This window comes from Pelecanus crispus, chromosome 6 (genome assembly GCF_030463565.1).
Source record: "Pelecanus crispus isolate bPelCri1 chromosome 6, bPelCri1.pri, whole genome shotgun sequence".
Lineage (NCBI taxonomy): Eukaryota > Metazoa > Chordata > Aves > Pelecaniformes > Pelecanidae > Pelecanus > Pelecanus crispus.
In genome coordinates, this window is record NC_134648.1 from 6249999 (window position 1) to 6322087 (window position 72089).

At 39.0% G+C, this 72089-nt stretch overlaps 1 protein-coding gene across 2 annotated transcripts; it reads left to right on the forward strand.

Moving 5' to 3' along the window:
* The first annotated feature begins 332 nt into the window (after positions 1 to 332).
* SLC17A6 (solute carrier family 17 member 6) lies at positions 333 to 32070 on the forward strand. Of its 2 annotated transcripts, XM_075712523.1 has the most exons (13): positions 333 to 418; positions 634 to 636; positions 3391 to 3643; positions 5587 to 5705; positions 20819 to 20933; positions 22770 to 22857; positions 22959 to 23045; positions 23983 to 24125; positions 26551 to 26700; positions 28871 to 29003; positions 29720 to 29830; positions 31257 to 31384; positions 31738 to 32070. In XM_075712523.1, the coding sequence occupies exons 1-13, from the start codon at positions 333 to 335 to the stop codon at positions 32068 to 32070; spliced, it is 1749 nt and encodes a 582-aa protein (XP_075568638.1). The 2 variants fall into 2 exon arrangements, with proteins under 2 accessions (XP_075568638.1, XP_075568639.1); XM_075712524.1 differs by lacking the exon at positions 634 to 636.
* Positions 32071 to 72089: the final 40019 nt, after the last annotated feature.

Here is a 72089-nt window from a genome sequence, read left to right on the forward strand (position 1 = left end):
TCCGCCCGCCAGCGCCGCGCCCCGCGAGGCCGAGGAGGCCGCCTGAGCGCGGGCGGCGGCTCCGCGCTGCCGGGAGAGCCGGGGGCTCCCCGCCCGCCGCCGCAGCCGGGCGCGCTCCCTCGCCCGCTCCCCCCCCGGCCCCGCACGCCGCCGCTCCCCCGCTCCCACGCGCGGGCGCGCACGCCTCCTCGGGCTCTGCCTGCGCCCGCCGGTGCGCGGGCAGCCGCTTCGCCAGGGGCGAAAGTTGCGGGATGCAACCGACATGAACCCTCGCTGCCCGTAGCGGTGCCCGGTCCAGAGCAGCGCAGAAGCCAGCGTGCACCCCTGCGGGAATGGAGTCGGTAAAACAAAGGATTTTGACCCCCGGCAAGGAGGGATTGAAGAATTTTGCCGGGAAATCGCTTGGCCAGCTCTACAGGTAAGCCCGAGCTCTCGTACAGGAGCTCCGCTTCCCAGCAATGACTGGAAGCTTTTCCCAACCGCCAGCTGCTGAAGGGGGTCGGATGCTTTGGGGAGGCGAGCGGTGCAGGGGCTGGGGGCTGCCGAGATTCTGCTGGCATAATCTGGATCCTGGAAACTGGGGCTGGAGCTTCTCAATATGGCACCCTCGTAACTTCTCTGTCTGATTCGTAGACGGTGTCAGTAAATGTGTAGCGAAAGATTACCCCATCTTTCTCCCACAAAACCAGGATCCCATCTTGAAATCATAATCAGGAGAGAGCAGCTCCCTGTATTTTGTTCTGTGTTAATTTTGCAATGCAGTCACGGGATCTTTCCCCCGCCCTTACCGAATCATTTAATAATAATAATAATAATAATAATAATAATAATAATAATAATAATAATAATAATAATAATAATAATAATAATCTGTCCTGGTTTCGGTTAGTCTTGTCCCTTGTGTAATTCGTCGTCAGAGGGAGATGTATAAATAATTGATATCCGAACGATTTTTTTTTTCCCTGAAGCTGAAACATATAGAGGGATGTGTTTAATTATTTATCCGTCTGCCTTGAGAAGCATTCGCTTGTCTTATAAGTAATGCACAACTGCAATTGCTAAACTCAAAAGCATCACCCAACAGTGTGTTCCTGTGTGTACAGAACGTTTCTACCTTCTTCGAGCCTTGTACACACAGATAAACAAGCCCAAATCCTCGCGTACCTAAAAAGTGTACACACTAAAGTTGACACATCGTGCTCCCTCCAGTCTGGAGACTTTAGTGACCTCCAGGACGTTTGAGAGTAGTCTGTGAAATTCCAGTGTATTTTCGATTGTCCCCTCTGCTAGAAATTACCCTGAAGGTTTTTTAGGGATTTGGGGTTTTTTTTTGTTTGGTGGTTTTTTTTGTGGGATTTTTTTTTTTTCTTTTTCCCGAATTACAGATTAAAGGTAACTGCGGATTTATCTGCCTAGGGTAGGTCACGTAAAACTCTCTTCTCCATACCTATGCGGCAGTGCTGGGCACAGGCACAGGGCTGTTCCACAGCATGAGTCACAACTTCTGCTGCCATTTGCAGGAAAGGGGACACATCAGTGAAGTGATAAAGACAAAACTAAGATTTCTATTTTAGTAGGAAAGGTACAATTTTGAAAAGCCAAAAGCAAAACCAAAGCCATCAACAAGGCAGTGAATATCTTACAGGCTTTGGTCATATTGAAGTCGTTTTCAATGGTCAGAAAAGGAAATATCGATAATCGAGAATAACTGCTTAAAATATAATTCAGGAAATAAACCTCCCTCCCGCCCTAAAAGTCTCTACAATGTATAAATAAACCGGTGATGTCTACTGCTTTGTGTATAGTCACCCAGTCAATATGGGAGAAACGGGGTTTGTATTTTCCAGCAAAACTCCGTTTGAACTCCCTCCTTGATTAACAAATGCGCGATTTACTAATCTTTTTCAACGCACGGGACTGACCTATTTTCTTTCCGATCCTTGGAATTAAAATAGTTTTCCCGTCCCTTATACCTCAGTGTCTTCCCGACTAGGAGCCCATTCAGGGAGAAGACACTTCTCCGTCCTTCTTTGTTCACACGAACGAATTTTGAACATAAAACCACGGTGGTTTATTTTATTCACAACTTTCAGACATTTCTTAATGCTGCGGTCTTTAAGCGTGAAAATAATTCTCCCAGCAAAGAAAAAACCGGGAGGATTTCAACTGAGTAACTATCGGAGAAAATCCCTGTATTTTCTCCAAAGCACGGCGAACCTTTTGAGCCTTATTCTGCTAATTGCTACTGCCCCATTAGCCGGATGAGTTAACCTCAAAGCGGTGCTCCTCCGAGGAGAATTTCTGACGTGAGGAGCCGCTCCTAGAGCAGGGCTGAGGGCAGCGGCGGGGGAGTCCAGAGGCTCGGGAAATGCTCGCATATTCGCTCCTCCAGGCGATGGAGCTAGGCTGGAAGCGGTTCGTCTCTCTGTCTTAAATATCTCAGAAGATTGAGACGTTCAGCATGGGACACTTGTTCCATAAACCCGATCTTTCTTACTGCCCACACGGCATTTTTAAAGCTTTTCCACCACAGAAAATAGACTGAAATGTTCGAAGTCACCTTTCGCGGATGGCAGGGCGGGGTTTTTTTCGCTGTTTTTCTGTTGATTCGAAATAGCTGCAAATAACCATTGCCCTCCAGAGTCCCGCACATTGTTTTCTGGGAGATAGGATTCTCATGTAAAAAGGAGGGACTGGGGGCGATGAGATGGAGCTTAAAGCCCACCCGGGAAGGTTAAACCTGCTGGGCGATCACACGCTCACACCGTGCAGCTGGGCAGATGCGATCTTTTGGAAAGGCTTCTCTGGAGATGCCAGTTCTGTAAAGACGGTCAGGTTTTCTTCCGCTGCATGTGACAGCCATTTTGCAAATCTAAAATAAGTAGCAATATCGCGACCCCCCCCCCCCCCCCCCCCCGCTCCTTTCTGTTAATATTTCTTTTGTTCCCAGACCTGAAGCGAGATGCACACCAAGATCGTCCCCCTTGGGGTTTCTCATACAGCAAGGGGGGAATAAAACCTTGTCCCAAAGACCGTTTCGGTTTCCATACTATGCCTCTTGGGCTGCCCAACATGGCGCCTCTGCAGTGGTTACAGATGATGTCTTCTTAATGCGTCCTACATCTCCAAGCAGAAGTCTTTAATGATAGATGAGCAATCCTCGGCTCGAGCTCCTCCCTGGGCTCCTGCGGGGTGGCGGGGGGAGCTGGGCATGACTAATCGTGACTCCCACAGGTCACTGCTAAAGAACGCCTGAAGGTGAATGGAAAACAAGGGATAAATCCTCAAATCAATCCCTACCGAGCCAGAGGGGCGGGGGGAGCGGTGAACTTCAGCCTCCAGCTGCCCGAAGCGGCCGTGGGCTTGACTTTCCCTTCTTGTGTCGGGCAGAGTCCTAGAGAAGAGGCAGAAGCCCGGGGACACCATCGAGCTGACGGAGGATGGCAAGCCCGTGGAAATGCCCGAGAAGAAAGCCCCGCTGTGCGACTGTACCTGCTTCGGGCTGCCCCGGAGGTACATCATTGCCATCATGAGCGGACTGGGATTCTGCATTTCCTTCGGGATCCGATGTAACTTGGGAGTGGCCATCGTGGATATGGTCAATAACAGCACCATACACCGAGGAGGAAAAATTATTAAAGAGGTGGGAAGCCTTCCCTGGTAAATCCCGTGTCCTCCCAGTCCAGCTCCCAGGCCAAGCTCCGGAGCGCAGGCGGGGCGGGCTCTTCGCGGGGTCCCCCGCCGCAGCCCGCGGGGCTCCCGGGGCTCCCGGTCCGGCCCCCTCGCCCCGCCCGGCCCCGCCGCCGCGCCTCGGAGCGCGGAACCCCCGTTCCTGGAGGAGAAACGAGTTCTACCGATTATTCCTATTTCCCCTTCTCCGTTCCCGGCCCCAAACCATTTGGCGGTACGAATTTGCGGGCAGATTTCCTCCCCCGCTCCTTCTGCACACAAAACGCAGATATCTCGGAAAATAAATGCAGGGGATGGGGGAAGGAAGGCGTCGAGTAAGCGGCTGCCGCGCTGTAACGGAGCCGGGGAGGTTGTGCAGGAATGTTTGCAAACACCAGGGTGAAAGAATTTGCCTTGATAAAAGGCGTTAAATAATAAGAGCCGGTTTAAAGCGAGTTACAGCGCCGTGAGAAAGAGGTGAACGCTAAGTATACTAAGAGTGTCAGGTACAAACAGCCTTACTCCTTACCCTACAGCTTTACTCCTTGCCCAGGCAGGAGACAGGCGCCGGCAGCCCCGGGCGGGCAGGGCGGGCAGGGCAGGGCGGGCAGGGTGGGGTGGGCAGGGCGGGGTGGGCAGGGTGGGCAGGGCGGGGTGGGCAGGTCGGGCAGGGTGGGCAGGTCGGGCAGGGTGGGCAGTGCAAGACAGGACAGGGCAGGGTGGGCAGTGCAGTGCAGGACAGGACAGGGCAGGACAGGACAGGGCAGGGCAGGACAGGACAGGGCAGGGTGGGCAGTGCAGTGCAGGACAGGACAGGGCAGGGCAGTGCAGGGTGGGCAGAGCAGTGCAGGACAGGGCAGGGCAGGGCAGGGCAGGGCAGGGTGGGCAGGGCAGGGTGGGCAGTGCAGTGCAGGACAGGACAGCGCAGGGCAGGGCAGGGCAGGGCGGGCAGGGCAGGGCGGGCAGGGCAGGGTGGGCAGTGCAGTGCAGGACAGGACAGCGCAGGGCAGGGCAGGGCAGGGCGGGCAGGGCAGGGCGGGCAGGGCAGTGCAGGGTGGGCAGAGCAGTGCAGGACAGGACAGGGCAGGGCAGGGCAGGGTGGGCAGGGCAGGGTGGGCAGGGCAGTGCAGGACAGGGCAGGGCAGGGCAGGGCGGGCAGTGCAGGACAGGACAGGGCAGGGCAGGGCAGGGTGGGCAGGGCAGGGTGGGCAGAGCAGTGCAGGACAGGACAGGGCAGGGCAGGGCAGGGTGGGCAGGGCAGGGTGGGCAGTGCAGTGCAGGGCAGGGCAGGGCAGGCCGGGCAGGGCAGGGCAGGGCAGGGTGGGCAGGGCAGGGTGGGCAGGGCAGTGCAGGACAGGACAGGGCAGGGCAGGGCAGGGTGGGCAGGGCAGGACAGGACAGGGCAGGGCAGGGCAGGGCAGGGTGGGCAGGCAGAGCAGGGCAGCGGACGCCTCCGGCCCCGGCGGGCAGGGCTGGCTGTGGCAGCCCGGCGGAGCCGGCCCCGCGGCGGCAGCAGCCGGGCGCTCCCGCGGCCCCCGCGGCTCCCCGGGCCTGCGCTGCCCCGGGCCGGCCCCGCGGAGCCTGCGCCGGGCGAGCGGCGGGGGGCAGCCGGGGCTCTGGTGGGGCAGGGCGGCTCCTGCCCCTCTGGTGTCCCGCGGGGGCACGGTGGGCGCTGGCTCCGTGGCCGTGCCGGGGCTGTTCCGCCCGTGTTCGTGTGGCGGGCGGCTGGGGGGCTGCCCCCAGAGCGAGCCCTGCGAGGGGCCCGGTGCCCCGGCCGCCCACTGCCACCGCCGGCGCCGGACCCCCCGGCCTCGGCTGCCCGGCACGAAGCTACTGCGGGTGAATGCTTGGATCCGGCAGGATTACAGCCTCCCTCTTCTCTTTCTCTCCTTCTCTCCCGGTCCCTTGCGCTGGAAGAAAGCGAAGTTTAATTGGGATCCTGAAACGGTTGGCATGATCCACGGCTCTTTTTTCTGGGGATACATAATCACCCAGATCCCCGGCGGGTATATCTCGTCCCGGCTGGCAGCGAACAGGTAACCGCGGCCTGAACAGCCCCAGGGGGCTGCCGGGGTCCGAGCGGGAGGGGCCGGGGGGCGCGGGCGGCCGCAGGCGGAGCCCCCCGAGGCGGGGCCGGCGGGACCCCGCTCCCCGCCCGGGCCGCGGCAGAGGCGGTACGGAAGGCAGGAGCGCTTGCACGGCGCCTGGGGACGCGGGTGTGGTGATGCAGCGGCCACCCGGCTTCGAGCCGCCGCCTGCTTCTGCGGGGGATGCCTCGTGCTGCGCTCTTCTCCTTTAAAAGGTCATTTAAGGAGGTTGTGGCAATGGTATTCAAACACCCCGTATTCAGAGGCAAATGCAAAGAGTCGTTATTTCATCAAAGCTTGAGAGATTATTTTTTTTCCCCCCATGATTGAACGAAAGAAATTTATGATTTTTGTTTTAATGAAAAGGAAAACCATCAGCAGGAATTTTCCATTAACGCGCAAATGAATTTAGAATGGTCGAAAAACACGTTTCAATGAGACTTCCACAATGAAAAGAAAGTGCAGATGGTGCGGGGACTTAAGGACTCGTTTCTATGGTGTCTGGCAATTTTTCAAGCACCCAGGGTGCGATTCTACCTGTTAATTAGATCCACTGAGTATTCAAGACACATGAGGCTTTCACGTCCATGCTTAATGCCATAGGCTCATCGTTTGCAGAAGTAGCGAAGGTCCTAGTGCCACTCTTCAAAACGATAACGAACTGAGTGCAAATCATAGATGGATACTAAAATCAGCAATATATACCTTTAAGTCTTCTCAGGAGTGGGCAACATCAAAGGTGGGCCTGGACAGGCAGAGAGGCTTTGCCTGGTGAGCAAGCTTACCCCGTGTTTGTTTGAGAAAGGGGGGGACGAGAGAGGGGAGCCACGGCAAAAATGCTCTCTCCGAGGTAAATGCCTTTTAGTCAGAGAGCTACAGTAAAAATAATGAGTATTTACTAATGGAGAGATGCTCTGTAACTGAGATAACCCTAACATCCCTCCTTTTAAAGCAAGTACAACGAAATACAACATTTATTAAACTGGGGTATCCATCGCCTCTCTGTTTACAAGTGCCATCTTTCTGATAATGGTTCCAAAATGTAAAAGGCTATTTCAAATAACCATTAACAGCCAGTCAAAAGGGTTCTTTTCCTTTTCTTCCTCCTTCGAGCATTTTTGCATCTTTACACAGTCTGTAACTCCTCAGGATTAATTGGAGTTTTGCTTGAGTAAAGACTGCAGAATTTGACTCAGGGAATCAAAAAATCTGTCTTCATTCACCCGAGCAACATCAGTAAAGTCACTTGAAGCAATCCAGGTTTAAAGTGGTGCAACTACAAAGGTTTGTAAGACAATGGCAGGGACATTCCCAGGAAAACTCAGCAGTAGAAACACACAACCTGGCATATGTGAATCAAATTTTCCTCCTCTTCACAAACATCTACATTTACAACAGTAAATGAGGGCTAGTTCCAGTTATTAACCTGGGTGTATTTTAACTCAGCGATTTTCATAGATTAGTGGTTAGTTATTACTATTATGGAAGCCTCTGAGACAACTCCAACACAAGGCAAATGACTATGTAAATCACAAATTTAATTAAGGAACAAGCTACGACATACATGCCTGTAATTGCAAATAGTAAAATAGGGATAGTGGTTGTGATTTATAATTAGTTTGTAGATAAAAATGGCAGAGAATAGACTGCTGAGTGGTTAGATGTAGTGGTTGGAATAACAGGGTATTGAGGAGGTGAAAATACAGGTTAGTTCCTGAATGCCAAAAAGAGATGTTGACATCTACGTGTTCAACTTGAAATCAACAGGATGACTATAGGGTAAAGCAGCACCCAAAATAAGGTGCAAGCCTTGATGTCCATACCCTTTCCAAGAGACTGCATGAGAAAAAGTCAGACAAGTGAGTATGTGGGCCTAGAGGCCTACAGCACCAATAGAGTATGAGCTACTATAAAAGTCTCTGCTGATTTACAGGTCTTGTGCTACAGCCACAACTGGTCCCTTCACACTGTGGTGGATGACAGCCAAGTAACATTTTTTTTTATTTTATTTTTTTTAAACCTCACTGAATATCTTTGTGGCATCAATGGTTTCCTTTGCACTCAGAACAAGTCTGAATTTATACAGAAAAGTGAAGTTCAGTTGTGCTCTACATAAAAAATAATAGACTCTAGAATAGCATTAGCAGATTCAAGGTGATCTGTGAGAAATTCAGTCTTGAGCTCAAGTAAAAGGGAGATTTTCAAGAGATCCTTTCCCTGGAAGGGAAGGAGATAATGATTACATGGAAAAGATAGCATGAATGAAAAACTGACTCCAAGATGCTAAGAGGAAGGAAACTGGGAAGAAGGTTAAGGTGTGCTTTGCAAGCTTAATTTGTTATTGACAGGCAGTTGCTGAGTGTACGGCACTGAGTTTGCTTGACATTAAGGTTCAGTCTAGCAACCAATTATAGAGATTGGGTTGACATAATTTGAAAGTTTCTCTAAGGTATAACACATGGAAGAAATTACCCTCCTGTGGTATCAAGAAAATCTTTCTACACACAATGCACTAATTTCAAGCTGGGCTGAAGCCCTTTATTTTGATTCTGACCCTGTTTTAAAATGCTTACTGCCAATCAAGAATTAGCAACCCTGAGCTCTGAACTCTCTAATATATTTTCTTCAACTGAGTCTGTCAATGGGTAGCATTTTACTGAGATCCTTTGCTAATTGTAGAACTCAAGGCTGCTGCTGCATAGTTATTCTGTTTTGCCTTGACCCACTGCTCTTGTCATGCATAGCTCCCCATTACTTCTGACAGATCAGTTTTAGTGATTTAAAGATTTACGAGTCGTAAATGGAGTTTCTCAGGAATATGCACTTGATAGCTTGGGTCTCACTTTATCTCATATTGCATTGCTGAGAGTTTTCTGTTATAGAGTATTTTCAGTCCAACACTAAGAGAAATGCTTTATTTAAAAGAGGTGTATTTACACTGCTGTAGTACCAACAAGGTCAAACAAAACGGTGTTTGAAAATCCCAGAGAACATTCAGAACCAACACCTCTCCTGAGCACTTACTGTCAGGTGGTCAATAGAAGTTGGGCTCATACGTTACAAAGGTCAGTGCTCCTGAACACTATCTGTTGACTTTTGTAGGAATAGGGAACCTTCAGTACATTGCAAGACAACGTAATTTTTCAAAAGACACGGGTTGGGCCTGCGGTGCCCCCTCATTTGCAATCAGTGAAGCTTTAAACTTGCATCCCTTGAGTAGCGCTTGAAAACAGAAGGGGATTCCCTTTTGCTGCAAGGCTAGAGACCTCTTCCCCCAGAGGAGGATCAGCTTCTGGGGGATGCTGGTATGAAACCACTATGCAGCCAACCGCAGGAGACTGGAGGTACAAAGGAAGCACAACGTGGAGTGGAGTGCCATGGGTAGGGTTTATTAGAGCTATACCTTTTCTTAGGGTTAAGTTCTCAATGAACAATGAACAATTAACCTTGCCATTGATTAAGCGTGACGCGATGACAGCAGAGAGTATTGAGCAGGCTCTAGTAGTTCAGAGAAGGCATCTTGTCACATGGACATCCAGGTTTGCAACTCATCTAGGTTACTTCTATTTGAACATACGTACAGCTTTGCACTAAAAAAAGCGCCTTTCTCCCCAGACTGCAGTACACTGGGAGTAGAATTCATGGTCCCTGCTGAGATGTTTACGTAACTATCTTTGTCAAGAGAAAATTGGCTGTGATTCAGAGCTTTTGAGACTGCAGGGGCAAGAATAGACAAGCAGATTCCAGAGACAAATCTAAAATAATATAAATGTTTATTGCTTACAACCCTTCATGATTAGTAATAGCAAAACTTCCTCCCACAAAAGTGAATAAAAAGTGAAACTTTTTTTTTGGAGGGGGGGATTGTTTGGGACTCAATGCTATGTTTTTCACTAAATCACCGTGGATTTTGACTCATGTGAGCAGGGTTTTTTCAGGAGGAAGGAAATGAGTTGCTTTTGCATTGTTTAAAAGTATTTTCCCTGAAAAATACCATAAAACATGACAATTCAAGTGTGATGCTCTAATACCACGTATCCACACTACTTAATCGGCTGAGCTATTACTCATAATGGCAGTTAATGTCATTTAAAAGCAGGTAAAATCTCATTTGAATGCTTTTAAACTACAGGTTTTAATGTCAGCATTACAGAGGCTCCCACCAGAGGGGTTGTCATTATACTATTACAATGCGATGTGAACAGAAAGGGTATGAAATGCTGACAGTCCGCCAACCCCACCTAGTCTTAATTTCTACTTAGTCCATGAAAAGAAATTTGGCTAGGGCTAATCAGAATTCATCTCATCTTTACAAATTTTAAAAAACCATCATCATTCTCAGTGACTGAAATCGTATTAAAAGAAAGAAAAATATATTTGTGGTTTGGTGGTTCTTCAGCTTTATCATTCAAAATTGATTTAAATGGAATACATTTAAAAGGAATACATTTAAACATCAATGGCCAAGATGCTTAAATGTTTTGAAACAATGCAATGAATGCAATATTCTGATATGAAATTCAGAAATGTCATTTAATAAATTACATTCTTTTGTAGTATCTCAACAACTGTGTTAGCAAGAGACTTTGCTGTTCTGATGCTTTGAAAACAGCAAATTGGAAACTGGTGCAGTTTTTCTTGACTTTGAGCTCCTCCAGGAAGACTTGTGTTGTTTAACTAAGCGAGTGAGTTAACAAGCACCTCAGACCTCAGGTGTATTGTGTCTTTCCTAGAATATGCGTATCTCTGCCTGTCTAGGGACCCCAGGTTACTTGGGGTATTTGCCCGGGTCATCACGTGGTGTGATGAAACCCTTCTTTTGTGTTTTGCACCACCAAGTGAGTACCTGTAACCGGACTAGTGATATTTATCACACTGGGAGACTGATGATTGACTGGCTAATGTTTACGAACCTTTCAAAGATTTAGATACCATTATGATACTGCTGAATAGTCCTTAAACAAGATCTACTGTGGTCTTCACATTTCATCAGCCATTTTGGGAATATGTATAAATGCTGACAAACTTGTGGGTGCAAAAAGACCAGCCAATCAGATGCTATATTAAATACCATTTGGTAAACTGGGTTCTGCTCAATATAAAATTAATATCTGTTCAAGTGAAAATTAACATCTGGGAGTAGGGAACCAGCCTGGAAAGCAGTCACGATGAGTGGGATCTTAAGCCATGCTGGACTAGAAACGCATCATGAGCTTCCAACATGATGCTCTAATAAGGAAGTCAATGTAATCCTGGGGTATTTATTTTTCTGTATTTAGTGCAGTGAGTGTATTTAGGTCAACGACACTGACCTTGGATTGTTGCAGGTAATTTGGGTGCTTGCATATAATACGAGTGTCAAAAAATTAGAGATTTATTTAGAGATCTTTAATTACCTAAAAGGTGATAGTATATAATGTCATACAGTGAAAGAAATAGCAAGAACTATGTATTCAGTATATCAGTATATAACAAAGAACACTAGGAGGTAATCTGATTACAAAGTACGCACATAACTCCACTGGAAAAAATTGCTGGGTATAAATGTGTGCTTTAGTCCCATGAAAAGATATAACAAGAATCAATAAATGCCGGCCATATAAATGAAAAAAGCATAAATATTAACAATAATTACTAGCCACCACTGGTCCAACCAGAGAAATTGTATGCTAGATTCTTCTTCCTTGGGTGTTAAATTCTATATTGTAAGTTATATTATAGCTATTATAAACAAATGTTTTCAGTACAGGGATAATTAAGCAAAATATAAGGGATAATCGAGTGAAACATAAGGATTAATGCCATAGCAAATGTCAGGCTAGATGGCCTTAAAACTAAGCACTTGTTTTGCCTTTAATCTAAAAATCCAGTAATTTTACTTAAATTAATATTTCCTATTCCACATTCATGCTCTTGCAAAGCTGCAGCTGTCTGTGAACAAACTACCTCCTGTGCTGTTACACATATATGGAAAGGTGTGAAACTGTACTGCTTTTTACCACCTCATCTCAGGATAATTTAAATATTGTTATATTTTAATGTCTGATACACTCTTTAAAAATTCTTTAAAAAACATGCTGGAAATCTGTAATAAACCTCTTGCCCTATCAAAAGCATTACCAGAATGCTGTGGCAGTATTTCCTCACTGATTTCCTAAGTGAACGGTTTAAGCACTTACTGTAAATCAGGAAAGATTCTCTGAAATTATTGGGTCATTGTTAGATTACACAGGATAGGGAATTAATTCCCAAGTTTGCAGTTGTATATTTAAAATAGAAATGCAGGGTTTGACTGTACATGCCAAGTACTGTTTCAAAAATAGATCTGCAATAATCACAGACTTTTTTTGGTAAACCAAAGCTGAGTGACCATTTTAGCTCATTTGTGTATACTCAAACATTAGAACTCTCTTACACAAAGAAATACAACTGGCAGAATAGGATGACAATTTTTTAAAAATTAACGTCACCTTATAATTCTATGATAATGACATCTATTTCTCATTACCTGTTAAACAGCAAGTCCTGGCACTATTCATATAAAGAACAGTCACTACATAACTATACTAAATTTCTCTACAATGCAATTATCTCTCATCTATGTTGAAGTCTTCATCATTGTCGCCATTCTAACCTGAATGAAAATATATAAATCAACCTTTCACTTCAAATTTGTCTGTTTTTTTAAAATGCCATTCATCTTGTTATTAAGGGCTAAATCCTTCTTCCCAGATAATCCGATAGGATTATTTGCATGAATAAACTGAATGATATTTCAGACAACTGTATGTCAGTGCACCTCATCTCAGAGTCCCAAAGATTTTCATTGAAACTGTGTCATGAGTGTGTCAGTGAAATCAGAATATTTCTCTCTAACTCAGCCTTAATGACAACAAGCATAGAAAACGTAAGGTAAAGTATTGGTTTAGAAATGCAAGTCAAAAGATTTCCTAGAACTTTAAATTTTTACATTTTCCTGGTTTAAAGAGAGAAATTACTCACTCTCCATTAGCAGGTGGACACATTGTGTGTTTTTCTGATTTGCAAACAATGTATAATTCACAGCATGACCAGGGGATTTGTGGATGGTTAGACAAGAGCCAACTTCCCAACTTCTGAAGACATGAACTGACCTTGCACTGTAAGAGAGAACCCCCAAAGTTGTACTTGCCAACGCCACCTTTCAAATTCAGTTCAAAATCCTGCAGATTAAACTGGGCTCTGATCTCAGGCACTGGTGTTGGGTTCGTCTGCTTCCAGGCAAAGAAGCCAATATTGCACAAAAAAACCAAGACGATTTTGTCTCCCTACTGCATTGCAAGGTCTTTTAGGCACCAGTCACTGCAAGAAGGGGACTGGGGAAACATCTACGGGTGGCTGGTACTGCTGCTCCCTCTGCCATATGGCTCAGGGTCCTTCCATTTTTCTGTCATGAATGATGAAGCTGTTTTCACAATTTAATGATGCAACAAGGGATTTGGATGGGGGTTTTGGTTGATAAAAGGGGGCCTCAGATGTGTGACAAAAATTAATAATGTATCCAAGCCCTTATTATACCAGATTAGATGGCGGGAGGTCGGCTTTTACATATTAATGCTTCATGAAGGGCTTATAATAGGATTTAGTATGAAGGGCACACAGACACATCCCCCTCCTCCCTTGTACACATATGAATGAAAATAACCTGGTTTATCACATTCTAAAAAAGTCAAATAAAGCTGCTATACTATGGCTCCTGGCCACAGACTGTTATTAAAGAGGATCGGTTTCAAGCGATTCTCTCATGAAGCACGGTCAACCTAAGACTGGCACTTGGGAATAAGTGTTCCTCTCTAATGTCAAAGGTAGCTTATTCTATCTGTTTTGCTGGGCAGCTGAGTTCATCAGCCACTCTAATATTCATGGCATAATCCCAGCTTTGCTAGCCCTATGCCATCTTATGCAAATTAAAGGCCCGATTCAGAAAAAACCCCATTACATTCTGTCTATCATTTATGAAGCCATAAACTGTCAGGGTGGACATTTCACAGGAATATGTCTACAGTAGTGGGGTCAACAGAGTCATCAGGAAATCAGCCTCTAGTAGACAAAAGTCAGAATGATGATATATGTCACAGAATAGCTAAACAGCACCTCCCCATACCGGGTTCATTTTCACTTAGTCCATTGCAAACACATGAACATAAATGTGAGTTGTCTCAAGAAGGGTAATCAGCATGATTACAGACTGAAAAGACAACTAGAGTAAAAGAAATATTATCAGGAGTATTTAGGTTACAAAGGAGATGAACAAGTGACATGACAGGTACATACTTAATAAACGTCAGTAACGTAAACATCAGTAATGTAAATATTCCAAATGAGTGGCTACTCACAGCTTGCAGTCAAGGAGGTAACCACTGATGTACAGGGGAACAGCTGAAAAAATGCAAAAACTTACCAATTACATTACTGAGGAAAAACAATCTTTTCAGAAGTCAGTAAGACCACTGTTTATATTTACATAAATTGGAAGCAAGTAAACCATCATTAATGGTGTTAAATTTTTAGCTTCCAGGCAACCCTCAAGCAAGAACATTATAGGCTAAAATATTCTTTTCTCTGTTAATGAGAAGCACCCGTATAACTCTCAGTTGACAAATGTGGACTTTTGGAACTATTTGGATATTAAACGGCAGTGATCCTCAAGATACTAAATGCAGAGAACTACATTTTCTCTTGACAAGTTATTTCAGGACTAAATATACAGATTTCAGAATTTGGTCCTTCTTGTTCAGATCTAACTAACAAAAGTAGGGTTATGTCTGAAATTTGGACTTATTTTTGCATTCCATCCTCCATTGATCCAAATCCTTTGAAACTGGTATCTGCAGAAAATTTGCTACACGGTTTACATAAAATTACACTAGATGCTTTCAGACCAAGCTGATAAAGATACTTATTATTTATTGCGATTATATCATCCAGATATGTCAATACTGTCAAGTAACTCTGCTCCCAGTTCTCTCCCAGGTCCTGAGTCTCCATGAATCCCTACTGCATGTATGGTACCTCATAACCAGGGTCCCTTTCAGAGGGGAAAAGACTAATCCTCTCTGAAACAAAACCCACGTATGCTTCTGACATAGTTAATTCCAGGCACTCTATCCAACAGGAATCCTTAATCAGCTCTACCTGCTTTGATACTTCACCCCAATATAATATGTACAGCAGATTTCACGCAATAAAATACTGTTTATTGTTGGGTGCATAAAAACATGAATGTCACAGGCACTTTACTCTGAAGGAATCTGCATTTGCGCTGAGCATCCAGATACAATCAGCTGTAACATGTGGCCCCTATGTCAGAAAACACTCCACAAAGCAGTAGAGATGTAGCTTTTGAGTCCAACACATAGGCGTTATCCTCCCAACCAGCTCCAAAAAACATTTTAAAGTTAAAAACACAGATGATTTCTTTGATAAGTGTATTATATATCTCTAAATCAACAGAGATGGTTGAATCACAGCCTAAGCCCTGGAACTTGGTATGGTAATTTGAATGAGATGATCTTGGTTTGAAACACAATCTAGCAGGCTACATATTTAAAGAGCAAACCATCCCAAAGCTAATGAGCTAGAAGGAATGAGTCAGAGTTTTATCTAGACATATATGGATATAATCAGTTGTAAAATGAAACCGCAGGTTTGAGAGGTTCCCCAGCTGAATTCAAACAGCAGAGAGAGAGGGTTGTTAATGTGATCAAATTCATGAAGAATAAAGAAGATGAGGTGAAGAGGGCCTGGCTTGCTTAGCGATGCAAAAGAAAGAAGATAGGATTGCTATTGGGGTAAACTGCAGAGATTAAAACCACTAAAATAAAACAGCATGGGTACAAGATATCTACTGAATGTAAGAAGTAACAAGCTGGAAAGGCCTCCAGAATAAGTAGGGCAAATGCTAATTACTTCTGAGATGGAACCTGATCTGCTTATGAAAGGATGATGCAATGCACTTGCTGGTAAAAGCAAAGATCAGAATTTAATGACCCAGGAGTCTTTTACATTCAGTTTCAATTGCAATGATGCTGTCATCCAACAGTGCCCAAGTTCTTAAAAAAATACACATGGACATATCAAAAATAGGTCTGTGAACAGGCAATGGAAGGCACAGCCTGAAAACTGTTTAGGGTCTTGGTTTGACTTGTATGGCATTAGTGGGGCTTGCAGAAGGCAGAAGGCTAAAAGGACTTTGTGTTACTGATACACATTGACTTAGGCTCTGCATGTCATTTCACTCTGGGCTTGATCCAGTCCTTGTATAGGCCATTTTGCTAAAAGACTTGTGAATATTTTGGGATTTATTTATCTTCAAAGCTGGCAGATCAAACCGCAGCAAATTCAGGTCATCAAAAGGTTCATGTTCTGTATCGAAGTCTTAGAAGGCTCTCATCACACCTGATACGGGCAGAAGACCGTAGCTTTATGGAGTCATTGTAGCAATTTTCACTTTCAGTCATTGGGGTAAAAGAATGATTCCAACCAGGACCCCTTACTTTCAGATATCATGTGTGTAACCCAATACGTCACCCATCTGGCATTCAGCATTTGGCATGCATCTGTGCTCCCACTCTTTTCAGCTCAGTTTTTGATCTGGCACCACTTACAACTGAGTAACAATACCTATAACGCCCTTCCATGCAGAATGCTCATGTAATACAAATTGCCTGGAAAAGGTAGATGAGAAGAGTAGGGCTGCACAGATGCAGAGATTAGAAATCCAGAGATGCAAATAAATACATTTCTTTCTCTTTAGTTTGATCCCAAAGAGAAAAATGAGCCAACTGGCTTGAAACCCAAAAAGAATAATCCCCCCTGTAACCTCATTCCATTCTAAGCATTTTTCCTGAATTGTCAGAGTCATTTCCTTCCTCTGCTCCCATCCCAAATGTCTCTTAGTCAAATATGATTTTGCTATTATTACTACTTGTATTACAGCAGGACTAAGTCACAGCTCATGACCTTCATATAATGCCAATGTCAGTAAAACACTGAGGAGCAATGTTAGATTCTGCCTTTTGGGACTGAGTCTACTGAGTCTAGAAATAGAAATAGATAAGCAAAGCATAATTCTTTGTTTCAGGGCTTATTTTGGTCATTTATAAGGACCAGGATTTACCTTGCATCCCCCTCCTTGACATACTACTACCGTACTTATTAATTTGTCTTCTTCTGTATATGGTTATTTTCTTCTACATATAGTAACCCAGTTGCTGATTTTGGATGAGAAAGGAGTTTTCCCCTAAGTCTAGGGACTGCTGAATGCATGTCAGGGGATTTTAATTCCCTCCTAATGCCAGGGCTGAGAATGATGGCAATGTCTGGCAATGGTGGCAATGATGGCAATGATGGCCTCTCTTGTTATGTCTCTGTGGCATATTGTAGTTTTGCCAGAGTTTACCTTCAATCTGCTAAAGGTCTTAATTTCTGCCATGGCATTAAAATATGTTTTGTGGGGTTTGGAGTGTGCCCAGCATGAAATGGATGTTCAGGGATACCTCTGAATGAAAATTCCACAGCACAGCTACGTGGAATTCCTAGGCTGGGCTCAACCCAAAATGCACCATGCAGCAAGACTTGGCTGACTGTAAGAGACGTGAACTCTGGTGGTGTTTGTGCTTGAGGTACAAAGCCTTCTCCACAAGCCCATGCCGCTATAGAAGGCATGACCAAAGAAATGCACAACAGGGCATGGCAGCTTTAAGACTGTGTATCTGGTAAGGGCCACACCTGTCTGTTCAAGATGATATTGGAACATCAAGAGGACAGATACATGTATAAAAAATGCAGTGGGATATGGGATAGGAATGAACACTCCTAAACAGGCTGAAAGTCTTATTTTTAAACAGGGAACCATGTCTGTCTGAGAAAGAACATAATCCCTCTTCAATTGCAATAAATACAACTATGGAACCCCACATACTGTCAATTTGCTATGGAAACCTAAGGATCTTAAAGAAAAACGTGTTTTCTAACCCATGTTTGGAATTGACATTGCAGCAAAATTGAGCAAATGAGAATTGTCTGAGAAGCAGGAATGAAACTAAAGAGCATAACAGATCATAAAATCACTAGCTTAATAAACACAAGGTAAGCACAAAAAAAAAAAAATGCAATTTTGAGGCTTGATGTGTGGGTCAGTAAAATGCCTTAGAAATGCCTTAGGAACAATCAGAATATTCCATTTCCCAATTAAATATATTAGCATGTGAGCAGCATTCAAATATATTTAGATTTATTGTCGCTGAGAATCATTCTTATTTGATCTAAATCATAATAAATGTAGTTAGCTTTTATAAATGAGATATTTAAAACAATAAAAAAGTAAGTTAGTACAAAAACCAGAACTATATCACAATACTCTGCTAGGAAGAAGAATTTAGTATTTATGGAGGTGAAATAAATGTAACAAGATGAAAGAGCACAAAGGACGAATACTGATTATATTTATAGATGTGTGCTGAGAGATGCAAAGCAAATGCAGGAAGATGTATTTGCTCTTGACTAAGAGTTATAGAGGAAACGAGTCACTAAAATAGGCATGCACTAAATTCATGGTATTGCTTTTAATATGCATTCAAGAAAAAGGATAAAAAAGCCATTCCTGACGAGAAGCGTAATTTAACTCTAATTTGTTCTACACTGAAATCCATAGATTTTGGGGGGAAAAAACTGATCTGTTTTTGAGAAGGCTGTTCTGATAAAGCATAGTTCTGAGAGAGAATTGACTTACAAGTGACATTGTGGAATTATTTCATTATCTGCTCCTTGATGTAACTAAATATTCGCTGGTGCTTGTGTGCCTAAATTGAGGCAAGATTTTCATTTGGAAGATGCATGTCTCTGACCATTCCTTAAATTACATTTCTTTCCCTTCTAGAAGGAACAGACTCAAGGAAACAGCTTCTCTTTAGTGAATGTGAGAACAAAGGCAATTCTGGGAAAGACAGCTTTCAGTTGTGGCAAACAGAAGCTGATTTCAGATACAGAATTGAAAACCTGGAGTAAATTTCCTCAAAGAAACAGCTACATACGTTAATAATTTTGTGAATCTCACCTTTAGAAAGAGATGGAATTTTTAAATATTGTATCTTAGCATGATTTTAAGAGGAGATTTAGAAAGAGATGCACTGATTCACACTAGCTAAGAAACTGCTCCAGCAAGTCTATCCACAGTCACAAATTTAAAACTGTATTGCTGCATTAAGCTAAATATCTATTCAGAAAAGAAACAGGAAAGGCTACAAACCAAATAGTCCTTTCTTCCTGCTACAAGCAAATAAGGATTTTCTTGACGAACCTTTCGAACAGTTACAGTCTATTAGTCTTCAAAAATTGCTAACAGGAACACCTAACTTTTAAAAAGAATTTGTAAAAATCACAAGCAAAGCTCCTATGAGTCCCAAATTCTTCCCATTAATAAATAAAGAAAAAAAGCAAATGAAAACCAAGACACCATTGTGGTTGATGTGAACATATGTGGGGTATTAATATGTAAGGAAATGAACTGCACGTAATTTTGCAGGAGAAACTTACACATAAAGAAATTAAGAGTTAAGACAGAATTCAGGCCAAAATAATTCACACAGTGCAACACAAACACATGCGCTGGTCAGTCCCAGTAAATGTGTTGAACATGCTGCCAAAAAAAGCCAGAAATGTGCTGCGCAGCCGGCTAGATTTTGTTTAACACGAGATGGGGATCACAGGGAACACAATGAGGAGATCAGATTTAGAGCTATTTAACAAAGCTTCCTTACTGTGCCAAGAAGCTTTTTTTCTGCTGCCCTTTAATATTTGTCAAATAGAAGTGGAGTATACTCAGTTTGCTATTTAAAGATTTGTATCAGGCTGTAATTCTAAATAGAGAATGTGAAACATAGATGTCTTTGGGAAGAATTTTCATCTTGAAACTTATCACTGCTTCCTGCTTCTTTAGCCCAAGGTCTGTTTCTCGCTAACTTATGGCACTGTACCAATTTCTGAAGAACACATCTAAGGTTAACGGTTTCTGTCAAATCAGTTCCACATCAGATACCGTGATGTCATATGTTAAGACATCTCCAGGATTTATCTTAGCATTACATAGTTTTGTATAAATAAAGCAGCCAGTCATTGCTACTGGCTTCATCCCTTTGCATAGTTCCACTGAAAGGAAAATGGGGGGAAAAAAGGATTATTTCCACAATAAAGGAATGAATGAACATGAAAAAATAATACAATAATGCTGGAGAAAAGGCTTGCCCCTGCAAGGGACAGATATTAATCAAATGAAATTAAAATTTAGTCAAAGCAGTGGAATTTTGAAAATGAAATATCACTTCACACATTTATTTAGACCTTGTTATATGCCTTATTTGAAGCAATTCCTAGGATGCTGTTGGAGTCAACATCAGCAATATTCAATGAGTAGCCTCTGAAAAATCAGCAGAAAGAATGGTCTGTTTTCTATGATATGTGTTTCCAGACTGATTAACTCTTGCATCCAAGAAAATCCCAGCTCTGTTTGAAATTCTTCCTGCTGCTTTGACATTTATAAACGTGGATTCTCTTCTGCTTTATACGTGGTGAATGCCTGGTGCGATTGTCTTACAATTAAAGCACTAAAGAGAATATCTCTTTTACTTGGCCACCTGTTTTAGCAAACCCTTTGGAGACCTAATTTCTAATTTCTCTCGAGGGTGGTGAATTCAGTCAGATTTGTTGAAATAGATGTGAGAAATAAAGGAAAGAGTGAGGATTTATAGGGAGAGTAAGATCTATACCCGTGATTGCATAAGATGTATTTCCTTAGGAAATTATGCTAAATAGATCTATACATCCATGTTCGGTCTGGGTCTTATCAGACAGGTCATTACACTAGATGGAAGTAGACACTAATCCAGTCCAGCAGTTAGTATATTCCCTACATAAAGAACATATGTTTAAATACATCTAATTGATATGTGAGCATATGTGGAATAAACCAATTGGAACAACACTGAAGTTACTTCCTTTCCTTTTTTTTTTTTCCACCTTTGCAGAGTATTTGGTGCTGCTATACTGCTGACATCCTCCCTCAACATGTTAATACCGTCTGCAGCCAGGGTGCACTATGGGTGTGTCATCTTTGTTAGGATCTTGCAGGGCCTTGTAGAGGTATGGAAAAAATATAAAATAACCTGTAAATGTGATAGATGCTTGTTAGCTTTTAATTAGCAATTGCAAGTTTTCAGGGGAAAATAAAAATTGTTTTCAGTTTATGACTGATTTTTGGTGTAATGGATTTCAATGTATGGATTGCAGCCATTTGATTTTCCTTCATCTATAAAATTACATAGCAAAGTTTTCCCTTGCTGAGAAATCAGTGAGATACGTATTTAACGCTGAAGTTTCACAGAGATCCTGTACTGCACAGGGCTTATACTGGTGCTATTCTCAAGAGTTATTTGCTGTCCAGCCTCACAGATTAAATCTACAATAAAGAATTAAGCTTCTGTCACAGGCCCTGACCATGCTCTTGTTGGTATAAGTGAGAGTTTTACTGTGATTTAAGAGAGAAAAAAATTGAGCCTGCCTCCTGAATTTATTTGTGTGTTTGTTTGTTTGTTTACTGAAAGACAGATTTTTAAGGCTGTGATTGCTGGTTCTTTGTTCCTCAGGGCTACATACTTCTGTTGCATGAGCTGATTTTAACTCATGCACTTTATTGTATAAAAAGACTCCAAAAGAGGGTGCAGAATGTGCCTGAAAGTTAGGTAACAGTCAACCAAGTTCTTAAAGTATACATGTATAAATATGGATCCATTCGGGAAAAGTGATCTGCATGTACAGAGGTGTGCTTGACTGCAAAGGGGAGAGGAACAGAAGCAAGTGGGTAATTACAAAATAAAATAGCTATTTTAGACCCACTCATTTCTATGATACTGTGCAAAGGAATTGTGAATGCAAAACATCTCTGACAGGACCGTTTGAAGAAGGTTTACAATAAATCATGACAAGATTACATTTTCATTTTTTTTTTTTAAATTAACAAAAGACTGAAATTAACATGAAATTGGTTATAGGATCTTCTTTCAAGCCAGAATAATGTATTTTACAGCCTTTTTTGTATATTGAGACTGATAATCTCAACATTTATGATAATCTCAACATTTGCCAACAGTTATGAATTTTTTCTACTTCTTGCATAGTAAATAAAACATCAAATTAGGAGAAAAGTGACTATACAACTCTACATACATCATCATAATTTTTAAGCATTAATTTTGTGAAAAATTAATGTATATTTCATATTAAATTTTCTAAAATTTCAACACTGCAAGATGCCATGATTTCTGTGTAGTTTTCCTATCATTGTTAAAGGCTGGTTTTGAAAAAAGACCTAAAAATAACTGGTTTAAAATCAAACCAACTAATACCAGCCAATTATTTGCTTTAAGTGCTCAAGAAAGTTCATTAAAGACAAAGGTAGTGAAAAACTTATCTCTTAACATTATATTTTTAAGCTCTTACTGATCTGATTTTCTAGTTTTAGAGCAGTGGAACAGTAATCTGTATTTCCTAAATTATACTTTAAATGTTAAATCAAAAAATGGTAGAAGGCCACCAAAACTGAGGGTTGGAGAAATGAGCCCAGCATTAGAAAGACTCCAGAGGGTCTGTGTTTTCATCCTTCCTTTGACTCTGTGCATTAAGATTCTCTCTTTCTAATGCTTTGCAATTCTTTCCTGGAAGGGGGAGGGGGAGCAAAAGGAAATAATTATGGTTTTTATCTGTTTCATAAGGCCTCTTTAATGATCTGGTGATACACAAAACTCATTTCAACTTTAATAGAAATTGAAGGTTTTCTATGGCTGTACTCAGACTTGACAATAGAAATGCAAAGCATTCTCAAGTTCTTGTTTGTAGCAATTAAAAAAAAAAAATCATGCAAAGACAATGAACTGAGTGATTGATGACCATTAGCTAACTTGTGGCACACCCATTCCCCAGGGGGTCACCTACCCTGCCTGCCACGGTATTTGGAGCAAGTGGGCCCCCCCATTAGAAAGAAGTAGGTTAGCAACCACTTCCTTCTGTGGTAAGTAGCTTTCCATTTTTCTCTTTCTTTCATTAGTAACGTAAAAGTATTTTGAGACTGATTTTTTCTCCCTTTTCATCCACACATGTCTTGTTTTGTAGGTTCCTATGCAGGAGCTGTTATTGCAATGCCTTTAGCTGGAATTCTAGTGCAATACACTGGGTGGTCTTCTGTGTTCTATGTGTATGGTATGCATTTTTGCTCACCTCACTCCAGTATTCTATGACCTTACTCTACCCTTTCTAAAAATGTAAAAGCTAATGTTAAGAGGCCAAAAAAAAAAAAAGAGAAGTGGGTCTGTAAAGCTAAAAATACAGTCTAGAGAAAAGGACAATGAAAGAACAGCATTTAAAGGAGAGAGTAGGAAAGCAACATTATTAAATAAGAAGAGAAGCTAGTTCATGGTGAAAGCTTCATCACTTCTAGTACAAGTAGTGCAAACTGCTATGCAGATCTATAGAATCTCAGATCATGAAATGCTGCTTTTTCATTTATACAACTGTAAGTTTAGAGTACCTGCCCTAAGATGTCCTGATTTTTATCTGAAGACCTACATAGAATCATAGAATCATAGATAACTTCATTCACACTAGTTGTGCTACCTTAACTTACACTAATGGAAAAAAAGGTCCCAGAGGAGTTTATTCTGCAGTGTAAAATGTATGCAATAGCATAAATAAATAAAGCATAAATTTATAGCAATTTAATAAATTACTCAGAAAGTGCATTGCTATGTTGAAAACAACGCCACAATCTTGTATTTTGCAGGTAAAAATTTTAGTTGTCAAACAACAGTGGCTTAAAGCAGAATGGAACTTCATTTACAGTCTGGTGAAATTAAATGGAAACTGTTTCATAGCATTGCATTGTACAAATTGATGTTAAAATATCAGTGAATATTCACAGTGAAATCATTCTGTAAATGAAACAAACAGGACTTCACTGTGGTCCAGCTCTGCATGTATTTTGCACAAATATTGTTTGCAGGATCTGACTCTGTTCGAATGACTCAGTAGAAGAGCAGTAAAAACAATTGCCATTTAAATTTGTTATAATTATTCACAGATTTTTCCTTGTTTGCTGCTTTATGTGCATCTTTTTAAAGTCTTTCTTTCCATTCCAAAGGGAGCTTTGGTATAGTCTGGTACATGTTTTGGCTTTTGGTTTCATATGAGAGTCCTGCAAAGCATCCTACGATCACAGATGAAGAAAGGAGATACATAGAAGAAAGCATTGGAGAGAGTGCCAACCTCCTAGGTGCAATGGAAGTAAGAATATTATGCATACATTTGTTTCCTGTGAGATAGTAATAAAACCAAAAAGCCCAAATGGAAAAAAAAAAATTAAATATCCTTCTTCTTTAAGACAGAAAAGCATGTTTCAAACAATTGAATTTTTTGGGGGGATGGGGAGATCTGAAATCTGCTGATGGATTTCTGAGTGGATATTTCTTCAGCACAAAGAGAATCATAGAATAGTTTGGGTTGGAAGGGACCTTTAGAGGTCCAACCCCCCTGCCATGAGCAGGGACATCTTCAACTAGATCAGGTTGCTCAAAGCCCTGTCCAGCCTGACCTTGAATGTTTCCAGCAATGGGGCATCTACAACCTCCCTGGGCAACCTGTTCCAGTGTCTCACCACCCTCATTGTAAAAAATTTCTTCTATATATCTAGTCTAAATCTACCCTCTTTTAGTTTAAAACCATTACCCCTTGTCCTACCACAACAGGCCCTGCTAAAAAGTTTGTCCTCCTCTTATAAGGCCCCTTAAAGTATTGAAAGTCCACAATAAGGTCTCCAGTTCTTCTAGCAGATCACTCATGGAATTTATGCCTCTTTTTCTACTCCAAAATATTAAAAAAACCCTACAGCTACAGTTGAAATTGCAGCTTTATTGAGACTTTCATGGTACCTTGAGTTCAAGTGCTTAATTTTCTTCCTATATAATCCCTTCTGGAAGCTCTTCCTCTTCCTCAAAGTAAACTGGAGGAAAAGCACTACTCAGTGTCTCTTGACAGTTCTCAGAACATTAGGAAAAAAGCAAATCCTGACTATTCTAGGTTTCATTTGCAAGAAAGACTGTAAGTTGCAGCACAGCATGCTAGGAGACCCACAGGAACATTCCCCGTTATCATGGTAACTTTGCTGGAAACATGCTATCAAGCCTCTCATAATCTGACTTAGTTCTGTACTGGATTAGTTCTCAAGAACTCCTAAAAAACCAGCTATGAACTCAGAGAATTTTCCAGCCACTTAATAATCCTATCATGCTAAATAATAATTTTGTTATTTTTCTAACTGTTGAAAAGCTTTAAAGAAACTATCACCTTGCTTACTAACTCAAGAAAGCAAAAAAATGTTGATTCTTAAGCCTCACTTCACCTGCTCAAATTTTTACACCATCCATTCCCAGTAGACCCTCACTACCGCTCTTAATTATGCTTTCTAATGGGTCAGAACATTGGGTCTTGATTGAACTCAGGAATTAACTATTTTTCTCTTAGTAAATAACTTTGATCCAGATTAAATAGGGAACTGGAAATATTACAGAGTCATTTCTTTGATAGCTGACATTTTTAGGTGTTCTTGAGGGAGTGCTTGGGTAGATAGTCAATAGCATTCAGCAGTGTTCATCGTTTCTTATACGTATAAGTCCTTTTGAAAATCTGATGTGAAATGAAATTCAAACAATGTCCATAGAATTCTAACTTGGGCTGGATAATTTCTGTCTGTTTTTTATTGTTGCTTTTTAATTAAACAGTTTTTTGAAGTGATTAGTTTGTATCAATAGTTCAGTTGCTTCTAAAATATTTAGGCTCAAATTCTTCCCATAGTATGAAGTTAGTTTTTCTGGCTGGCTTCTCATTAAGTAAGACACACTTAATCCTTAGCTGTAACTTAAGTGTAATTTAATAGGTATACAAGCTATTGCATATATCCATCTATGGGCTGTTTTTCTTTGAAGAAAAGCCAGTATTCAAATCAACAGCAGACTAAATTCAGCCTGAAACCTTGCTGAAGCGATTTTCAAACACTCATCTGGGTCTGGATCCTGTATTTGGATCAACACAGATGGGCAGAACCCTGGGCTCATGGAGAGGTGCTGGGACTCAGCAGGATTGTAGTTCTGTCCATCTGTCATTTTTTTTTTCATTATGCAATTAATTTTAAAAATACAATAAAACAAACAAAAAATATATTGACCAAGCAGTTTCAGATGAGGCTTGATAAAGAATTATTCAGAACGATGGGATTAAGATTTAAACGCTAAAGTACATACTTAAAATAGATCTGGATGAAATTGTGTACTTATAGTGTAAAACCTGACTGTTGCCTTAGATACAGCAACATTGTCTTTTAAAGACATATTATTATTTTGGACTTAATATGTTCATGTTTACACAATTGAGATAATGGCACTTGTACATGAGTGTTGTGGTACAGCTAAGTATCGCTGAGTTTCTCCACTTGTGTATTTTGCAGTAATTTTTACTTGCTTATGTTTTTAAATTAAATCTTGATCATCCAAATGTGGATGCATTTAAGATAATTGAAGTCACTGGAATTCAGATACATAAAGCTGTACATATATGAGCTTGTTGGAGTACAGGTAAAAATAACGGGTAGGAAAAGGGAAGATAGATAGTTGGTAATCATCAAAGTGGTGACTGGATCCCCCTTTCTATGTTTCAGAAATACAAAACTCCATGGAGGAAATTTTTTACATCTATGCCAGTCTATGCAATAATTGTTGCAAACTTCTGTAGAAGCTGGACTTTTTACTTGCTGCTTATTAGTCAGCCTGCTTACTTTGAGGAAGTGTTTGGATTTGAAATAAGCAAGGTATGTGAAAATAATGTAAAGCTTTTATCTTAGCTAAGCAAATATCAGAGCTACATTTGTGGTATTTATTAGGAGGAGGAAAGAAAAGTGTTCTGCGTCTTTTTCATGGGTTTACAAGTCTTAAATCTTATCCCTCCCAGCTACTGTTCCCTTGACCAGCACATATGAGTGAAGTCACAACAATGCCAAAGGATTGGATAGGGGAAGGTGAAAGCAGGGTGAGATTTAGTGATGATCTGCTTGGGGCCATATTGCAAAAAGACCTTCAGTTAAGTGCTTGAAACCAGATCATGCATGGTATTAGACAGGTATCGAAAGAGCCATTACACTTCTGTCCCTGACACCCCAGGGGATGCAGAATCCCACCGAAGCTGTAAAGAAAGCATTGACAAGTGGTTCCATTTTTTCCAGGTACATTTTATAAAGCAGGACCACCTAGTTTTAGGAAGGATAGTACAATTTATCACCTTTCTATATCCCCCTTTAATCTGGTGAGAACTGCTCCCCCTTTTTCACTTAGGAAGCGAGAGAGATGGTGGCAAAATATGAGACATAGGGATGATCTAAGGTTCCACATAATTCATATGAATTTTGGATCAGACCTGTAATGAAAATATGAATACATGCAAACAAGCCTTCAGAGTGTATAGTAAGCTTTCTACTAATACAGATTTCCTTCTTGTGAAAGTGATGGGGGCTTGTGTTTTTGAGAGACCTATATTCTTTTGATGGTGTTCCATGAGGTATTGTCACCCTAAATTGTGGTGTGACAGATGAGTAGCTTCCAAAGTGTTGCTGTATTATGGAGTACTGTCAAAATTACGTAATGCTGTCCTGCATTTAAAGATGGGCTTCCCTCTTTAGCTGGAGTTATTTTAAGAAGCTTTGCTATGCTTGAAACATAATCTGTTATGCATGCAATAAGAATGGTCACATCCTATAGAATTAATCAGACCATTTTGTTCCAGAAGATTTTTCTTAGAGTGTATTCAGAGAAATGCGGAGCTTTGTAAACAATGACAGCAAAGTCAGTTTTCACCTGCAGTGGCTATGGATGCTCGTAAGTGAATAGTTATCATTTAGTCAGGAACACCTCAAAGCAGGAACTGCAATACCGTAGTCATCTCATAGTTAATAACTGGCTTACTGGGAGAAACATCTATTAGCATGAAGCTAGCTGTCACAACGCAGTTGCCAAATATATAAACTGCAGCGAAATACACAATTTCACAACTTTAATTGAAGAGTAGAGAAAACTTGCTCTCTTTTTGTTCTCATGGAGTCCGTCTGCATGCCAATGTAACTCAAGTCAGACATCAGGCCAGCTGATACACTGTTCAGACAGGAATTGTGCAAAAACCACCGTGCTTAAGCACTTTTTCAGATATACACAATAATCAGAATTCCCTAGTAGAACAAAATGCCGTACGTACTAAACCAAACTATCTGCAAGGCAGTTACGTTGACAGGAGTTAGCCGGTGGCAGTTCATGCCATGCTCTCATGGCTACCCTGCTTTGAAGGAATGGTCTTCAAATATTTTATTATATCGGAGCAGTTGTCACAAAATTACTAGGTCTTACTTTGCTAGCATGTTCAGCATTTTGTATTGTCAATGGATGTTTAGTATGTTATCTTTCACTACATACAGAGTTTCTCAGACATATCTTTTGCCCACGTGAAATTTGAAACTAGAGGGATGGTCAGAAATCAAAGGCAAATGGCCATTGCGCATGTGAGGATGATCCGCAGGGAATCTGTCTAGACATGTTAGGTTTACTGGGCAATGCTATGCCAAACACACCACCAACAGAAATGTAGCAATTCAGTTCTACACATTTGATCATAAATCTTCTGAAAAGAAAGGGCAGAAGGACTATAAGTCAGGGGGAAAAAAAGCCATTAGCTTAAATATATACTGTGAAAACAATCTATAAACAAAAAGTGTCACGGCATCAGAGGTTCTTGAAAACTCTGGCTGTCCTTCATAAAATACAGTGACAACTTAAGGTCACCAGTTTCTTTCATTTAATAAACCAAGTGAAGATTTTTAGTTTTAATGCAGCCTGAAATTGAAGAGAAACAATTAATTAGTTGCTGAATGCTTCAGAAAATGAAGAATCAATATTTTCTTATGGTTTATACTCTGCTACTTCTAATGATCATTTTAGGTGGGTATCTTATCTGCTGTGCCGCATTTAGTGATGACAATTATTGTTCCTATTGGGGGACAAATTGCAGACTTTTTAAGAAGCAGGCAGATTCTTTCAACCACTACTGTGAGAAAGATAATGAACTGTGGAGGTAAGTCTTCCTATTTTATTAAAAAGCTTCTTGTACAGATTCAATGTCCATATAGTCTGCTGTATACAGTAAACAAATAAACTGCATGGTTTTACGTACTTATGAAACAATACTTTGTGCATTTTTTGTCTATTACAGATGTGGTTGCTAAAGAAAAGTAAACACAGTTCTTCCTATTCCCAGTTTCAATATAGACGTTTGGTATTTGAAAAAGCATTTAGGCTGTTAAAGAAACAGATGAGCTTAGGGGGTAATTTGCCTACCTTTAGTTACTCACTGAATCTTAGTTCCTCATCTAAACACCCTCTGTACCAAGAGACCCCAGAGAACTACCTGAGATTAGATATCTGACTTCCAAGAGGTTAAAGTCACACGAGTTGAGTCCTGGCTGTGATAAGGGCTGCACAACTCATAAGCAGGTTAAGTGTATATTCCCATTAGGGTTGGCTGGAAGGACCTAACCAAATCACAGGTATTTCTTTTCATCTTAAAACTGACAGGAGGTAATAATAAATTAGCGTACAAAGAATAAAATAAGGATTATTTGAGATAGCAAGAACATGTGTTTTTTAGGGATGAAATAAATACCTGACTATATTCTACTCCGAGGTAATGTTTTGCCTCTGTCTTCCTATGAAATGTTACCGTATCATAAGGTCTGCAATATTTGAGAGGGAATTAAATCTGATGCCTGGCTTTCTTTATGATTTCCCCAGGTTTTGGTATGGAAGCAACTCTTCTTCTCGTGGTGGGATATTCTCACAGTAAAGGAGTGGCTATTTCATTCTTAGTGCTTGCTGTAGGCTTTAGTGGATTTGCCATATCTGGTGAGATTATATTACTGTTATTAGTAAATTATATTATCTTAAGAGATAGAATATGTTATTTGGTTTTTATTCATTGACAGTAATTTAAACAAACCTCAGGATTCCAAATGACATTATTTATGATCATTGCAAAGGAAAGTACAATCAGTGCCACATCTTCTATATTAGATTATTTTTGTTGAAATACTTCAATCTTTTCCATATTCATTGCAGAAAATCAGACTCTCTTTTCAGTGAGGTGCTAATGTACACCATAGATTTTTCTTGAAATCAAACCTGTAACACAAATGGACTGATATTATACAATGATACCTAAATTTACATGTCTTTGTTTAAATATAGTCCTTGTACTATTTTTTTCCACTGTATATTAGTTAACGCTTTGTTAGTGTTGCATTTTTTTATTACTTTGGGGCCTAACTACTAGCAATCTTTTTTTTCTGATTTAAAATTCAGCTCTTCTGCTTTCCTGCTGATATATCACCCCTTTGCCTTTGCCTTTGCCTTTCCCAGACACAAGTCACCTGGCCTTCCCTTGTTTTCCCACTGTGATCTTTGTATCCTCTCCCATGCTGGTTCCTTATGTCTAAAACAGGCTCTCTTTTCTTTTGTGCCAAACATTTAAACTCTGCTAAATCAAATCTGTCCTTAATCCCACGTATTCTGCAAGGTATCATGCCTGTTTTGCACAACTTGAAAAGTGTATTGCACTTTCTCAAACAGTTGTCCATGTCATACTGCCTGCCTTTTCCCTTTTATTACCTTTCTCTATCCAAAGAATTGCTTTCTGCTTTCACTTACTTAAGTGCTTATTTTGGGGACAACGAGTTCAGTCACTTCAGAGAAGCATGCATTTTTTATAATATTATTTAAATAGTTACTGCATAAATTGGACCAGAATTAAGCTGCTGGAAATGCAAGAGGACAAACAAATATTTATAAAAATAATTAATAAACCCTTTATACATCTGTCTTTTTACTCCCTTCATTTTACCACTCAAGAACAGAAGGGAACTCCCTTCTGCTGGTCTATGTGACAAAAAGAAAAATGTGGGCAAACGAAAGTGGTACAAGCTGGAAGAAGAAATGACATGTTATTTACCACATGAAATAGTCATGAATGACACTGTGAAAGTATGAACTTTCTCCCTATCTTCTGGGTTCTCTCCTCCACACAGTCACTACTGGGATTTTTTTTTTTTTTAAATCTGCAATTTTGGGAAGAAAATACATTTGGTATCATTTTATAATATATTTTTAAAAGAAAATGAAAACCCAGAGTCTCTCTAGCCTTTTAGAGAAAAAGAAATGCAATTAAACAGCCCAAATATGTCATAGTAAAATTGTCAAGCGATAGCATTACTTTTCAGAACTGAAGTAATGCTCTGCTTTTTGGTATGAATGTTTGCTGACCTTTGTATTGCAGGATTCAATGTCAACCATTTAGACATTGCCCCAAGGTATGCCAGCATTTTAATGGGGATTTCTAATGGAGTCGGGACCTTGTCTGGAATGGTTTGCCCTATAATTGTCGGAGCAATGACAAAGAACAAGGTAAATGGCAATACGGTTTTCAAATCTTCCAGTTTAATACCACTAGTTTCAAGAAAAAGAGCTTTCCATAGTACAACCTGCCAGAATATCCATATTAGAGTCTGACACCTCTAGGGGATTGCATCCGGGAACTTGTAAATTTGAAGCATGCTTCACTATATGTTCACTAGGTCAATGCTTTTGTAAGCTAATGAATAGTGATTTTCCAAAGGAAGAAATAACTAGAAACTAGACACTTAAATGTTTTAGTTGTGCTGACTGTCACTGCCTCAATCCCTAATTTAAATCTTTCAGCTCAGAAGAGGTAGGTAAGTCTGTGCACTGGTCTGATCTAGCAAATTTCTTCTTTACAGACACGTGAAGAGTGGCAGTATGTCTTCCTCATTGCTGCTTTAGTTCATTATGGAGGTGTTATATTCTATGGCATATTTGCTTCAGGAGAGAAACAACCCTGGGCAGACCCTGAACAGACAAGTGAAGAGAAATGTGGCTTTATTCATGAAGATGAACTTGCTGAAGAGACAGGGGACATTACTCAGAATTATGTAAATTATGGTACCACCAAGTCTTATGGTGCTACAACCCAGGTCAACGGCGGCTGGCCTAATGGTTGGGAGAAAAAAGAGGAATTTGTACAAGAGGAAGTACAAGACTCATACAACTACAAGGAAGGAGATTATTCATAACAAACCTAAATATTGGGTATATTTTGTAGTGTTTGTGATTAAATTCATTGTGATTGTTTGCACACAGAAATAAAATGTGGTATAAACATGTAAACACATATCAAACAGGAAGGTCTTACTGTAAAAAAAATCCATTAAAGTGCAATCTGTATGAGTTGTGACATGTCATCACTTTCATTAGGTTATATTTGTTCTATAAACATTAGAGTTTTAAGGGTTTACTGGTCAAAACTATAGAGGCAATTAGATACTTACAGTATACAAGAGCTAAAACTCGTAACTAAGGATTAAAGCACAACTAAGCAACCAAGTTGACACATCTAATGCTCTTTTTAGCAAGCCAAAATTACTTGACCATTAAAAATGCACTTATATATTTGTTACACTGTATTGAAAGAGATTGTGTTAAATACACACGTTTACTCAGTGCAATGTAGGAATTGTGTGTTTAGTCTAAGACAAGACCTTTCTTAAAGAAGAAAGGTTGAGTCCTAGGCATTTACAGAGGATTGATCCAGTTCCTTTCATGGTAATTGTATCAAGCCTAAAGAACAAATAGGGCATATTGTATGTTTATTGTGATTACATGCTGCAGGCTACTCTGTGATGAATAAAGGAATTATTTAGGAGTTTTATACTGAATGTTCGGGCACAAATTTTTATTTCTATTCTTTACAGAATCTTATGAAATTATAGGCATTGTCATGTTCCTCCCTGTATTTATCAACTAATATAAAAACAATATATAATGTTAAGTCTGACTTTTCATGCAGACTGTCAAATCCCTTTATCAAAAAACAAGCTTTATTATTCTTTTCTTTGCAGTATACTCCAACTTTGTACTGGTGTCTTTAGAGAGAGAGAAAAAAACAATATAACCTAGAAAAAGATATAGTCTTCTACAAAATTCCAAAGAGAAATTTACTATGAGCAAGTAGCCCTATGAAAAAGGATGTATTTGTTTTGCAGAATATTTTGAATCCAATAGAAGAAACAGAGAATAATTTAACCCTTATTCTTCCCTTAATAGCTTTCATATTTTTACACATCGTGCCACAGTTGTATACATAGATATAAGTTTATTGAAGATACTGTAATTATAGAAAATGTTCCTATTTTAGAAATCCCTGAAATAAAAAATGTATTTGTCTTTCGATTAAACCTAATAATAATGGACACTGAATATGAGTAACATAAACTCACAATAAACCAAAGTGGCAAATAACTAGTGTTGGGTTGAAAGAAGCCAACAAGCATCACGCTTGTCTTTTTAGCATAACTCAACAGTGACTGCAACCTTAGTGTACCAAGCAATAAGTGCAATGCATTCTGAAGTGCATAATCTTCTAGACTATATATTAACCTTCATTTAGCTTGTTGTATATATTTGGGGTTGTTGGGATTAAACCAAACTGAACCAAACTGACGTTAGCAACACCAGACCACTTCTTAATACTCTAAAATGACAACAATGATCCATTTCTTAATTCAATCAAATGATTATTATTGTATGTAATAATCCATTCTGGATTCTTGGTCTGTTCATTGTATTGTGCTAGTGATTGGAAACCCTGCTACCGCAATATACAACTTGAGGATTGTTTCTTCTCCTTTTTTTTAATGCAAATCATACCTTGACCTTAAGAAAAAAATATTTTGCTTTGTGCCTCAAAGTGATGTAAAATGTGACCATAGCTTTTGCTGTGTTTAATGAAAAAGATGTGGACTGTGTCACTTTTGTTGCTGCAAAAAGTGTTAATAAAATGCTCTATTTATCCTTTTATATAAAAAAGGACCATTGTAGTTTCTTGTCATTTTTTTAGATGCACTTTTATATAGAAGACTAAAATTATAGTCACTGCAGAGCAAATTCTGCTATCGACATGGAGATAATGTCTTACGTCCTGGCTGGGAGGTGTGCTGAATACCCAGTATCCTGCATTGCCTCCTCTCTCCTCCGGCCATGCACAGAGGTGTGGTGGGAGAGGCACCTAACTCTATATTGCTGTTCCTCCTCTCATGAAGATGGCTGGAGTAGGCATGGAAGAGAAAAGAGCAGGACGATCAATGTGCCAGCCAATGCAGTGAAACTGGGAAAGACAGGCTAATCTGTGTTAGCTAAAGAGCTGGCATGGATCAGCATTTTCTAAAGAAAATGAAAAGCATCACAGACTGCTGTTCTTGGGACTTGTTTCCTTCCTTCTGCAACAAGACTCCCTAACTGAAACATAACGTTACTTTCCATCCATCTTTGGATAGACCCTAGAGGAATCAGTAAATTCAACAAATCCTATATTAAAAGTATAATTACTATATATAGTATAGTATATACTATATACTATAGTATATATAGTATAATTACTTACTATTAAAAGTAAGTCTTTTTCTAACAACATTTTTTCTCTTCAATAATTTTCTTGCACCAAGCAGAAGAATGTAGAAACACCAAACTGAACAAAAGGCTGCAAAACACTAGACAGCACAGTAATGGGCCCAGTGTTTCTCACCAATAGACTAGTTGTCATGAGATGCTGAGTCAGGTAACACACAAAGTTACTGCTAATTGTTTTGATGGACTGGTGTGATGGTGCCCTGGAAAGTTCCTGAAAGATTCAAAAGTGGGATAAATAGGGGCTGTAAAAGTACGGTTGTATTTATCATGGTAAGTGGACAGCTCAGAAAATGAAAACTAATTAACAAAACCAAAATCAATTCTTTTTCAGTCTAATCTTACAGGTTCTCTATTTTTCAAAATTGTTTCACTAATTTTCTTTCATTAAATACAGGTTGGGTTTTTTTGTTTTTTTTTTTTTTTTCTTATTAGCTTGACACCCTTTAATTACTTAGAACAAAGGAGAGACTTTAATCCAGGCATCAGACCTTGCACTGTTCGGCCATGCACAACTCAGTGGGAACTCAACCATTGCCTTTAAATGCTACACCACTCTAAGATCCTCCACAATGCTCTTCCTAGCTCTCTGCTTCTGCTTTGACTCCTTTACTTCCTCCTTAAATGGCAATGCAGAGGAATCCATTCTTCTGGGAAGGAAAAGAAGCATGACAGGCTTTAAGATTTTTACTTCTTCACAGACTCCTATTCACAGAAAAATACAGGAACCAATTTTCAGGAACATGACTGAGAAAGAAGAAGGGGAAATGGAGAAAATAATTGGGCTCTTGCAAAGGATCATTAACTGAAGACAAGCAGCAACAGCTGAATCTCTTTTAGGGAAAAGGAGAGTTGAGGAGATGTGACCCTTCATCTAAATTCCTGTATTTCTTCTCAGTAAATATGTTTATGTTTCTCCCTTGTTATTTCATTTTTATAAACTAGCATTGCTAAAATATACCTCTTCAGCCTCTTCTGAACTGTGCCCTTCCTGCCCAGAGATTTCTCTTCTGCACTCAGGTTCAAAGACTAGTTCTGCAGACGCGTTGCACTTGTACGGCGCAGTGTTCCTCTTCTGGAACTCTTAGCAGCTCAAATCATCCCTGTTAATCAGTCAGACTGTGTTCGCAGTCACTTGATCATTTTGTCTTGTCACCTATTTCTGTTCTGTTCCCCTATCTGGTACTCTCTGCTCACTTGCCATGTTGAAAAAAGGGAAAGGAATTGTTACTCACACTTTTATTTATCAGTTAGTTACCTTTTCAGTGAAGAACAATAAGTAAAAGGAAGGGGCAGAATCCAGGGTCCATTAAAATAATTAGAAAAGCTTTGAGTTTAGATGGGCTAGAATATCACCTCAAATGTTCACCTTTATGTCTTCAAATGATTTCATATAGATAGTATCACTCAACCAGTGACAATTTTTTAAATATTTGAATCTGCATTGGTCAGATCCCTTCTGTTAACAGATACTCTTTGTTGCAGAGATAAAGCTATCATAAAGTGCTCTTTGCTTTCAGAAGTGATCATGAAATTCAATGGACCAAATTTCATAAAAACACTTTTCTATGGGGGAAAAGAAAGCCTCAAGGTAAAGGTTGAATAACAGTGATAAAAGAATATCTGCAAATATGAATGAAGTCCTCTTTCAGCATGAAGCTAGGAATAGGAATGAATGTGGAAGTCAGAATAAATGTCACAGTTCAAAGCTGTACCATTCGAAAGATAACAGCACAGTCTTAGTTGTTGCCTCTGAAAGATGAAATGTTTTGTTCCTTTCAAGATAAGCTGTGAAGGAGTTTGAAGGCTAGTCTAAGTCTAGATTAACTACTTAACAGCAGCTGCTTTTGTACTTATTTTGAATTTGTCTGTGTTTTTTGCTTGAATAATTTTCATCGCACTGGGAGATTTAAGAGTAAATAAGCAAAGGACCTAGAACTACAGTCAGATATTTTAATTAGATATCTAAGTATATCCTCTCTGATCCAGCTAATGTGTCTGATGTTGCTATTCTAGCTTTGCTTCACAGTTTTTCACTCTGTTGTAACCCGAAGCACAGCAAAGAATGAAATATATTATACATTTACATATGTACAACTACTGAAGCCTGTGTACTTAGTTATACAGAGATCAAGTTCTTAGACAGTATCTTCCATGTTTGAGAATTAATGTTACAAAATGATTGTTGGCAAATGCCTCCTTGGTAAGGCTTTTAACATTAGAAACATATAAACCTTGTAATTTTTGCTTTAGGTGAAGCCACGTTCTCTCAAATGCCATGGGTGAGGCATTAAAAATCAATACAAAATAAGATTTTGAGTGACAGTCCAACCTCTGGCAGACTCTTATCTATAAGAAAGTAAGTAGAGAATAAGTATGAAAGGCAGGTGTAATGTCAAACATAAAATATATGGAAACATTAGAAATTACAGGAAATAAAGTGTTGTAGGAAATTCAAGGAAAAGCCTATAGAAGAGCTGCCAGATTTCTTCACTTTTGCTCATGGCAGTAGTGAGAAGAAAAAAAACTGAACATGAAGTCCTAAATATCTGGTCCACCCTATCCTGAGTCTAAGGTATGATCAAAAGTTGGCTCAGAAGCTGATGACCGTGTTCTGGCTGCACCCTACCTTGTCCTAACATTGTTTCTAACACATTTCTCCGTCAGGGCCATGAGGGCATGTATAGACCTTAATTGCCCTGAGCATCCTGCCCTGGGACCCCCACTTGCACCCCTGCCCCTGACTCAGGAGCCCCATTTCAGCTCAGGCTTGGACTTCCCTGTCTCTGGTCTGTCTCCTGAATAGAAGTTGGACCTATGTTGTGTCCTTGCCCCCGGTCCTGCCTCCGGCTCACCTTGTGTTGCTCCTGAGAGGGCTCTCTGGATGGACCCTGGACCTGATTCATTCCTTGCTCTCTCTGAGACCGTCGGTGGAGCTAGCACCCTGCTCTGCCCACGCTGCTCAGACCCTGTGGGACTGCACCCTGGCCAATAACAGCAGAGCCAGCAGCTGGGTCACCCTTGGCTTGTGGCTCATTTCCTTAGTAAGCTGCCTTTCCGGCTCCCTGCTGGACCCTTTCCATGTTGTGCTGGTGATAGTCCAAGGAGACCTGCTAAACTTCACCCTATGAAAGTGCATATGGTCAATTCACAGTCCTGAAATTAAGCACCATTGTCAGTCCCTGAGAAGCAGAAGGGTGCTTAATGATCCCATCATTGTCTTCTTAAAATACAGTGAAACATAGTGATGTGTCGGGCAGGATATTTAACCTATCAGAGCATACTGCTTCATTAGTAGCAGGTTTTAGATTCCTACTTGAAGTCTGTCTTTCCCACAGATGTACTCTGCCATCATGGATATACTCATGGTGACAGTTTCCTTTTCCAGGAGGAGCTGTGTTTCCTTTGTCAGTGTGTGTCTTGATGGAACTGAGTCAAATTTTCATCCTTGCACCCACCACAGGCTTTCTTCACTGTGAAGAGGAAGCTGCTATTACTATCCTCAGTCCTTCTGCTGGAGATGATCAGCATTTACTTGTACTTTAACTAGCTTTTCAAAACTGATATATCTTTACACTATTTCTGGCTGGGCACTGCTGCATAATGGCATACTGTCTGCTCACAACAGTATGCAAGCAAATGATGTTCTTGATCTTTGCACTACCAAGGTCAGCAGTTAAAACTGATGGTTTGCAAAACTGGTGATCAAGGCATTATAAAGAGCAACGCAACCTTGTACGACTGACAAGCAGTCGATGACAAGGTGCTGCTTGTACCCTGAGGATCAAATGGCAGGTTCTGTGCACAAAGAATAGTGAATAAGATGGGCATTTGACATGGACAAACAGTACAGCTATATATTAAGTAGTATGAATTCATCCACATCTACTCTGACTGTGAGACCTTGAACACTCAATATATAATTTATACATGTGCAAATTTATTTCCTCTACTGCTTTTATTTCAGAAAATACAGAGATTACACATGCCATTAGCAACCTAACAAAGTAAACTGGTTAAGTTAATCAGCAACAGGAAGAATTTTATTTCGAATGGTGAACTTACATGAGAAAGATAGCAGCCATCCACAAAAAAGATGGTTATTAAAATTAATCCAGTTGTAAAACTTCACTTAAAATTTGACATGAACCACGTTAGAGTATTTCTCTAGGTTTATATATACATACACATACATGTATATACAATATGCACATATATACGTACATAATATACAGATATTTGGAGCAGTAATAGGAGAGAAATCTTAGTGTACACAGAAAGATTTTAATTCTCTTTTGACCCGATCAAAATCCTAATGCATCCTCAGCAAGTTCAAATAGCACTTACATAAGTCTCCTCTCAAAACCATTACAATCTACAATAAACATGGACATCAGCCACAAGTAACAAAAATTTTAAATCGTACATAACAAGTTTCATTGGTTTTGTTCTCTCTGAGAAGATCTTGAAGTCCAATAGCTTGAGGAAACTTTAGAACAGCAACCTAAAAAAGGTCTGTAAAATTGGATGGGGGTATTGGCAGGAAATACTTGGTGTTATATTGCTTATCTTGACCTTCTACCATTACATTTTTCATGTCACAAATGTATACTATTATTTATTTTCCCTATAGCAGGAACTTAGTATTTTGTACTTACTTAAGTCAATATAATTAAGGTTCATAATATTTCTAGAGGTACAAATAGCCTAATAATATTCCCCAATTTAAGGGATCTCCTTGAATTCAGAATGTACTTTTTCAGAGCATCTCTGTTCTCTCTTGAAAAATAAATGTGAAAAAGAGCTTTCCTTGAAGAATGGAATTTCTTTCACTTATTCAAACAGTTGCACTCCTCTTGTTCCTCCTGCCAGGGTTTTCAAGCTTCCAGTGCATCACACTTACTGAGAAATCTGAACTGATTAAGTAGGACATGCACAGTAAAAATGATACCAGGCAATGTTGGACTTACTATTTCTATGCCATGCAGATGAATAGCACATGCACTGTAAAAATGTGTCAAGGTCCACACAAACAGTGTCTGCACTGTAAAAATGTGTCAAGATCCACACAAACAGTGTCTGGTTTAAATCAGTGTTCAGAAGATGTGAGTGGATGGCTGGATGTCCAAGGATCCAGAGAGAGGAAAAAATTCCTCATATATTGCAAAATATTTCTGTATGATACAAGGAGTCATATCTAGAAGAATCCAGATACATGTATGATAGCCCTACTCACTTATTTACTTCTATCCACCTTCTGTAGCATCTGGGAAGGTCAGCAAATCCAAGAGAAAGGCCACTATTACACCAAAAACATGTAAAAAAAAAAGCAAAAATGATACTTGGAAGCAGAAAATGAACTAGATAAGAAAGCATTTAAAAAAATAAAGGATAGCATTGTTAAAACTGGAAGATTGCCATTTAATTAGAGTTTGTCTTGTATAATCAATTAAATGTGTCAACACTGGATAATTGCCATAGATGGCGATGAACTAAATAAGTTTGTAAGGAGGGTATGATAATTTTCTTCAAGGTAAACATCAGAACAATCAACAGAACTGCTTTCAATCTGGAAAGTTACAATATTGTTTTCTTTTTTGTAAATGTTGCTTTGTGGAATTAAAATTGAATCAAATAAAGACAAGGTCAACCAAAGCTCAACTTCTTTTCAGCTGTGTTTTTCTGTGCAGTTATGTCTGATCATAGGATCAATAAAGCACAAACTGTTTACCCTGTATAGATGAAGCACCAAATTAAATGTGATGTATGGAAAGATGCTTGTTGGCAAGTACAAGTCTTACACAGAAAATCACAAGGCAGCGCTGTGAGGTGAAGACTGACCATCTAGCTCTACTTTCAAAGGCCTGAAAACGATGGTCCACAGTTATTTCTTGACTGGAAGTGTGATGGTATATAATAGGATGGGACTATGAAGAAGTGGACTGGCTGTGTTTTGTGAGTTAGTATTCTCCATTGCATGAACATGCAAATCCCAATCACTGTTGACATATGCCCTTTAATAATAAAAATATAATAATAATCTCATCCTAAAGTCTAAGAGCTAATTCATATAGAATGTATGTATACTTCCTCCAAAAACTGTTCAACTTTTAAGCAACCTGAAAATGAAATACATTAAATATTGAATTAAATACATTAAATATTTTTTTAAAAAAAAACATGTTTCAGGAAACATAATGTTGATTTTTTTTTTTTTATTATTTCTCTTATATCTCAATCATACCTACCCAATTAAAACCAGATCTCTCTTTCTTTTTCAGACCTCTTTATGGGTCATCCTGAGAAGCTTAAAATTTGACTTTTTCATAAATCAATACACCTTTCTTGTCAGATCAAATAATCATTTTTACATACTGAATATATTCAGTAATGAATGAGACAGAACTGAAAATCTAAGAAACCAAAATTACCTCTTTAGGCCAATTATTTCAAAGGACAAAAGGACATTTTGTTTGTGTGTGTGTCTGTGTTTCATATGAGTAAAAAGGAAGGGTATGTGTTTAAAAAGCATTTTCTAGTTAATTTATTTTCTTGTCTTAGAATATCTTTATTAGCCTAGAAACTTGTTCATACAATGCCAGCCTTACTGCAACTATCATTTACTGTTTATATTACTAAATGTAAATACTGCATGGTTTTTTTAGAGTACAATCCTTTGGGCTATCAGTGGTTTATTTGTTCTTGTGCATTAATTTGATGTGAGAGGACACAAAAAGTACTTAGCAGGAAACATACAAGCTGAAATAATTGCTGTGGAATTGGAATACCAGCACTATTTAGCATTTAACAATTGGCGCTCATTTAAGATCTATTCCCTAACTAATACTTTAAAACACAGACCATGAAACTTTGGAGATTTGGGCCCTATCCTCTAACAAAATACCCAGTTCTGCTCCCTATGGAGGCAATGTGTTTTGAAGACAGTGACTTCAATACAAGGAAGATAAACCAATTTTGTCAAAATTGCCAGTGTCGCGCCCATGACTGAACACTGTGCTATGGAACAGCCACACTGCAAGCACTGAAATTCCATCTGGAATAGCCACCACCAGGCAGGCGATTATCTGCAGTATCGCTTCCCACTAGCTTTCAGTCTATATTCCCATTTAACAGAATGGAAGAACTGAAACAGAGAGAAAGCCCTAGCTATATTTTCCTCAAATTAAAGCTCCTGGCATTTGTTAGTTCTCCGTCAGAATGAAAGCTTTATCTTCACAGGACTTTGCAACGAGAGTGGATCAGCTCCAGTGTAGTCCTGGGCTATGGCTTGCTGCTGCAGTGAATCAGAGCCTCGGATGTAAGCCTCTGATACTCCAGGCAAATGTTCAAATCCTTCTGTCACTGAATCGATCTTCTGTAATCTCCTGATCTCTTCTGTTTACTTAGCATGAGTTGGTATTTGAAGCAAAGAGAAATGATGTCTTTGTGACACAGAGTAGAACTGGGGAAGGTACAGCTCCTGGTCACCGAGCAATGCATCCGTGTCCGCCTGCTAGGGCGCCCAAACGGCAGATGTTCCAGATGTTCTGATTCCAGCATCAGTTAGGAAATACACCTTAATGCACACCTAAGTTTCTGTCAGTAGTGACAATGGTAAGTCACACAAGAAAGACAATCCCATAAAATAACAAATGAAACAACCTAGAGGCATTATGCCATGAGAAAAAAACCTATTTGACTAACAAGTGAACCTGGAGGCATTGCTTGGTAATGCTTATTTTCTCTTTTGTTATTGATTCATTTAATCTTGTGAATCTATCACTTTCAATTATGTTATAAAAACGAAATAGTGGATCATATCTAAGTTGATTAACAGCAACATATTGGTGGCGTGACTTCATCATTTCCTGTGGGATTACTATTTGCTTTCTTGTTTCTCTCATTTCAAGCAACACTGGCTTTCTTTCTCTGCAATGAAATCACAAACCATGTGATTCATCCTAGAATAATCTCATAAAAATAATCAGAAAAGCATACAGAAAAAGGAAAGTGTGAGAAAGAATGAGAGAGAAAAGAATCCTCTAGCTGACTAAGGGGAGAGATTTAAAGGTCACCACCAAAACAGGCTGCAAAACCAAACATCAGAAAAGACAATAAAATCAATTAGCAAAATTGTGGTGTTGATGTTTGAAAGTTAACTCTTAATAACAGAGTATAGACACATTATGTATTCAAACACTTTGGGGAAACCTCAATCGCTTCCAAAATAAAAGGTCTATGTTATTTTTATTAGGAGCTAGTTTCTTTTAAAAACATTTTTGATGTGCATATGTTAGAGTTTATATGGGGAAAAAGCGTTGATAGAGTAGCTTGAAGCCTGACATCCCATGAAGTGTAACTTCGCTTCTGTTGCCGGAATAAACAGCATAGGACCCACTGAGACTCTATGTCATCTGTAGTGAAATGGTGTTGATCTCCCAAGGAAAAATGCTGGAGTCCATCATTTCATTTGTTGTGTGTGGCCATTAATTTAATTTGTGATTACTAGCAAAGTACAGGAAGACATATACAGATGAATTATTGATCTGCTTTTGGGCACTAATTAGAACAGGTTTACAGTTAATCTCTAAAGCACTCTTTATCTTGTATGCACTAAAAAGAAAAACAAATTTAATTTGTCCCCTGTTGTTCTCATGATTAATTGAATGTATGAAAACAAATCGGCATTATATTCCTAATAAGGCATTTGCGGATGAACATTTTGGTTTGCAGACATCATTCTCCTTATTCTATATCTGTAGAAAGAACAGAGGTTGTCAGTAACAACTCTGACAGAAGGCAGGGCTTGGGGTAAATTTAGCTATATGCTAATATTTGATTTGCAGCAGATAAAATGCTTTAATAAGAAAATACAACAAAAATGAAAAAACCCTGACATTTAATAGTAGTGAAGTAGTAATTTAGTGTATGATTAGATATTGACAATGTCTTTCTCCTTTTCCTTTCTCCTCCCTCACCTCTCTGAGCCTGTGATATGACATTTACTATCATATGGCAGCAAAGCTGAAGCTCCATTGAAAGCTTCCTCTGAGACCGCGCCGCTGTCAGCTGTGCGGGCAGCGTTGCTGCAGTAGCGCTCCTTGCTTCCCTTTGCCATGAGAAACAACAGTTTCAAAGAACAGCTTTGGCCATAGACAGTTTAAAATAAGGAGCCTGATTGCCTGTGCTGCCAGCCCAAATTTCATGTCACACTTTATCATTAGGTATCACCTCCAGGGAAGCAAAACCAGACTTTACAAGCATCATCCTTCAGCAGGATCCTCTCTTACTAGTTCATTTTTATATTGTTTTTAAAGGCAAGATGTTTTAGATGTTCCTCTGTTTTGATATGACACAAAAAAATGTGACATAATATGTATATTAAATGGGAGAAATTAAGATGTCTACATGAAATAACAGTTCTAAATTTTTTATCTTTTTTACTTTAAAAACTCTATTAATGCTAATTAAATTCACATTATGGTTTTTTGCATTAACATTGACAATTACCTCACTACTTAATATTGTTAGATTTATTATAGCTTGAACAGAAAATCAGAAAATAATCTCTCCTTTTTCTCTCGAGGCTTAAAAGCAGGTTGAAGTCCACAGGCAGAAGAATAAACACTTCTTGTAATTCCTCCTGCCTTTGACCGCCTCCAGATGCTGCTCAGACATCAAACTGAGCATGTGCAACATACACTTGCTAAAAATTCTGGTTGCTACACTGTATGGTTGTATGTATATATATCTCTGCGTGTGTATAAAGATTTAAGATTGCAAAGACAAGTATTAACAGTTAGGAGACATTGGAATTAAAATTTGTGTGTACAACGCTAATCGGCTCCTTTTCCACATATATTCTGAAACAATGCACGATGAACTAATGTATTTTTCCACGAGACCGCCGTGTCACTCAGTACACAAGTGAATAACATAAACTAATGAGCAGCTATTGAATATGTCGTTTTCTCCCCCTTGTTCAATGTTATCACCCTATTTAAATCCTGATTTGAAGACAGAATGATTAATTTCCTCATTTACTCTCCAGTAATGCTCATCACTAGTGCTTCAGACATTGATCCACATTTCCACAGCACCTATATAGTATAAGAGGGACTTGATTGCATGCTTAGGTAGAGAATTAGATCAAAAAATGAAAATGATAACTACTTTATGGGGCACTAATTTGAGAGGTTTTAATCCTGATTTTTCAGAACAGTTGGTGATAAATAAAACTACATAAGTTTATAATATAGCCTCCCATATGGGCTGCAGTTAGAAATGCTCTAATGCTGTCAATCAGATGTATCATCTGGCCATAATCAGACTGTATCATCTCACACTATCCTCCCAGAAATAAGAAATGCAATTATTTAATATCTATGAGAAATTTTGTTTGTTTTGTTTAATAACTCATTTAGTTTCAATCTAGACATTTTGGAACAAGAAAAAAGGAAACTGGTTCATTGGGACAACATTCAATAGTCTCAAATAAAACATCATCTCCTTTTGCCAGTAATTTGCTAGCAGTCTTCTGCCTCAGTCACCACACATTTTTCAACTAATGCGACTTTTATTCATCTATAGAAATGGTTTTATGTGTAATGAATTAGTTGATGATGATCTTGTGAGAACAGCAGTGCTCAATCCTTGGCCTGTGTTCCTTGCCTCACTCTCCATCAGCCCAAATCTGCAAACTGCAATTACCAGTCCCAATCTATAATCTCAATTTCATTTGATTCCTTACTCCAGAGGACCATTTGGGTAGCAAAATTGTTGTACCTCAGCTACCCATATGCCAACCCTTTTATGCAGTTGATAAGAGCAGCCATAACGATCTACATCACCTGTGGAATCTTTTTCACAGGGATTCTCCATGAGCTGGAACCCTATATGGAATTTGTTTTAGTGCACGCACATAAATATGTATGCATTGGAATATGATGAAGTGGTGCATCTGTTGCTAAATTTCAGTGGACAAATACAATCATTGTACATGTTACTCTGGAGCCCAAAGATTTGAAAGCATGCTTTCAAAACTTTCAAAGTTTCAAGTATTGCGTATTGATTTAGTTGTCTAAGTAAGTAATTACCCACTTCTGGAAGGTTTGCTTCTTACCCTGTGAAAGAATATTTTCATTTGATCATGTATATTGCAGAAATGTAGACGGGATATGTTGACAGTAACAAAGCAACAGAGTTGCAAAGGACAGTTTTTCAGCTTTGGTAGAGTAGCTCTACTGTCTTCAGATGATTCAGGCTAGTTCAGTAAGAATAAGAGCATCCCCCACACATCTGCCATTTAAATTTTGGAGGACTTCATTATGTGCATTTTTTATGAGTTAACACACATTGGAAAAAAGTCAGGCAAAATTCCAAGAAACGAATCAGTTCGAAAGTGAATACAATTAAACTCCTGAACTACTTATAAAGGAATTCTGTCTTCAAATGTGTGGCTTATTTTTCATAGTTACTTGCTCAAGAATCAAAACCTGTATGTACGTTAAAGCAAATGCAGGAAAAAACCTTCAACAAACAGTGAATCATGTGCAGGAGTTCAGTCTAAAAAAGGCAACTCCACAAGGAGCCACTAGAGTATAAGAAATTTCACTTATTTGTAAATTCATGAGGAATATAGTTAGTCAAATCCAGACAATGAATTATGAATGGTTCTGAGCAAAGGGGGGAAATTGTACATACTGTACAACTGACAAAGAACACTTTGGCATCCAAATACTGAGAAAAATACTGAATATAAAATAAATAGCAACTGACAATATGAAAACATTTTTCTATCTCAAAGCTGCCAATCTAGTGGTGAAGTATATAGTTTGAAGATGTTGGCCTTTATTTACATAAAGAATGAAATGCTAGAGGCATGAATTATGTCATCTCTCTGTCTCTGGTATTTCTGAGCTGCCTCCCCATCTTTCAGTTAGTAATATCTGTTTGTGGAAACAGCTATTTTCAAAGAGAAAAATTTGCCACTAGCTACATTTTTTGAGTATACAAAAACCAGCAGTGTGGCTACTATATTAAATAACAGCAAATAAGGGCTTGCAACACGATGTGCCAAAGGTCAAACTCCCAAAGTGTAGTTGCATTCTTCTAGCTACTCCTACTTTTGCATACTTCTGACATGTGTCTCACGTCCTTCATTTCTGATTCCTGGAAGCAGCCAGTCTACCCACTCTAAGTCAAGTTGAACAGATATAGAATCATATACACTAAGGACAGGAGCTTGACATGACAACCATTATGATTTTCCTTTCAGCAAGCTGAATTCTTTTCAAGGTTTTCAGATAGACTACATTGGTATGAAGAGAAATAATTGCCTGACCTAAAATGTTAAACACAATTCAACATGAAATATGGCAAATGTGTTGAGTTTCACTTGTTTTCTCTCACAAGTACACATTCCCCCTCTATCCTAAAAGCTTATTAAACCAAATCTTTCTCCCTTTTCTCCATTTCAAAATCTTACTGTCAGGACTCTGGCATAAAAAGATCTTGCAAATCCATAGCAACCTAATTTTTAATCTGCACCACCAAAAATAAGTGTGCACGCATGGCTTCCTCCCCCTCCCCCGGTCATATGCTCTGCTGACAAATTCAGCATTTGGAGGGGAAGGGATTAGTCACTGGAGCAGCAAGGGAGAACTAAGGATTCCTTGGATTCCTTACAAAAGAAGTGCCTTCAAACCGTGTGTCTGCTACTCATCACTCCCTTCATGTGAGAATTCAAAAATAGTTGGCATGTTTTATGGCAAGTTGCCTTTTTAAAAACAAAATTATAATAATGGGACCTCTCTGACAGCTGCTCCATGGTTTGGAATATGAATACTAGTCCCAGTGGAGGCAGATTAGAGGCCAAAGTGCAGATGAAATGGGGGGAGAGGTGAAAGGTTATTAGCTTGAGACATGTGTCTCCAAAATGTATCTTACAGATCTTCACCACATAGCTACACTGTTATATTTACATCACTTTTTTAGTTTTGGTTGGGTGCTCTTTAAAATAGAGAATATATAAAAATATAGATTACATAGTCATTATAGACATGATATTCCTGAAATAGCACTTAGCAATCTTTAGAAAAGATTATGAATCATAATAATAAAGAAAACTTTATGAATATTATAATTAGGCAGTGCATTAATTCCATGAAGAGGAAAATCTTTAGACCAATTTTTTTTCTTTCGTTCATACATTATTTTCATATTTACCCAAAGCATGCACTGTCACCAAATCTTAATTTTTCTGCTGTAGTGTTTGCTATTCAGGAGCAAATACTGACAACTATGAGTAATAATTAGCGAACTAATTTTACTACATGGGCAGTCTAGGAATAGATATGCACTATCATCCCAGCAGCATCAGATATTGTACAGGGAACCTATGGAAACTGTCGGGAGCAGCTATCAAGACTGGGAAATAGGATATGCTATGAGATCATCAAGAAATATTTCTATTGTTTCATCGTCTGATGTAGCACATATGCAAGGCAGCCCATTTCTTACCTAGCCTAGCAGAACCCAGCTCCTTTACTAAGAGAAGAAGAAAGCTGAGCACCTCTTTGTTCAGGCTGAGCCCCTTTGAGGATGACCACACATACTATATGCTACCATATCATTTTTAGTGGCAGCTATGTACTGTCTAAGGATTTACACACCATTGGCACCGTACGAGGAGAGGTCTGCTAAAATCTCACACAATATAATTTAGTTTTACTTTTTCCTTTTAAAGATACCTGATACTGAGTAAATATATACAAATTATTCTTAAAAAAGCATTTTAATTAAATACTTGACTTTTGGGAAATACATGAGTTATAGATGCTTCTGAAATTTCAATTTGTATATTGCTCTGTACAGGTACTATAACATTTTTCAAGGATCATTTGACACATTTTGCACTCATTTTGCACACACAATGTACACAAGGACAACATCGCTAAGAGCTCTAAAGCTGTTTTAAATTTTGCTTTTTCAAATATTTGAAGTCCTAACTTATTTGCTACTTAGAATTTTTAATACATTTTTTGCATGAGTTTTTGCAGTATTTTATACGGATATTCAGTAAAAGCTTTTACATCCAGAGAAACATTCTTTTATCACTCTGAACCTGCCAAGAGGTCCCTGCAGCACTCAGAGAATGATCGATACTGTAGAACACACCAGACACATCCAACTTCCTTTTTCTCCTTAAAGCATTAGCACGTAGCGTATGTAACTTGATGCTCAAAAACTTCACATAATGTCACGACCCCTGACAATTCAGTGTCATATCTGGCAACTTTCAAAAGCTGTGTGAAAGGCTACTTGAGTGGGAGGAGAAGACAAATATTAGTAGATTAATAGTAATAGCTTTTTCTCTAAATAAAATTTGGAAAAAGAAATATACATTGGTAAGTATTAGAGACACTTGAGTAGAGCCAGTTACTGCATACAGCAGGCACTGTCAATGTAACTAATTTAATCACTGGAACTAACTCAAGAAAAAACTCTGTTAATTGTGGTCTTATATAAGGAGTGACGTCAGTCGATGTCTCAGTACTGGAAAATAATGCAGCCTTGTGGGGCTTTTAAATCTGGCAGCTGGCAGACTGTGATGTTGACAAGGAGAAAGACTAGAAGCAAGAGCTATTTTATTTTTAAAGTCAGAATTCTCTGTTCAAAGTTGGAAGAAATCTAGTACTTTTTCTTTTTCTTTTTCTTTTTCTTTTTCTTTTTCTTTTTCTTTTTCTTTTTCTTTTTCTTTTTCTTTTTCTTTTTCTTTGCCCTCTGCCGTTTGGAATTTACATGGAGGCAATTGTTCTAGGTTCACGTGTGGTGATTCTGGAACCCAGGCAATTTAAATTTTATTATTATCATTTCTTTCAAGTTGCAGATGTGAAATTGTGATAATCCTGATACAAAACACTAATACAAACACAAATCACTATGAATGCAGCATTTATCACAATGTTTTTCCTCAAAGTAATATTTGAGAAAAATGTTCGTCCTTATTTCTTTATACTGCTTTTGGAAAATGTTCCTTGGGTATGTTTTCCATTAGGCACGTTGCTCTCTAACATGAAATGGCCGGTCACTTGGCACGCATTTTGGAGATAGGATGTGGAATGTGCCGGGCTGAGAGACCAGCGAAGGTACTGGTCCAGCATTTCACTATGCAGTCTCACTTCTGTGACCATGCAGAATGGCTGATTCACTTGTCCAGGTCCATGATGGTGGGAAGAAGAACAGATAGCAAAGAAGAAAGATGTGGCTACAATACAACTGATCTAATATTTCCTTTCATGATGATAACAGCAAAGCTACTGATACCTGAGTGTTCTCAAAGAGATCTTTACAGAGAAAAGAAAGCATTATGTTCTCTTACAGGTAGGAAAATCCAAGTACAGCAAACTGAAAGGACCAGGACACGTTTAGCCGGTACACTAGTGGCAGAGCAAGGAACAGAACCCAGTTTCCAGCTCTAATATACTATTGAACTATGCTACCTTTTTTGGTGAAGAGGAAAAAAATAGACACATACAGATATACTTGGATTAATTGGATTGGACTTTGATTAATTTCAGCAAAATTTAATTCTTGATTCTGACAGAGCACTGACTCATCAGAGTCTGGAATTTGTGGCTGAACTGCTGGGAATGACAATTCTTTACTCCCATTTCTGTAAACGGGACTTCTGTAACATCAGGCTGTGGGCACTGAAAACATTCAGCAACTCTCAGGATGTAAAACTAAGCCATCATGTTGAGCTTTAAATAATTTGATGGGGAAAAATAATTCTCTATCTCCTTTTGGAGGGTTCCTTCAAGGGCACAGACTTGTTTTTCCACTTATAAAAATTCTATTGTTCTCCTTTAAGCAGTGAAAGAAACGAAATTTTACTGGACACTTCAGTAAACCACTTTGAGCTTCTTGCCTTTGCAGACATGCAATGAATGAGTAATAAATGCTCCTTGAAGGATCAGAACAATTGCCAGTGAATGAGATTACATGCCACATCCTGCTGCTGTCTATCTTGGCAGAACTCACACATAGGAACTCCAGAGGAAGATATTAGAATTATATTAGTAGGGGCATATACATTTCTAAATACAACTATTATCTCCTAAAACCCAACATCTGCATTTCAGGCTCTACACCTCTCAAAATGCAGCATTTCAAAGAAAAATGCATGAGCAAGCACAGCAATCCTATGTGAGGAAATTCAATTTTACTGAATTTTCTGCATTTGTATTTCTGCAAAAAGCTTTAAACACTGCTTATATATGTTTCTCAAGGAATATCAGCCTGTGATTTCCTTTCTTTGAGAAATATGTTCATTTCTGCACAAATGGTAAAGAATATAGAATGCCTAATAGTTTATCACTGAGATAAATGAGCAAATGAGCTCTTTTCTTTCTCATTCCTAAGCGTAAGCAAGTATATTCCTCTGTGCCATAAATCACAAATATACAAGTCCAAACAATTTTCTGATAAAATATGCCTCCTTTGGATTTAATGTATAAAATATAAGCATTCTATCCTAAGACAATGACAATGTTTTTATCACAGTGAGTGACTGTGAGCTACACAAACCAGGGGCAGCTGTAACTTGTGTTGCCAAAAACTTATGCAGCTTTTCTTACCTTCTTATTGTGCTGTTCAGTAAAAAACGCATACAGGTAGTTACCATGGTAATTCCTGCATCACATGATAATCATAAGCTGTTGCAGAGATATAGAGCATCTTCTTAAAGAAGCATGCATAGATGCGCATAGATAACATAATAAATTTTAGATAAACTTCCTTGTTCAGTATGTCTTAAATTAGATCAGGTATGAAAACATTAGCACAGAAAAGATCATGTCAAGACTTCCCAAGCTAGACAACTGTAACAGTGAAAACATGTGAGCTTGTAACTAGCTTAGTGGGCACAAATGATTGATTGGATTTTAAAACCTTAGGACAGAAGCTGCATTACTTTCTTGTACCGTGCAAACAGTATTGCATATACTTCATAAATAATCATAACAAAAATAAATTATTATTTCCTTTGTAAAATGGTCCTGAAAGCACTTGATACATATGCTAAGAAGGTATCGGTATGCATTAAATTAGTGCATGCAGTCAGACAGAAACAGCAGAATGAATCTGATTTTGAAATTCTGGGTTTTTTTCAAATATGGAAGTAACAACTTCCATTAGTTAAGCATGTGTTTTAGTCTTTGGTCACAACCTAAACACCAATGCCTGAAGAAAATATCCCAGTTAATTAAACAAAAGAAAGCATTTCAAGCTTAGGAGTATGTCCTTGTCTTGGTTTCTCCATCTGAGAACAGAGCGCTCTGCTTTTGGAGCAGCTTGTCTTTAACTGTGAAGCAATCTCTCATCAGAAAACTCTCTGAAGTTCTCATTTAGGTTGATCTAAAGCAATGCTGGTGTGTGACTAGGGAAGGACATGAAAGGATGGATGAAAACGCTTCATTAGAAGATGTTTGCTTACATATGTGGGGGTAGCAAGGAGAGGAGATGGAGGAGGTTGGGTATCTGCCTGTCTGTCTATCTGTCTATCTATCTATTTATCTACCTATCTATCTCATCACTTTTCCTGTTTCACTAATGCAACTACTGAGTTTTTGTGTGGCTCGCAACAGGTAGAGCAGCGAAGCCCATTAGGCAGCCTTGTTGCTGTTCTCTACACAATAGAGGCAAACAGGGCTGCTTCTTTTTCTATTTCACATCAATTACAACCTGCGACAATGACTTTTCACAGAATCTTTCTGCACGTTGGGCCAGACATACAATAAAGAGTAGAAAGATGGGCTTGGTACAAAAGCCTGGCCTCTTCTCCCTTACCAACCACACAGAAACAATTCAATACAAAAAAGCTAATGTGATATTACCACTACTGTCCACCATCAGGATTTGTCACAAATTTAAAAGTACTGAAAATGGAAGTAATCTGGTAGATTTCTCCTGATGATCCAGTGGCTCCTTTTTAATCCCAAACACATTGGCTCCTCAACCAAACTAACTAAATTTACCTCATGTCTCTACACGTGATGTTTGAATCCATCTCTGAAATCTGCATCTTAGACCTCTCAAGGTCTAGTAGCATCTCTAGAGCAATTTTGAATGTATTTTAAAAAGGAAAAGTATTAAAATTATCTTAAAAGCTACTAAAATCTTACACAGTCAGTCACAACCCTATACACTGCATTTGTGCATTCCACATGAATCTACTGCTATTGTCAGTACTTACCCCACATTATCTGGTTAAAAACAATGGTGTAGAGATCCCATCACCATAGAAGCCTAGGAAAACTTTGTTTTTCTCTCTAAGTGGAACCAATATTACATAAGTAGTCTGCTAGACACCCTACTTTTGACTCTTCCAGGCCACATAAGTGAAAGTTAGCATCTGGATTTAAGCCATCATGTGTGATGAACACAGGCGTAATAGGTTTAGTGTAAAAGCACTGCTGAGTAACTAATTTTTTTACTTTTCCTCAATTTTTAGCGATTTTTAAGAAAAAAAAACATACAAAATGGATTGTAGAGATAGTAGTGGAGTCCAGCTGAGAGAGTGTGGGTAATTTCTAACTTGAAAGCCAAGGCTGGCACTCTTTGTCAAGTGAAGGTAGAAAGAGAAAAATAAACCAGGTCTAATTAGGGATAGAAATTAATGACATAAGCAACTGTGCAAGGAATGGAGAACTTCAGCTTCTGCCAGCATCTGAAGACAAGGAGGGGTCATAAGCACTTCACAAATGCTTTTTCCAACTTTTGAAAGGTTTTTTTTTTGCATATTTTCTTTGTCTACTTTCCATATCAGAGCAGACCCTATTTCTCCTGTTCATTGCTATAAGCTGCTTACAGTTAAGAAAACTTAGTCTCAGGAAAATGTCAAATATAATGAAAAAGAAAGAGGAAAAGTTATAAAAGAGAGAAAGTTGGCAACAAGTTCTCCTATGGGTCACATTCTCACAGGCTCAGCAAGTTCTTCTGTTTCATCCACTAAAAAACATGCTACCACCTCAGCTGCTTCTGCTGCTGCCATTGCTGCTCTGGTTTGTGTCACCAGGGTATTGTCCATAAAAAGAACACCTCCTAAAGAATTGCATAATGTCAATGCTTTTTGACAAGGTGGAAAAACAGCTTTACTCTTGAAAAACACCAAAAATGAAGCACTGGGAGTTTAGCCCTTTTCTTTCTTTACCATGAAGCAGATTGTGAAAGAAATGGAGTATAATGACACTGATGAAGAAAGAATAAACTATTTATTATTGTAATGTGATGTTCAAGGATAATTTTGAGACTATTAGAATATATGATGGATCCAAAACCTGAGCAGAGTCTAAAAAAGAAGGTTTTGAGGTCCTCTAATATGAACTCCAACACTGAGAACCCTGAAGAAAGAGAAAATGCCACTGATTTGTCAGTCAGGTATAATCAGTACAAAGGACTTTGTTCTAGCTGTTGGAAAGATAGAGAGCCACAAGTTACCAGAATAAAATTTAAGGTTATGATTAAACCAGGAGCTAGTGGGCAAGTGATTAAAAATAACAGAAGGCATGTCAGAAATTTTAAAATATTTTTTGTTAAATTGCCTGTTGATTCTGCATGTTGACAGCAATTGGTTTACACCTAGAGCAAAATTAATTCTTAAAAGAATAGAAAAAAATCACCTATCAGCCAGACCCCTACACAGATACATCTGAACATCTCCACAGAGATTCCAAAGACACTTTTGATTATAACTATCATACTGAGACTTTAAAAAGAGCCACAGTGAACATTAAGGTACTAATGGCCATGGGGAGAAAGTGGTGAAATATTTCTGTTCAAAATGAGAGTAAATGGGACCCTCCATCCAACACTTACTGATGTTTATGAATATATTCTATAGTTGTAGAAAGCTGGAAATCTGACTTATCTCAATATCCTTCAGTGGTAACAGGAGTCTGGAGAGCACCAGAAGCCTGGCACAGTGTGAGATAAGGACTGAAGTACAAGCTCATTTATAATTTATACAAGTTAGAATATCAATTCTCTAACCATCTGACCAATGAGATCCTGGAACATCTTTCTGCATGGATGTTGAGGAGAAGAAAACTTAATACTTTGAAGATGAAGCTTGATCATTTTGTGGAAGTGTGTATGCAATGTGGTTGTCTGAAATAGCAGCAAAGTACTTATGAGGGAGGATTCACAAGTTTATCTCTAGTCCTTGCAACAGGCAGGATTATTTTTGAAGGACCAAAAAGTACCCATAGGAAATATTCTTAATGCAGGACTCTCAATGTCACTTCACATCCGCAACATGATGCTATTATTTTTTTTTTTTTTAGTAAGCTGGATTCTGTTATAGAGATAATAGTCTTTGGTTTTCTTTTGCAGTGAATTCCTGAGGCAGAATTGCTGAGAATTAATCATTAGGCTGAATAGGGGTTGCTCCAAACATTACTGTTATTATAATGGTGTTAACTGGGCCTGCTAGTGCTTTGAAGCTAATATACATATGTCTCCATTTGGCTTTTGGGTCTAGACCAAGTATGGCAATACCAGGCAGTTTTCCATAACTGCTGTTTCAGACTGACAGGTACAATATTATCTGTTCTTTTTTTTCCCCCCATATGTTTTATAGTTGTGAAAAAAAGATTTTGCTCTCTAAATAACCAAATCCATCTTTTAGCTTTTGAGAATATCAAAAAGTCTGTGACGATCAAGATGAATCATTGACACACATATTTGAATGAAGATGTGGGTGGACGCCAGAATGTTTTACCCTTACTGCTGTTAACTTTCAGGCTACAAAATTATCAGGTATCAAAATGATGTCATACGTTCCACAGAATCTTCACTAACAAAAACTGCCAGGCAATGACTAAGAATTATTCTGAGATTCGGAAGATTTAAATTGAGCCCTGTGTTGGGCTATAGGCTTCCTGTGTGATCTTGTGCATGTTACTAAGGTCGTTCAAACCTGATGCAGAAAATCTATGCTTCTCCTCTGTATGAGGGGATTTGTTTCCAGTTCTCTCAGAACAGTTGCCTAGTCATCAGGGAAGAAGGTTTGGTTTGGGCACAATCTTTTAACCCATCTTTACTGCTGAAGCAGTTCCACATGCAAGGAAGGATTACAGAAGAACACAAGAATAGCCGTACGTGTTCAGACCACAGCTTACTGCTTTGACTCCAACAATAAACAAAAGTGAGCACCTATGGAAGAGTACTAACAAGGCAGGCATATGCAATATTTCCCCTGTTAATACTCTCCCAGCCTCTGACAATTTTCAGCTTGGAAAATTCCCAAAGCCTGCTGGTATTTGTCTACTAAGTAATCCTCAATGATCTCTCTTACTAGTCCTCTCTTGACACAATATATTTTGTCATCCAAAATGCCCTAAAGCAACGAATTTCACAGGTCTAACACAACTTACTTCTTGTTTTGAGGGCTTTTTTTCTCTCTCCTTTTCTTTTTTTTTTTTTTTTTTGTCAGCCCCTACTGCCCTGATTTGATGGTCCTTGTGCCGGAAAAGACAAATGACAGCTCACCATGCTACTCATGATTTTGAAGACTTCTGTCTTGATTAAGTTGTCTTTATTTCCGTGTTGAAGATCGCTAGGCTGCACAGTCATCCTCTGTGTGGAAGTCATTCCATTCTTTTGAATTCCTGTTCTCTGAAAATTTCTGGTTCTAGTATATATTTTGTGAGGTCAGAGGACCATAACTGTCCATGACATTTCTGGTGTCAGCAAACCATGGATGTATTCAGTGGTTTAATGCAGTTTTCTCTTCATCATCTTTTCCTATTGCAGTAATTCCTAATGTTTGATTTTCTTTTTGACCTTTGCTGAGGACTGAGCATAGCATGCGTCTCTATACTATGACTCCAATGCCTTGTTCCTAAATGGTAATGGTCATCTCAGAGCCCATCAGATTATATATGAAGCTAGGACAATCTTCCCGATGTGCAACACTTTACACATAAATAAAGCCAAATTCTCCTACATAGTTTATATATAAATAATTTACTCCAGAAATGAGAACCAGAAATAGTAACACCATCAGTATCACATGGAAAAGAGAGATCAGATTCCTAATACCTACTCTGCTAAATAATGAATTTTTTATATTACTTATTGATTGGAAATAAGAAGCATATCTCACCCTTCCTAACTTCATGCTATCACTAGGCTGTAGGTTCTCTCCTTTGTCTCAAACATGCCTACTCTCTTTTGCAGACCTCCTTAAATATTTAATTGTTCAACTCTGTGTGGGACAGCTTCAGGCAGGAGGGACTGACAATGTATTATTCTACAGTATTTTACTGGCTGACGTCTAAAACCAGAAGGAAGGGAGGGAGAGAGAAACAGAAGGAAGGGGAGGAAAAGGAGGGGGAAGTGGGGAGAGAGTGAAAAAGAAGAGAAGGGAGAGGGAGAAGGAAGGAGGGAAGAAGTTAACATTTGTAAGACGAAAGAAGGAACTGAACTCAAGTCTGCAGCCCACATTAGTCCTTGTACTGCTGAGTTATTAGATAAATTTTGGAGCACCTGCTTCTGCTATCTTTTGAAAGAAGATTGGCCTCGCCTCAGAAAAAGGCTGAAAAGCTTGATTCCCAGGGAGAGTTCAGGACTGAACTGAGAAAAGTACGCGACCTGTGTACCTGACAGCCTTTTAATTCCTGGAAAGGAGACGAGTTCAAGCTATGTCTTTCTCATCGTGATTTCCTCTTGGCGTTTTACAGTTCCTTGGTCAGTACTCTAGACCTTGCACAGCATATTATCACTAAACCTGACTTTTCTTGTGTTGTGCCAGGCCTGAGGGACTTTGGCTGTTGTTTCCACGCAGTGGCAAAGCAAACAAGCTAGGATCTGCCAGGTGTGGCATTTTGAGACCCAAGGTCCCCTTGCCACTGTAGTCTCTAAGTCTAACTGAAAATCAAATGGATTTAGGTTCAACAGAGTCTGAAGTCTGATCTTCAAAGTTATTAGACGTCTATGAAATAGAAGTAAAATGGCTAATTATTTTTGAAGATCTTGGAGTAAATAATATTTTTTAACATGACGCTTAAATTCCCAAATGAAGTAGATATTGAAACAAAGGATGAAGCCATAATAAAGTATTTTTAATATATAGCACTTTAAGAGCCTCCACATCAGTTCGTTCAGTTTCCCACATGTAAGGTTAGTATGGTAATGCTATCATTCATGCTTCATTTCCATGTGGATTTTATGCTTTTTTGGGAATACAGATTATTTTGTACTGTATGTACAGAATCTAGTGCAGTGGGGTCCTAATCACAGTTATGGGCTACAGTAACTTTAGCAATATAGTGACCAGCTGTTTGATTTATATATGAGCCCTTTTAGTCACCACTATCTACTTTTATGTTGTTTTTCTCTCTCAGGGAGAGAAAAATACTTTCAAAATACTGGTATTTGTGGGCACCCCTGCTGGCATACTCACTTAAAATATTTTCATCCCTAAATGTGAAGAAGAAACCTGAATAAAATCAGTGGTCCCTCAAGCTGCTTTGAAAATCCAGGCCTATAGGATTTATATGTTCATTTCCCACTGAAATAAAAAGGAAATAGTCAAAAACCCTGTGCAACTCTGAAAACCGTATCTTAAGATTCACGACAACATCTAAAAAGCTAAAAAGAAAATCCTTTCCCCCACAATAATATACATTATTTATCTCCGTCTTTAGCTGTATTTTCATTCTTCAGCAAAGAAGAAAATATTGGTAAGCCTACTGATTTTATCTTTTAGTATTCCTGGCAAATATAGGATTGTTTTCATTAGTGGCTAAACTACTTTTGCTTGGCTATGCACTGTGCATTCTGTGCTAAGCTGTAACGCAAGCTAAAAGGTTTTCTTGGGTACGCAAAATAGTTTATTATTACTAACAGTTACACACAACCAGGTTTAGTTAAAGAAATATGCCTGGATTTAAAAGGCACAAACCCTCCAAAGACCTAAAAATAATCAATTCTTTAGGGGCTTCTGGAGCTTTTAAGTATGTTTCTGCAGTACAGAAACCTGATGTGGATTATAAAAAGAGAACAGTGCCCTAATAGCTTACAGTATTATTTTATATCACAAAATTGTATATTTCAGTGTGTACACTCCATAACACAGGGCCAAAATCTGCCCTTCTATGCATCCCCATTGACTTTAGCATTATTTAAATTGTTCAAAACAGAAAGAAAGCTATTGTAAAATTTTTAGGCTGTAACATACTTTACTGTAATGACATGTATAGTATTAGTATATTCTGTGCAACACAGCAGAGTTTTCACGTGGGCCAAGTCTACGTCTGGCTCCAAAGGTGTAAAGGCCTCCTGGTAGTGAACCAGGGCAGCTCTACTAAAAGAGGGATTACTCCATTTGAGCACCCCCACCAAATTAATGAGCATTATATTTTAGTGCAACATTTAGGCATATGGAATCTGAGGATCCAGAATCTAATATCTAGTCTTTAACATTCACAAAGCATCAGTCAGGCCTTAAAACCTAAGGGTTTAGGGGGGAAAAAATCATCATTTTCATGAGTTAAAATTTAGTTTAATCAGCTGTTCGCCTATGCTATGTTTTTTTGCTTCTAGCTTTCTGGATCATAACAATGTCATTACATTATGCTGTCCAGTTTTCTTCCATATGTATGAGGACTTGAAACTGGATTTTTTTTAAATGAAAGTTTGTGATTCTCACTGAACTGTCTGAATTAGGAGGCTAGTTCTTGAGCAAAACTGTTAAGCACAGTTACACCTTTGCTAAAATGCTGACAGTTCAATTAAAGATCATTACCTCAGTGGTGCCTTTTACAGTTTCCAAAGGAGGACGTGCTCAGGCCATGTTGGCTACATATATTAGGGTTCCACCTCTTCTTACTGAACTGAACCCCATCCAGTTTAGTTGTTCATAGAGCTGAGTCTAAAGCCTGTGATGTGTTACCAAGTCTGCCACCAGTGTGGATGCCTGATATACTGCAATCTGTAGAAATGCAAGGACTGCTAAAATATTTTTACAGAGGAAAAGTTCACTATTTGCAAAGAGTTATATACAGATGCTTCAGGACTACAGCTCTGTGTATGCAGGGAAGCAGAAAGAATACAGAGAAATTAATGCTGTCCATTGAAGACTCCTTCCATGGAGCCTTTCTGTGGAGTCAGAGCCAAAGGTTTTTCAGCTTGCTTCCAATAGCAGAGTCCTGACATTAGAGAGAAGGGAAATTTTGGCAAGGAGAACTAAACTAAATCAAAATGAAACTGTTGTTTAGAAAATATTTAATTGAAATATTTTGCATAACAATGCACTTCTCTGCCAAAAGCTGAAACACTCTGACTTCATTGAAATATCATTTAGTTGAAAAATTATGAGAGGTGTCAAGAATAAAGCCTGTTTTGGCACTTCTGAACTGAAAGTCTGTAGTTTTTCTTACACACAGAGTGGAAGCAAAACAGAATGTTTCAAAACACCTTTAATCTTTTTCCAGAGTTTTCATTTTAGAAATTCCAAAATGTAGATGGTTTTCCCCTAAATGGAATAGGAATAACTACTGACATCTTAATTTTTCCACAGGATGGATTTTCTGTCTTCTGTGTGGCATTCAAGGTGCTCCACCTTCTCAGAAAAGAATGACCATCTTTGGTCTACATCCTCATTGGACTGGTGTGCTGAGAAGCAATTAAAAACCTGTACTATTGAGCTGCAATTTCCATTCTCCTGGGAGAATGAAAAAAACAGAGTGCCACATGAAGGTAGTAAAACATCCATGGTATGACTTTAAATTTCCAGAAGAGTCTTGATAATGCTTTCAAAAACACTGTCACATAGGGTAGCCATAAGATCTGTGCTACGTTATAGTAGATGATTGTCTTGTTGCTTGGGAGTCCCAAGCTCAGAGAATAAAACCAACCAAACCAACCAACCAATAATGTCTTGAGCTGTATTAAAATAACAAGACAGACTCAGCAACCTGAAGAAAATCATTGCATAGCCTCATGGTAGTCTTGTAATTAGTTCTTGTGTGTCTTCAGCTTGCTCACATAACGAAAGGCAGGATGCATAAGGTGATGAAAGGAAATCTTTTTCTCAATGTACAAAGAAAATACTGATTACATATACATTTATTAAACCAGCTTGTTCGACCACACCTATGAGTTCATGCTACTTACTACAAGTTCATGCTACTTACTACAAATGTAAAACATATGCAAGGAGAATAAAGACGTGCAGGTTTGTACACACTGCGTGGTCATACAGCTAATAAAAAGAGATTTGTGGTTCAACATAATTGTCATGCATTTCTTAATAATAAGTGTAGATTATTCTACAAACATATTCAAATAATTGCAGGTTTCCACATATCCGTTCTAGGTAAGCTGTTTACTAACTGGAATAATGCTAGCATAAAAAGGCAAATGAATATTAACCAACCTCTTTTTTTGGTTGAAAATTTAAAAAGTAGGTTTTTTCCATTAGACAGAGAGCTTTTGGCAATATTTACTTATCCTCAGTTTCCTACTTCTATGGGGGCAGGGTAGGTACAATGTACTAGAGCCCTTAGCATTTATGCTTTTAACGAAATTCATAGATGCTGGCAAGCTTTGCTCATTTGTCAGAATGCTCTTTGCTCTGCTTGGTTTCACAGTAGCTGTGAAACTGGTCTCCAAAGCCTATGCACACCACAGATATTTATGCATATAAAGGGATGGAAGAAAGAGAAAGCTTTCAAAGAGGGGGCTGGCTGTTCCCATCTGGAGCTCTAAATGAGGAGCTTTAGCCTCACTCTGCCCACAGGGGACATGCACACCAGTGCAATAAGGTTTCCTATACATCTTGTTAAGCCAGCATTAGATTGAAAAATGCCAGTTTTCATCCACATGCCACCATCTCCTGAGCCCTCAAGCTTGTCCTCAGGTCTCATAAAATACTTGCTTCCACCTGTTTCCACCAGTATCCCCTAGAGTTTACCATGAATTTAATTGCCTGCCAGTTTTTATGTCTGCTTAAACTACAAGACCTTTAAATAATTTATGTCCTAATTACTGTTCATCATTTTTTAACTAGAAGGCTCAATTCCATTCACACAAAAGAAAATTCATGGGATTCATTCTGAGGAAATACTTTCAAGGAGCCATATAAAAATAGCAAGTGTGATCATGGTTTTGAAAAATGAACTTAAACTTACTCTAATAAAATGTCATAAAAATATTAATAATTCCCTCCTGATATGGATCATAGTCATTTTAGCACAGCATCTATTAAATAAGTTCATAGTTCATGTGAAATGTAATACCTCAGATTTCTGGGAGAGCTTATTTATTGATCATCTCATTCAGGGCTACCATTCCGCTTGCAATTTATATTCCTTTCTCCCAAGCAGCAGGATTAAACCCAACTGATGTTTCAATCAATCTCAGCTAACACAACCTCAGGCTATCAAATTCATCTACGATAATTTGGGGCAGAAGCCTGCAATACCTATGGGCCACAGTTCAGAATTAAACTTCTCTTTTTTGAAAGGGAGAGTGATTTTTTTTTTCAGGACTACAGTATTTTCAGGTACAAGCAAGTAACGCTTAAAGTTGCTCTATGATTTGTGGCACGGCATCTTAGGGAGAGGGGAAATCATTCTAATGGAGTGTTATAAGTTTCTTGAGTTCAACAAGTTAATAGAAGACACATGTCTGGAATGATTTTGCTGTTAGCATTTTGTCCGAGAAATACACACAAAGGAAAAACAGAAGATGAAATTATATGACAAGGGTAGACTAAAGGCTTTTGAAGTTTTACTGTCGCTACCAGGAATAGCTGTAACTCTTTTACAGGTTTATGGTATTTCTGTTAAGCATATCCTGGCCAATACTTTAAAAATCTGATTGTGTATCCATGCATGATTGCTTCTCTGCTTTTGCCCAACTGGGCCTGTTTAACAGAGTAGGGGCCAAAAATTCCAACGGTCTATGCATCCAGAAGCTCCAAAAATGAATTCCTTGTGAATTTGAAATAGACATTATTTTCTAGACAGAATCAGGAGTTACAGGAGACGTTGGTTATTAAAATGTTTACTTAAGAAAATAAAACTGTTAGGTGTTGACCACTGTAGAAAACAAGAACAAAAATAATATGACTGCTCAGACATATTTTTGCACAACTTCACTTAAATGAGTAGTGCAACATATATGGGTAAATTTGTCAATAAATGGATGTCCAGCCTCTGGCTGTGGGCTGGATCTGACTCACCAATGTAATTCAGTGCCTGCTCTCCGATTCCCCCTTCCCAGGAAGCCCTTCAGGCACAACCTATCATGCAGCCTATCTGGCCTTCAGGGTCCTGATGTCCCACATCCTTGACCAGAACAGGTGCTTACAGCATCATCGGATGAGAATATTTTTACACATGTATTCATGAAAACAATGCTGCGTTTGCTATTGTGCTCCCCAGTGCACGTGCATTGCATGCTGGTGCCTGTCTGCATTTGGTCACATAACAGATAGCCTTGTAGTCATGCAGCTGCGGGAAGGAGAATATATGGCTCTGCATTAGCTTCAGAACAGACTATTGGCATTTCCCTTTACTCAAAAGATTGGGTAGAACTGAAACAGTTGGGAAAAAAGACAAAAATCTTCAGGTGAATCCATTCAGTTGTGATCATAAGTTATATAGGAGATAAAAAGGTTTCCATCTAATTATCTGTACACCTTTTGGAGTAAAGGTGCTACACAACACACTCCCCCAAAGCCCGGTATATTCAATGACTGCATATTTAGATTACAGAAGTCATTTCTCAGTTGCCCACATATATCCTGTTTTACGTGAATACCTCATCACACCTGAGCTTTCGCTAGCCTACACTCAGGAAGCATGGTTAAATTTTTCATATAATACTGAAAAAGGTGGCAAAGATTTCTAAGCCCATTTTCTTCCCCAGCTTTCTCCAAAGGCCTAGCAGATATTCTGCTTTTTCCCTTCAGGAGAGGCAACATATGGAAATAATATGGAGCCGATCTCACTCCAAGCCACTTTTATGCTTTTTTGAAACCTGACTGTTCAGGCAGTAAAAGTATTTCTTGACACAACTGCTCTCAGCTACTACGTTCTTGTTAAAGCAGTCAGTTGTTTTCAGCCCAGACAGAATAAATATAGTGACCCAAATACTCTTTGGCCTGACAGATTGATCTCTCCCTGTATCCCCAGTCAAGGTGTATCATGCCTCTATTGGTGTCTGTCAAGAAACCAGCGTACAACCACCGACGGCGGCTTAATACAGTGCAAATTCTCGGCACTTGGTGACACTGAAGTCTTTTAAAGATAGCTTAATGCTTTCCACCTGTTTCCAGAGAATTATATGTGTGTCAAAGGTATAATCAGAATCCCACTTTCACATCTTCTCCCGCCCGCAGACAAATATTTTGCATGATTTCATTCACACAGTGGGATTAGTGGGGCACTCCTTAAAGCTGAATAAAGAATTTCATACTTAGCTCAGGTATACTCTTCTGATCTTTTATCACTAAAATTAAAAGGAAAGATTTTTATTGTCAAATTGCATCAAATACAAGACTTTTGCTTTCACCGTATCTCTGGTTTAAAATCAGAGCGTTGTATTCATTACTGAAAGCACGGATGTGAATTCATAAAGCGAAAGTGACTCTATGCAATCTGTTTAGCAATGCTAATATTGCTTTGCCAAATGTTTCATCCCAATAATTTTTGTATCAATAAGGGAAGTTCAGAGGATGTTGCTGTAATAATTTTTTTTCCTGAGAGGGATTACAGTCCTCTGATGGTGCCCCATGTGTTGTAATAACCCTGGGCTACAACAGTTTCATCATGCTGTGGTATCCTTTGTTGATTTATTGCTTAGCTAATGGTCTTTAGAGGGGAGACTTGCTAATAATTTTAATTCACTCCACATACAGTTCAACACGGGTAGCATTATGCGTACCATCAGATTATGAACTTCTAACAGCCCAAAAGACTGACTGGGCAGCAGGCCATATTCACAAGGAATTAATCACTATCTAAAGGTGAGGATCCTGTTCAGACAGAGGGGCACCCACTAGGATACATGACTTGGTCACTTAAAGAGACAGAGTCTTTAAAAATCATTTAGTAGTTTTTTACAGGACATGAGATCGCACACCATTTCTCACACAGCAACAACAACAAAAATCTAACTAGTTAAAAAGGCAGAACTCTCTGTTGATTATAACTTTAAAAAGGTGTGGTATATGACGGAAAAAATCAGTTACTTTGTGGTGCATTCTAAATTTTTTTTCAACAGAACTGTTCATGGAATATGAATTGCAGAATTCCAATTTCTGTGAATATAAAAAGAAAAACCAAAATAGGTATGTGCTTAATGTTTACATTAAAAATACTGTTGTGCCTTGAAGAAAATCAGTTAATTTGTGCAACACATCCATGGAAGATGTAAGGGGTTTTTAATTGTCCTTAGGTGAATAGTGTTTAATCACTGACTGAAAATTAGACCATTGACTAGGAAAAGAACTCCACACATTTTGTAGGAGCTAATTTGTCATTCAGTTTTGCAGGAAGAACTCTATTTAAGTTTTCAATGCCAGAATAAAGAATACTGAAAAGAAGCTCATATGAATTCTCATTAAAGGTAGTAGGTTGTTGACACCATTGGTCTGCTTCTGCCTGGAAATTTCCTTCTCTCAACTTCTACTTTCTTTAATGAGAAACTCATTGTCTTTTTTTTTTATTTATGTCTTTGTGGGTCTCTGTCATGGTTTAGCCCCAGCCAGCAACTAAGCACCACGCAGCCGCTCGCTCACTCCCCATACCCCGATGGGATGGGGGAGAGAATCGGAGGAGTAAGAGTGAGAAACACTCCTGGGTTGAGATAAGAACAGTTTAATCATTGAAATAAAGTAAAATAGGAATGATAATAATAACAACATAATAATGATAATAACAATAATAATATCCAAAGCAAGTGATGCACAATGCAATTGCTTACCACCGGACAGCCGATACCCAGCCAGTTCCTGAGCAGCGATCGCTGCCCCCTGGCCAACCCCCCCCAGTTTCTATACTGAGCATGACACCATATGGTATGGAATAGCCCTTTGGGCAGTTTGGATCAACTGTTCTGGCTGTGCCCCCTCCCAGCTTCTTGTGCCCCTGGCAGAGCATGGGAAGCTGAAAAGTCCTTGACGAGCATAAGCAGTACTTAGCAACAACTAAACTATCAGTGTGTTATCAACATTCTTCTCCTACTAAATCCAAAACACAGCACTATGCCAGCTAGTAGGAAGAAAATTAACTCTATCCCAGCCAAAACCAGGACAGTCTCTAATGTAAAATGTTTGGAAAGGTAAAGGAACAGAATCCATAACTAGTGTCCATAGCTAGTTAGAATAGAATCATAGAATCATTAAGGTTGGAAAAGACCTCTAAGACCATCTAGTCCACCATCTAGTCCAACTGTAAACCTAACACTGCCAAGTCCACCACTAAACCATGTCCCTAAGTTCCACATCTACACGTCTTTTAAATACCTCCAGGGATGGTGACTCCACCACCTCTCTGGGCAGCCTGTTCCAATGCTTGATAACACTTTTAGTGAAGAAATTTTTCCTAATATCTGATTTAAACCTCCCCTGGAGCAACTTGAGGCCATTTCCTCTCGTCCTGTCACTTGTTACTTGGGAGAAGAGACCAACACCCACCTCACTACAACCTCCTTTCAGGTAGTTGTAGAGAGCGATAAGGTCTCCCCTCAGCCTCCTCTTCTCCAGACTAAACAACCCCAGTTCCCTCAGCTGCTCCTCATAAGGCCTGTGCTCCAGACCCTTCAGCAGCTTTGTTGCCCTTCTCTGGACATGCTCCAGCACCTCAATGTCCTTCTTGTAGTGAGGGGCCCAAAACTGGACACACTATTCCAGGTGCGGCCTCACCAGTGCCAAGTACAGGGGGACAATCACCTCCCTGCTCCTGCTGGCCACACTATTCCTGATACAAGCCAGGATGCTGTTGGCCTTCTTGGCCACCTGGGCACACTGCTGGCTCATGTTCAGCCAGCTGTCAACCAACATCCCCAGATCCTTTTCGGCCAGGCAGCTTTCCAGCCACTCTTCCCCAACGCCCGTAGCGTTGCATGGGGTTGTTGTGACCCAAGTGCAGGACCCAGCACTTGGCCTTGTTGAACCTCATACAATTGGCCTTGGCCCATCGGTCCAGCCTGTCCAGATCCCTCTGTAGAGCCATCCTACCCTCCAGCAGATCGACACTCCCACCTAACTTGGTGTCATCTGCAAACTTACTGAGGGTGCACCCAATCCCCTCATCTAGACCATTGGTAAAGATATTAAACAGAACTGGCCCCAATAACTGAGCCCTGGGGAACACCTCTTGTGACCAGATGCCAACTGGATTGAACTCCATTCACCACAAGTCTTTGGGCCTGGCCATCCAGCTGGTTTTTTACCCAGCGAAAGGTATATCTGTCCAAGGCAGGAGCATCCAGTTTCTCCAGGAGAATGCTGTGGGAAATGGTGTCAAAGGCTTTACTAAGGTCTGGGTAGACAACATCCACAGCCTTTCCCTGATCCACTATGCAGGTCACCTTGTCATAGGAGATCAGGTTTGTAAAGCAGGACCTGCTTTTTAGTTTGGTAGTGTAAAACAGCAGTGAAACTTTTCCATCTACTCAATTTTAGTGTCTAAGGTTTATATAAATCTTCTCTCCTTGTCCTCTTCATCTCTGTCATGCACTGGGTACCCAAAACTTCTATGCTATGTATGAAATTCATCGGTAGTATACATCCATGCTCTGAATACTCTCTGCTCACAATACAGAAAAAGTATTCTAAGAGTTTTGTCATGCAAGACCGTGCAAGTATGCAAATAGAACTGGCAGCTATTTATGGCTATGAATTTTCAAAAGTACAAGAGGTCAGAACGGTACTAGCCCATAGTTAATAGTAGCAGAATTCAAGAGCTAGCCCAAGATAAAATAACTAACATTGAGATTGTTCTTGTACACATGTCATCAACTCCACAAATAAATGGCAGTGTGCCACACATGTTGGAGACTTCTTGATATATTTCCTTTTGTGTCCTCAAAATTGTAAAGTTTTTGGTAATTGCAAAGATAATGGAAATCCCAAACTGTTCATGTATGTCTTTTACTTAATTATCCCAATTTGAAGAAAGAATATACTTTTAAAACCCTGTTAATATCTCACCTGGAATGTCACAGTCATCCCACTGCCCCCTTAACACTTCACATTCTTCAGCTGAATGCCGAAGAACAAAAACATATTTTCTTACAGAGTTTTCATATTTTCATAAATGGATGCAGTGTGCTCGAAAAGTAACAAAGGATGAAACAGCAAAATTCAGTAGTCTTTTGTGTACAGAATAGTAACTCATAAGTGCTAGTATGGCACAGATCCCAGTAGCTTCCTCTGGGTGTATCCTAGTTTGTGCCCTAAATGTGAAAGTATTTGGCAAACTTAGATTTGTGTTTTTATTTTTAAAACCAGTCTTTCACTACTCGGGGAGAAATTCTTAGAAGTGGTCATGATTTCAGTGACCCAACTGTTATAAGAAGGCACTAACAATCACGATGTTGCCACATAGAAAAGGGGAACATATATATACTTGTAATGGCATAGATTTAAGTTTCAAGTTATCAAAAAGTTAATTTTGGTGATGTGCCTTAATCTATCTGTAGTTAGGGCAGAAAATCCATTGACTTCAATGGGCACCCAAAACCAATGAGCATTGATTGAAACAAATTCAGCTTCAATAAATACACTGGATTATACTGTAAGTTTCAAAATTAAATCCTGCATTTTATCTAGCTACTGGGATTTTAAAGAAAATACTGAAACCCTAAACCAAGTGCAGTGAGAGTTTGGCAGGGGGCACAAGCACTACCTGTAACACATTTGAACATTCTTATTTAAATTGTTGACTGTTACTAGATCCTGAGTGATGAGGATTTAAACATCTATTTTATCAACTCTTTCTCTCCAGTGAAGGAAAAGCAGCATTATACCATTAAGATGCTCTAATCTCCTTTGCAGCATAAATCACATTGGAACTATATTTAGGTCGATGAGATAGACATCTTTATTCCCATTCATTCCAAGTAAAGGGTACAGAAGACAAAAATGACTACTGGGATTTCTGAGCATGACCAAAATGATGTTAGTATGACAGATTTGTTCTCATTCTAGTCACATAACTATTGCTGCCTATGGCATACATTAAAAAAATACCTTGTGTATTTAGTCTGACAGGAAGAATGCAGAGAGAGAGAGATACAAGGCTGTGTACTTCCTACTTATGAAGAAAACACAACAGAATTAAAGAGCACATCTGAAACATAAAGATCAGATTCTGGTCCTTTTCTGCTAGAGATCAGATTTATATCTTTTTTAACAACAAATCTGTGAGTAAAGAATTATTTAGTTTGCAGGTCTTGCTCTACTGTAAAAGTAGGCACAGACCTAAAGACTAGCCACATATCTAAGCTTCAAAATCCCCATCTAATAAGTTTCAAATTGTCTTTCCTTGTCACTCAAACAGCTCTAGTGAATTTGCAGGCTTGTTTTGCTCATTGATACAGAAATAATATTTTCCCTTTACACAGATGAAACCAAGTGAAGCAAAGGACAAAAAGTGGAACATTTTATTACTCAAAAGGTATTTCATAATTGTCTGAAGCATTCCAATTTAATCAAAACCACCTAATGTTATTGGTAGCCCCATCCAGTGTTGATTTAATCAAACTGATACAGAGCAGTTGAAATCAGGGCCTGGTTCAAGTAGCTTCCTCAACTATAATTTATTTTCCTCAAAGCTGGACATATTAGTTTCACACACTTTGACATTTCTGATAATGAAAACATCAATAGCTTGGTACAGTTGGAATGAACATATGAATAAAAGCCACAGGATCAGCATTTTTGTCTGTTACAGATACCTGGGGAGGCTGGGCCACTTCTGAGTGGGACACAGGAATCTGATGCCAACATAAAGTTATGCAGCTGGGATGGGATAACCCCATGCAACCCAAGCTGGGCACCACTGGTTAGAAAGGACCTTTGCACAATGAGAGATGGGGGTCCTGGTGGACAAGCAGAACATGAGTTGGCTGTGTGCTCATCCAGCAAAACAGGCCAATGACACCAGGCTGTTAGCAAGAGTGTAGCCAGAAACCTGAGGGAAGGCATTTTCCCCCTCTATTCAGCATTTATGAGAGGGCATCTGGAGTAGTATTCAATTTTGGATATCCCAGTATAAGAAAGACATTGACATACTTGAGCAAGATTAGTGGAGAGCCATCTATATGGGCAGTGGACTGAAACGTGTTATGTACTAGGAGAAGGTGGATGCATTCAGAAAAGGGTTTGGAAGAAGGCTAAGGGTGGATCTTACTGCTGTCTTCAACTGCCTGTTGGGAGGATAGAGTCCAAGTCTTAGGGGTGTACGCTGGTGGAACTAGAGGCAACGAGAAAAGTTGTAAGAATGGAAATGGCCATCACATGTTAGGAAATCTGTTTTCACCGTAAAAGTAGTTAAATACTGGGACAGGTTGCTCAGAGAGGCTGTGAAATCTCTGTCCTTGGAGATATTCGTAACTTGACTGGACAATCTTCTCAGCAACCAGAGAAAGGTCTAAACTGACCCTGCTTTGAGGGCAGTGGGGTTGCACCCAATGATCTCCAAAACTCCCTTCCAGTTTGTATTATTCTATGTTTCTATGATTGTGTTGGATTACATCCCCAGTTTGATGTCTGGTTCTACTGCAGATATATGATATGACCATCAGCTTTATTTCAATCATTGTTTTCACTTAAATTGCAAAGAACGCTACTTTTTCTATCAGTTTTGTCTCACATTGTGCATGTTTTTGAAGTATGGATTTCTCTGACTTTAAATTTGGGGATTACCAGCTAGAGCAGGGTTGAAATAATGATTTAAGCTTTTCTACACTTCTCAAAATTTGATTTGGAGCCAAGAAGAGTTATCAAGATAAAAGGATAATAACAAATTACTGACTTCTTATCTGTTCCGTTTGGCTAGGTATCTATCACATATCTATCTTATTTCCCTTTTGGTTGTAGTATTTGTTTTGAAATAACCATGACCAATGTGTTATAAAAATCATGCATCTGCTTCATAAATTCCTACTACTGTACTACATATTCAAATGTTAACTTTAAACCCTAGATAAATTCACTATATCCTCCGACTTGCAAAGATGTATTACATATATGTAATGAATAAGCAAGAGCTACCTAATAAATGGAGTTGAGATCTATTAGATATCATTAACAGTTACCATAGAAAAAGCAGTGTAATCCAGTAAATAGCATATAAACTGAAGAGATGGCACAAGTTCTGTTGTGGTCTCTGTCATATTTTCCTAGGTAACCTTTTTATGCTAACTACTCCCATGTCAATGTGGTTTCCTAGTAATTTTAGCCCTCTCTCCAAATTTTTTTGCTGTCTATTAATTATGTGTTACCCAAATAAGATTAGGTATATGGTATCAGAATTTATACATTTGAAGATTATGTCAATCTGCAACTGCTCCAAACAGCACAACAGGATGCCACCCTTCTCAGCTCATTCTTTCTCTTGTTTAGCAAAAAAACCCTATTAGGAAATATATATTCATTTCAGTGTGCCTCAAAAGTGAAAAAAATATATTCCGTGAAGGAGTAAGGTAAGACAACAGGTGAAAGGAACAACTGACTGAGGACCGTTCATCTAGAAAGATACAAGAGAAGAAATTGGTAATCTACAATTAATAATATCAACTCAGTTCAGCCTCTTCATCTTCACGGAATATTTTCAGGAAGGTTGTGATATTCTAAAAATATTTCATTACTTACCTGATCTGAAATTCACTGAAGTTAATGGAAAGATTTCTATTAACAGGGACACCATGATTGTTTTGGGAGGTAGTTTTGGCTCTATGGATTGGACTCGAGGAAATCTCTGCAAATAATAGAATTTATAAAAAAGGATGGACGGGTTATCTTCTAAAGGTCATTTATTACTGCTGTGTCCCTGTAGAGCAAGACAAAATAAATACTACTAATTTCTACAGAAAGACAGTATTTTTTTCTGGGAGATAAGTGGTTTATGCTGTACGTCATGCTGCATTCTATGCTTGCTATACTCTCTGTTTTTCATGGCTGCACAAATGCTCCCTTGTAGAATTTTAAACTTTAGTTTCTACTAAATCATGTTGAGACTGAAAGATCTTGTGCCAATAAAGCTCAGTTCTGTAAAGTCACTACAAAAGGGATATGAGCTTGGTTAAACACATTCATTTAAAGACCAGAGAGGCTATTTACATGAAGAGTTCTTACACTGTTATCATTATATCCATTCGCATTTGGATCTCCATTATACGATCAAGGAGTGCACAGTAAAGTTGTAAAAGTGTTAACTACTTTCATGATCATATGTTCATCTTGACTGTTTCTTCAATCTGAAATACAACATCCAAAAAGATGCTTTGGGTGAGAGCACTCAGTAGTACCAGAAGTAAAAGTAATCTTCAGGAATCAGTGATATGAACATGAAGGTCAGCTGTCTATTCTTCAAGTTTGGGCAAACTA

Coding starts and splice junctions, on each gene's coding strand:
- SLC17A6 (XM_075712523.1), top strand. CDS start 333: ATGGAGTCGGTAAAACAAAGGATTTTGACCCCCGGCAAGGAGGGATTG. Junction 5,706..20,818: donor TCCCGGCTGGCAGCGAACAG/GTAACCGCGGCC, acceptor CCACCTTTGCAG/AGTATTTGGTGCTGCTATAC. Junction 31,385..31,737: donor GAGCAATGACAAAGAACAAG/GTAAATGGCAAT, acceptor TCTTCTTTACAG/ACACGTGAAGAGTGGCAGTA.